This window comes from Lactuca sativa, chromosome 3, assembly GCF_002870075.4.
Source record: "Lactuca sativa cultivar Salinas chromosome 3, Lsat_Salinas_v11, whole genome shotgun sequence".
Taxonomy (NCBI): Eukaryota; Viridiplantae; Streptophyta; class Magnoliopsida; order Asterales; family Asteraceae; genus Lactuca; species Lactuca sativa.
This window is the reverse complement of record NC_056625.2, coordinates 184,817,198-184,889,286: the sequence shown is the minus strand read 5'-3', so window position 1 is coordinate 184,889,286 and position 72,089 is coordinate 184,817,198.

The window sequence follows — 72,089 nt, the reverse complement described above, 5'->3', positions numbered from 1 at the left end:
CCGAGTCGCCAGGGAACTCGCCGAGTCCAGTCGAGCTGACAATGGACTGTTGACTAGAGTTGACTGGTGTGAATTCTTAGGGTCAGTTAACGTGGAAGATAGAAGTATTAAATAAGGGATATATGATGTTACAGGGAGCTTGTAGCTCGGAGGATCAAGTGCAAGAGATTTCAGGAGTTGCTATCTTCCAGTGTCCGCGAGGTGAGTCTTCTCACTATACTGTACCCGGAAGGGTTTGATTGTGTGACCGGAAGGTCAAGTATGTTGTGTGTTATGTTTATATGCTATGAATGGAAAGTTAGCTGCTACGTGTGATATACATGCTTATATATGGGCCGGAAGGCAAGGCATTATGTGACAGAAAGGTCAGGTATGATATGTGATATATGTGCTTTATGTGTTAGAGTATTTGTATTATGTGTTATATATGTGTACGGGCCGGAAGGCGATTATCATGTGGATCGAAAGATCCGGGCCGGAAGGCGATATTATGTGGATCGAAAGATCCGGGCCGGAAGGCGATATTATGTGGATCGAAAGATCCGGGCCGGAAGACAATGTTATGTGGACCGAACGGTCCGGGCCGGATGGCGTATGTGCGTAAGGTATATTGGGGAACTCACTAAGCTTCGTGCTTACGTTGTTTATGTTATGTTGTTTCAGGTTCTTACAGTACGTGGGATGGCAACGGTTCGATTGTACACACCGAAGAAAGAGTTGAGTTTTGGAGGATCCTGGTCTTCTTTCATAAGGAAAATGAAACTACGTTTTGTAATTTGAATGTGAATAAGATTTTAAACAAGTGTTTTTAATATTAAATTGATTAATTAAATGAAAATTTTATTTTTGGAAATCTGGGTGTTACAAATTGGTATCAGAGCCTTGGTTTGAGGGATTCGGACGCGCCTACGGGTAAATCTGGACTCAAACTGAGGAAGTAAGAAAAAGTTTTCCAAATAAATGGTTTTCTAAAAGTGAATAAGAGTTCAAAGAGAAAGCAAGAAAGAGCAGTGTGTACAATCAGCCAGAGCCAAACGGTGATTTCCCAAAATACTCTTACTTTGTATTATGAAATATCTAATATGCACTTTATGAGACATTATTGCATGCAAGAGACGGACTAGGTATTTCATATCTTAGGACTAGAGTGGCCTGATTTGTGATGCCTTAGTCTAGGGTTTGCCGTTATATGTGCGTTATGCTTTTGTGTGTATGTGATGAGTGAGAGCATCTAGTTAGGACGCTCAAGGGGTAAAGCTACGGAGTACAGAGGTACTTCCGAGGATGAGCCGAGAAGGTGGAGCTACCACAGATGGGGAGTCCTATGTATGCTTCAATGCTCGAATGCTGCTTGCTTTGTGCTTTGTGGAGTTATCGATGATGGGAGTCAGCTACCAAGTGAGTATGACGATACTCAGGAGGTAGAGGGCTGGCGTCATTGGGAACTCTTCAGCAGCTGATAGCAAAGAAGTGGGAGGACAGTGGAAGGGACTAGGGAGTAAACCTAGCCAGATGAGTGCGCTGGTAGAGTAGAGGATTTCGCTGGAAAGCGAGCACGCGCGATGAGATTGGTGAAAGAGCAGGTTTATCAGCTACTTAGGGACTCTGGAATGGTCCGTGTGGAAAGTATGGATAGATGTGGCAGGTAGTATGGGCCCGTACTACTGAAAGCAGAGGACCCATACTTGATACAGGGGGCATTCTGAAGGTCCTAAGGAACAGATTGAGGGGTGATGTTATGGTTCGGATACCATACATCGGCGCGGATACAGAGTGATGTTATGGTCCGGGCACCATACATCGGAACAGGTTGAGATAGATGTTGTGGTCCGAGTGGTATGTATTGGAGCAGATAGAGGAGTGGTGCTATGGTTCAGGTACCATACACTGAAGCATGTTGAGGAGGGATGTCATGGGATGAGTACCATGGTTCGTAGTGGATGATGCTTGTGGCTATCTGGTTATCCGGTTATCGATCGGACGAGCACGAGCGAGTGGGATGCGAGGATTCGCGAGATCCGGCGTGATGAGGTTGCTGCATTGTTGCGGGTTGAGTCGCCAGAATTGTTGGGTCGATCAGGACCACTATGATTGAAGTAGTTGGATGAGCGATACGCGGCTTTCGTAGAGACGGCTGCCGCGGCGGTTACAGCGGCCGTAGCAACGGCGAAGAAAGGGGCTAGTCGGGGTTTTCAGTATCGGGACTTCTATTATGCGAAGCCTCCCACATCCGATGGAGTTCAGGACTCGATTGTTGCTATGAGATGGTTATCAGACATGGAGGGGTGTTTCTCCACGAGTTTATGCCCTGCTGATCAGAGGGTGGGGTGTGCTCTGAACCTGTTGAGGCTTGGGGCGAAGGATTGGTGGAGATTGACCACAAGGTCATTATCTGATGCGCAGAGGGCTGCGGTTTCATGGGATCAATTCTGAGGGATGTTCAGTACTCGCTATGTTCCGCGGGATGCAAAGGAGAAAGTGGCTCGGAAGTTCTTTAAGCTGAGGCAGGATTTAGAGTCGGTGACTGAGAGCACCGGGGTGTTTATTGAGAGGGCGATGTTTTGCCCTGAGTTCGCTTCGGAGCAGGCTCAGATGTCCCGAAATCCGAGTATGCTCAAGAGGGGGAGTATCAGACAGTTCGTGTCTGCGCAGAGACGCGAGACCGTGTTGGCATCGCAGGAGGCCGCCATGTGGCGTGAGTTAGAGGTTGAGTTGCAGTAGCGTGAGATGAGGCAGGCCCCGATGCAGTCGCAGTCGGCGCCGAAACGGTCCATGACCGTAGACGTTGAATAGCAGGTTGGGTTATAGTGGTAGCAGTGAAGAGTTCAGACGAGTTTTGCAGTGCAGAGAGTTATCGTCTGTGTTGAGAGTAAGTCCCTGTTCTTGGGACAAATCCGGCGTTGGATACGGGTTGATGAGTTGAGATGAGAGGAACGATGATGCTGCGGTGCAGTCTACGAGCCAGATATGTTCTCGAGCAGTGCAGGTGCTTGGTATAGAGATGCAGTAGGAGAGCATGAGATCATAGGTGTCGATGATCGAGTAAAAAGGGGTTACATCGGAGCTTGCGGGTCCGGTGGTACATGCCGCAAGTGCGGAAAGGAGGGGCACTGTGCGCGGGATTGTCGGTTGTCAGTGCCAATTCGGGATTCCAGGATTTGTTATCAGTGTCGGCAGGTTGGACATTTGAGGGTCAACTGTTCACAGCTTTTGCAGGATCGGTGCAGGCTCTAGCACCGGCCACCTTGAGGAGTTCAGGATGGGGTAGAGCCCAAGGGCTCAGGGTTGTGCTTACCGGCTGGCGGCAGAGGGAGACGGAGCAGTGCCGGAGGCAGCTGCGGGTATAATGCTGTCTTGATGTCTTGATTAGCTTGCGTTGTTTGTGGCGTATTGTTTGTGCTGGTAGTGTGGATTTCGATGAGGCAGTCGTTGTTTCGCGGGATTGGCATGGTTATGGATTGGTGCTTCAGGTTTCGTTTTGGCATTCGTTGTTCCTTGATGGTTTGGTATAGTTATTGTCTGGTGTTTTAGTGCCGGTAACTTTGTGCGGTTTCGATGCGATATTCAACCTTTGGCAGGTTGTGGGGTTGGTTATGGGTTATTGCTTGGGAATTCCGTTGGTCATCGTTCGTGAGGGTTGATAATGGAGGTGCGGCACTGGGTTGAATGATGGGTAGCATCTGCAGTTGTGGAGGGGATAATTGAAAGATCGGATTCCTTTGAGCGGATTGAGCAGGGAGGAGAGGTGTTTTGCTGAGGGTTGCTTATGCTTGTGGGAAGCAGTCAGAGGGTAAATGTTCTCTTTGTGCAGGATTGTTCTGTAAGGTCGTTAAGAACGATCGGTGGCAGTTAGTCAGTGCTTTAGTGGGGGAGAATTAGAAAATTTTCCGGGAGATCGATAAGTATGTGAGGGTGCTTAGCTGCCGGGATTCAGCAGTGTTTGTCAGCGCAAGTATAGGCCGACGAGAGCGAGTGTTGGATATGCAGGGCGAGATACAGACCTAGGGCATTTGATTGTGGAGGCCTGAGAGGAGGTCGGGATCGAGCTTGAGTAAGTAACCGGAAGTTTGCGATCGGAGTATTGGTACGTTTGGGGTACGTGATGGTTGTACTGCATCAATCCCACGGGATTATGTTGTGCATGTTTCTAGAGCTGGAACCGGAAGGTTCCCAGAGTTAGAACCTGAGGGTTCGCAGGGTTGGGTGTACGGACCCACAGAGATATAGCCTCGAGTGGCTAGTATGTGTTATGAGAGTCGGTCCAGTCATACTGGAGACTCTGTTGGTATTGCTGGATTAGTTTGAGATTTGCGGATCACGTATGTTGCAGTGTGATTGCATTGGAAGGTCTGGCCCTGGGTTGTTGATCTTGTTTAGCGGAGGCAGTGATTTTGATGAGTGGAGAGAGTGCATGGGATTGAGAGTCCCTGCAATGAGAATCAGAGTATGTGAATAGCAGTTACGCAAAAAGGGTGGTGTCGCTTAGGGCGAGCACCGTGGAACCGGTTGGGGTGGCATTATGTTCAAGAGAGTTCCGTGGAAAAGGAAAAGAGGAGGGTATGTAACTCCGAAGGGGGTGCAAGTTCACGAAAGTGAAAGCTGCAGAGCAGAGTTATGGTTAAAGTATTTCGAGTATGGTTGAGCATCGTGTTCGCGGCAGTGGAGTAGGAGCTCATCCGGGTGGGATGTCTGTTGAGGCTCAGAAGGGATGCATGGAGAGGGAAAGTTTTAAGTTCTCAGTGTGGATCTGATCAGAGTGTAGGGTGGATGTGGTGGTTCATCTGGGGAGATGTTCGAGGATAGTATCGGTGTATCGGGTCTTTCCACCTGCGGGTGTTGGGGCTAGTTCAGCATGTGTATATGATGGCAAGAGGAGAATTTGTGAGAGTTACTCTGGGAGTGAGAATGGATCTCTCAGTTGGTCTGGGATGGACAAAGTGGGCTTGGATCGGGGATCCGGTGGTTCAGGGTTTCCTAACCCTTAAGGGTCGAGTGATCGTCGAGATTTAGAGTAGAGTTGCATCTTGGGTAATTTTCGGATTCAGAGAGTGATGTGCAGTACGGAGATCGGGCTTTAGTTGGCAAAGCAGACTCAGCAGGTTAAAGAGAGTTAGTGATCGTCTAGAGTTAACAGGAAAGTTATGCAGGCAGACGCCGTTACGAGTATGTGATTCAGGTCAGCGACCTCGTATTTCTGACGGGGTGCTTCGATGTAGGAAGAGGGGTAAATGGGGGGGCCCGGTACGTTGGGACTTTTCGTGAAGGTGCGAAGGTAGGAAGGGTGGCCTACCGTTTGGAGCTGTCAACGGGATTGGATCGGATCCATGACACTTGTATGTGTCGCAATTGAAGGGGTGTATAGCGGATGAGTCAGCAGTGGTTCTACTAGAGAACGGTTAGGTGAATGCGAGCCTGTGTTACGTTGAGAGGCCAGTGGCCGTCGGAGATCGGAAGATCAAGGTTCTGAGGAACAAGGAGGTACCTCTGGTATTGGGTTCAGTAGCGGCCTCGGAAGAGATCGGAAGTGTCTAGGGAAGCCGAAACGTGTGATGCGGGAGCAGCATCCAGAATTATTTTCAGAGCGAGACTTCGAGGGCGAAGTCTAATTCTAGTGGGGGAGAATTGTAACAGCCCAAAATCTCAAGTATTGCTAAATTGCATTTTAGGGTGTTTTAAAGGGGGGACTCGGCGAGTTGGAGCCGGACTCGCCGAGTAGGGTCGCAGAGTTGGTCGAGGGTTCGCGACTGGACTCGACGAGTCCAGGTATGGACTCGGCGAGTCGACGCTGTTCAGTGGAAAACCCTAGCCGTTCGGTTTGGGAAGTATTTAAAGGATCTTATGCCTCCATTGTTCGCCTTTTGGCCGACTGAGAAGGACCCTTAATCGTTGTGGACGTCTAGGGCAGGAGAGGGAGCTTTTAGAACCTTGAAGAATTTGTTAAGCAAGAAGAAGAAGAGTTTTGGCCAAAGGAATATCAAGAGGATTGAGTTCTGAGGTTTGGAGACACAGAGAGGGTGCTATTCAGGTAATATTTCGAATTATCCTCTGCTATGTTGATGTGTTATGGAATTAGGGTTTATGAAACCCATTTGGTGATTTGGCGGATTATTATGTTGTTATACATAAGTTTATACCCAAGTAATAGGATGATTAGAGGTCCAGAAGTCCCATGAGTGTGTATTGAGGGAAAATATGTATCTCAGGAAGCAGTTTGATCGACTGCATGGCATGGACTCGCCGAGTCGGATGATCAGACTCGGCGAGTAGCTTGAAGATTCACTGGGACTCGCCGAGTTGTTCTTCAGACTCGGCGAGTGGAGTCGGGGTGGCCCCGCGATTCTTCCAGGGGTGACTCGTCGAGTCAAAGAGGATACTCGACGAGTAGAAGGGGACTCTTAGAGGACTGAAGGACGACCAGACTCGCCGAGTCGCCAGGGAACTCGTCGAGTCCAGTCGAGCTGACAATGGACTGTTGACTAGAGTTGACTGGTGTGAATTCTTAGGGTCAGTTAACGTGGAAGATAGAAGTATTAAATAAGGGATATATGATGTTACAGGGAGCTTGTAGCTCGGAGGATCAAGTGCAAGAGATTTCAGGAGTTGCTATCTTCCAGTGTCCGCGAGGTGAGTCTTCTCACTATACTGTACCCGGAAGGGTTTGATTGTGTGACCGGAAGGTCAAGTATGTTGTGTGTTATGTTTATATGCTATGAATGGAAAGTTAGCTGCTACGTGTGATATACATGCTTATATATGGGCCGGAAGGCAAGGCATTATGTGACAGAAAGGTCAGGTATGATATGTGATATATGTGCTTTATGTGTTAGAGTATTTGTATTATGTGTTATATATGTGTACGGGCCGGAAGGCGATTATCATGTGGATCGAAAGATCCGGGCCGGAAGGCGATATTATGTGGATCGAAAGATCCGGGCCGGAAGGCGATATTATATGGATCGAAAGATCCGGGCCGGAAGGCAATGTTATGTGGACCGAACGGTCCGGGCCGGATGGCGTATGTGCGTAAGGTATATTGGGGAACTCACTAAGCTTCGTGCTTACGTTGTTTACGTTATGTTGTTTCAGGTTCTTACAGTACGTGGGATGGCAACGGTTCGATTGTACACACCGAAGAAAGAGTTGAGTTTTGGAGGATCCTGGTCTTCTTTCATAAGGAAAATGAAACTACGTTTTGTAATTTGAATGTGAATAAGATTTTAAACAAGTGTTTTTAATATTAAATTGATTAATTAAATGAAAATTTTATTTTTGGAAATCTGGGTGTTACACTAAAACAGTGAACACAGACCCCAGCCAGTATCAAATGAAAGATATAGCTAGCAAGGTCTAAAACAATGGACACAGACCCCAGACAGTATCAAATGAAAGATACAGCTAGCAAGGTCTAAAACAGTGGACACAGACCCCAGACAGTATCAAATGAAAGATACAGCTAGCAAGGTCTAAAATAAATTGTAATTCTAAGAGTGTGTTTCCATCATACAGTGTTAAACATAGTTACCTTAATGCCATGAATTACAAGGTAAACATGGAGATACTCGTAACCATATTGATCGACACTAGAGTACTTGATGCCCTGCAAGCGTCGGTGTAAATATGACATTTGTCACCGCTTGGCTTAGTAGGCCGTGGACTGTAGCTAGCAGTCAGGGTGCGGGGGTGTCAATCCCGTATAGATCTATACACACAATGTCCGCTCTCCCTACAGGAGACTCTGGTTACCAACTCGATGACATGGAGATCCGTGTCTTGAGGATGCATCTCGAACAGTGAATTCTGATGTAAGTGTTGGAATAATGATAGAGACTCTCAACTGAAATGACACTTTTGGAATTCACGTACTAGAAGGAGTGAATAGAGCTTCCTAACTATTCCTATAATAGTTTCTAGTGTCCCTGATCTATGAGTGACGAGTAGGAGGATGCCCTTGCTACCCAAGGGGAATGAACTGGCCGATGTAAACCTATATGTCTATACATGTATACATAATATATAATTAATGATTAAACGACATTCGGACGGATATCCGATCCCACCAGACCACATCCAAACGAGGAAAAGGAAATAGGGCGAACTAGCCTTCCTAAGTCCTTTAAACATTATTTATATAACTATACAAGCACAGGCATAGATTTAATTAAGTAGAAACATTTAACGAAGTAGAAGTATAAAACATGGGAGAAAACTTTGATGAAATCTTTGGAAGTCCTTTACACTTAAGAAAATCATGACTTGGTATTCTTTCGTAAAATAAGTTTGAAGACCTTTAGAAATCCTATGAAAACCTTTCATAGACACATTTTGAATGTAATTTCTGATAAAACAATATAAATGAAGAAAACCTTTGTTTCAAATATTGTTGTAACTGGTTTTGAAGTAAAATATACAGCATGAGAGTCAAGTAAAAACGTTTTGGAAAACCATTTATAGTACCATACTTGATAAAACAGCTGACAGTGTAATAAATCCTTGTGCATGCGGGTTATCAATCACATGTGATTGATATGATAACTGCCATGTTTTAACTTGTATTCCCCCCCCCCCATAAAAGCATGTAAAAACATTTAAAAGGTTAATTCAGGGGTACGAACTCACCTGTTGTAAGCGGATCGAACGAAAGTGCCGGTTGGGTGCTCGGTGTCAAGTAAAGACTTGAACACACTTAGTGACCTATTATCATATGATGACATATGTTTACATACAATTAGTAAATATAATACTAATTAAACATGTATACGCATCATAAAATGCGGAAAACACTTTGGTCAAGTGCTAGGAGTGTCCCATGTAACATCTAATGGTGTGTATGGCCTAGATAGGGAGTCTACTCTCTAACCCGCGTACCTACCACATACGCCAAATAACCGGCACACCCGTGTTGAATATACTGTCGAGCTTTGGCTGCCGAACAAAACCCTGGTCCCGACCTAGTGCCCTCACCATATACTATCAGTTCTCCCCTACTTGGGGTTCGACCCACCACCCGCTGTACCTCACAGTCGATCATGGCGCTAAAACGGCTAAGCTAATCCATCCCTACAATCACACATACATCCCCCATGGGGATAGGAATCAAATCTATCGGGAACGACACCTTGAGTCAAATAAAACCAAAGCAGGCATGGAATTTATAAGAAACGTACCAGCAACCACATCCAGTGCTGCCTTGGCCTCCTCGGCCGTGAGCTAGAAGGCGCGACCCTGAGCCTTCGTAGGCTCCACCTTGACTGGCCTCCCATCTCCAATCCTCACAGAAGCTGGCGCGGAACCATGCGCCGACTTGGTGGCAAGCTGCGGACACTTGGTATTCAAATGACCAACCTTATGACAATGGTAACAAATCCTCATATTTGTGGGAGGGGCGGACTGACGGCAGTTCCTGGCATAGTGCCCCTCCTTGCCACATTTGTGGCACCCACCACCTGCTCTACAAACTCCTGAATGAACCCTGCCACACTTTCCACAAGTGCGGCTCTGCTGACCCCCAGACCGTGTATCAGCGGTCTTAGACCACTTAGGCGCCGGCTAAGACTGTGTCGGTGCCTAACACTGCTCCTTCAGCTACAGCTTTATCTCCAACTCATGCCGCCTCGCGACTTCCTGTAGATCTAGAAGGGTATCACAATGCTGTGTAGCCACAAACTGCCGTATATCTGTCTTGAGCATACTCAGATAATGAGTCATCTGAGACTGCTCTGACGCAAACTTCGGAAAAAAACATAGCCCTCTCAGTGAACATCCGGGTAATCTCCATCACAAACTCCCCATCCTGCCTCAATATCAAAAACTCCTGAGCAAGTAGCTCCCGTTCCATGTGCGGAACGTAGCGGGTGCGAAACATATCCCAGAACTGCTCCTAAGTAATAGCAGCCCGCTGATCATCAGAATATGAACCTGTCGTCAATCTCCACCAGTCCTTTGCCCTGAGCCTAAGAAGGTTCAGAGCACACCTGACCTTCTGGTCAGCAGGACATTAGCACGTGAAGAAACAGCCCTCCACATCAGACAACCACCGCATAGCTCTGATTGCATCCTGTGTACCATCAAATGTCAGGGGCTTCGTATTATCGACATCCCGATACTGGAAAGCCTTGTCGGCTCTTCCTCCAACCCCTATCACAGTTACAGCCAAAATGGTTGCAGCGGCTGCTATCTCTGCGAGAGCTGCATATCGCTCATCAAAATACTCAACCATCATGGTCTTGATCCACCCAAACATCTCTGGTAGTTGTGCTCGGAAAGCCGCAGCGATCTCATCATGCAGAATCTACCGAATCTAGGCATCCAGCTCCTCAGTCCCTATCTGAACCACGGGCTCAGGTGCCATCGGCACCTCTGACCCTCCGTCCCCCGACCCTGACACTGATCTGGATCTCGATCCTGATCCAGACCCAGCAGCAAAACATTTATCACCACCATACTAAAAGGTACACTCAAGATATTAGATAAACAACATAATATCGGGAGACCAAAACCCACAAATCCTCGGGGTTATGACTTCCTTGCTACGCGTATGGGTCCTGTGCTTCCAGTATGACGGGCCCATACTACCTTCCACACCTACCCATATTTGTCTCAAGTATCACCACAATGCCCTAATACTATATTCAACATAATGTGCGCTCAACCCTCACTACTACATGAGATCGCCTATCTCACAACTGATTCCCATAGCTCTGCACAAATCACACCTCCATGGAACTTCCATCAGCCCCTGCAACGCTTGTATATGCTAGCCGCACATAATGCTGGACCCGATAGACTTTCGAATATCCAATCCCACCCTAAGGTCGAACCAAACATTCTCAGGCTATAAAATCTTGACTATACACAACCGTGATGCATATACTAAACATGTACAGGTATGGTGTCAATTCCATATACAAGAAACCCTAGGCTAATAGGTATCATATAATCAGGCAAATCTATCATGCAATTCCTGAAGATCCCTAGCCTAGCACTAGCATGCTGTTCTAACATATCAGAATATCAAATACCTGTATGGTATTTTGGGGTTTACTTACAGGCTCCGGCTTATCGTACCCTCTGCATCCTCCATCCTTTATTTTGAAAACCATTTTTAAAACTTACTTTCCGAAAATCTCCTTGATTTGAGACTGGATTCACACAAGTGTTCCTCCAATTCACTCAAACCATGGCTCTGATACCAACTTGTAACATCCATAAATTTTACGCCAAAATTAAACTTTTCAATCATAAATAAAGATCAAATAGCATCGTTTACAAAAATGTTTTCAAATCAATATCCATCAGAGTGTCCCAAAATCATAACCTAAGGATGAGGAGCGGTACGGTCACACCTTCGCCTTACCATGATCTCCTGAAGTACCTGAAACAATAAACTAAAACTGTAAGCCCGAGCGGTACGGTCACATCAGAGTGTTATTTCTCTCATTTTAGTCTATCCAAGTGCATGATGCCATGCAACCCAAATGGACCATGCCGGGTCGGGTCAAGTCTTACCAATTATAGTTATGGACTTAGACATTAATCCAATAGTTTCGACATGTACGCCTTTTCCTTTATTCTTTGGTTCAACTGTTGCAACAAGCTTTACTGTCGAAAATCCGGAACCTCCTTCATTTATATTCAAACCCTTCTTTGGCTGTAACTTCTACATATGAACATTTAAAGTGGCACTTGAAGTTGTTGTTGTTGTTATTTTTTAAACAAGCTTGATAAGAATAGAAGTAGGAATTTGAGTTGACAAACCTTCCCAACCACGTTTGCTTTCTCATCACCTCCAACCTTCGATGGTCCGTGCTTATCTCCCATTTGAGACATGAGCGTCAGTTGTGGAACATTCTTGGGTAATCGAAGCACCAAATCCAAAAATCAGAGCAAACAGAGATTTAAGACAAGACTCTATCAAAGATACAACCTGTGAAAGTTGCTCATCATTTATCGTAGAAGTTGGTTGGACATTAATCTTCGATATATGATCCTGGAAAGTAGTGAGAGATGTCTCAACACTTTTGAACATTTTCTAATTAGATTCATTCTTCTTGCTTAATTCTTCCTCGTATCCTTTGTTACATGATCGAATATATTCAATCAAAGTTCTTGTAGCAGAAAGAAGAACATCCACATTGTTTTGAATGCCCATACAAAAAGCATCAAGCTTCTTAACTTCTTTGGTAAAGAAATCATAAGGGTGTTTGACCTTCAATTCAATGGATTCCTTAGAATCTATCACGACCTTTTCTAGAAATTCATTCCTCTCTCTACCAAAATTTTGAACTCCAGTAAGGTTAAACTTGTAAGAAGTCATGTTCCCTTCAAGGCGAGTCTCAAGATTAAGCACATAATTTTTGACTAAAAAAATCATCTTCATTTTCTGAGATTTCAAGAAAGATTCAACATATTCTTTGTTTAATGATGAAGAAGAATCGGCAAAATCATTAAGGAATTGTAATATCATCTTCAGCTTAGAATTGAGAATCTTGTACTACATCCTGACGTAATGGCATGATCTTCGATGTTTTCTTCCTCATAACCAAACTCAAGATCAGCAAATTCAACTCGCTCATCTTCTTCAATATTGATCTCATCATTGGTAGATTAAGAAGAAAATAAAATATTGATGGTTTGTTGTAAGATACCTGTAAATGTAGGTGGGTTGAATGGAACTATGGTAGTATGAACTATCAAAATTATCAGTGGTGGGGATGGTGTGGTTGAGCTATCAAAGAATCCAGCAAATACGTTTCACCAATATTGAAATTTGGATCATTATTAGATAAGTTCCTAGGGATGTTTGAAGACCCATCCTCATCCATGTTGGACTTGGTACTAGGACCTTTCGGGTGGTATAACCACAGTTAAATCAGGAGTTGTAGTCGAAGTTGTTTTAATATTTATTATGTTTGTATCCACATTAGATGTGTTCACATTGAGATCTCGGTTGCTTGTCTCCTCGATGTTCAATTTGACAGAGGCATCCCTTCGTGGTGAAAAAAGTGAATTTTCATGTAGCATCTGATCCACATCATCTTTATTTCCTTTTATGATGATATTTTGAAGCTTAAATTTGCTTTGGCACCTCAGTATCAATATCCTCATCTTCTATTTCTACTAATACCCCTTCTTTATTAACAATAATCTTATTAGGCTTCATTGTTTTAGGCTTTGGTGTATACTGTTTCACTTTGGTTTTCAAAAACCCAGCTACATTTCTTTTCTTGGGTTGTTCTAAACTAGATGGTTCCTAAATTGTAACTCCATTAGTCTTCGACTTCACTTTCCTAGGAGTTGAAACATGAGGAGAAACAGTCAATGTTTTCCTATATTGAATCAACATAGGAGTTGACTCTGCCACCAAACTAATCATAGCTTCAAGAATCCTTCCAACAAATGGAAACTCAATTGGATCTTCAGTAACATTCTTCGGAATTTGTAAATGAGAAAATGGAGCAACTTCAACTCCATTAGGAACTTGAATTCTTGCCTGATTATATGCTTCTCATAAAATCAAACTCCAAAATCAATCACTCGCTATCCCCGATGTCTTCTTTGAATGCTTAACATATGTAGTGAACTCATTCCACAACAGTGAAGCATAATCCACCTTCAAACCATAATACAATCTAGCCACAACAAAGTATAATTCAATCTTTGCTTTATTTAGTCCAGCATTCCTCCATGTTAAGCAACGAATCGTAACACCAAAGAAGAAACTCTACATAATCGGTAAAATGGACTTTCTGAAATTACTAATAATAGAAATAGGAGGATTGTACCCTATTTTATTCAACATTTGAAACACTTGATCAAAAGATGGGACTTCAAAGGGACCTTTAGACGTCAATTGAAGAATCTAAGTAAACTGATTCTTCACCAATTTCTTTATTCCTTTTGATTCCATCAGGAACGTAACAATATCAGCATCAGGATTATAAATGCTCATTTAAAAAGCTAGAGACAACCATTGCGTCGATATAACAAACGAAGAAGATAAAGCAGGAGTAAGAATTGAATCGTTCAAGCATTGAACCATCATCTTAAGTTCGTCGTGATAAGCAGACAAGTTTGGATTAAACCAAACATTTTTTTATTGTATATTCATCTATGGAATGGAAACAGCTTCTTCGGTTGTGTTAAATTGATCGATTGTTGCTGAAACAGTAGGCATAATCAACGCCTTTCATTTATTTGCAGAAAGAATTTTTAGGGTTAGGGTTCTTGAGAGAAATTAGGAGAGTAGAAAACTAAACCGGAAATGTCAAAACCCTTTTTATAAATGGCATCAAATTTGAACTTAAACCATTCCCCAATCAAAAAAAGCCACGTGTCAAGTAGTTAACTGAAGCGACAACATTCCTATCCGCGATGTGTAGACGTAATAAGTGAACTCCTCAATCAGTGATAAAGCAATAACAACTATATGTAATCTCTCTCCAGTGGTTACTTTGTCTTCTCAGTCGGTATCGAACATTAACTGAATGAAGTATATAATATTTGTTGAACTTCGATAGTAACCATGAACCAATCATCGATAGGTAAGGCTAGATCTCATTCACTTATGGGCATTGTAAGTGAATCGTAAATGAGACTTTGTGAAATCTTGGTATAGGTGGGTAATACCCAAAACCTCGAGGATTTTGGTGACAATGTGTATCCAAAGAGAATGACAGAATCAATGATAAATTTTTTTTGGATAAGTGGTGATATCAAAGAAACTTTGATATAACGCAATAAGATCCAGGGCAAAGATTCTCTTCCTTCGACATCAAGAGAGATATCAAAGTCTTGTGTGGTTTCCCATGAGTTAAAATTGAATACTTATAGAGAATTATAGAAGGGCCACTTTTAATCAGTATCGAAGGTAGGATTTATTTTCAAAACATGTTTGTTACTTATCATAAGAGCAAAAACAATGTAATAAAGTACCTGAGTGATCAGTGTAATCGACATCAAGTAAGATTTGAAGATATTTTTCAGTGACTAAAGGTACATAAAACATGTTCAAACGGAAATCTCATTTCATGAAAAATAAAGGTTAGGATCTTCTATGGTAGAATGACTTGGGATTAGTCAATTTCACTAAGATTACGCAACATAATGAAAATGAGATTTTGAACATTACAAATGGAACATTGAAACATCAAATTTTCATCCGAGTAACGTCCAAAAATCATGGCATAAATTTTTTTTTTTAGATTAATAAATCATTAGTAAAGCCTATTTCCATAAAACCAGGATAACCAATATTTAGCAACATATTATCAAATTAGAGTAATTCACACAATGCGAAAATAGGTGGTGTGTGCTCTACAATCATTTCGAGCTCTCCTATTTGAAAACCGGAGTACCTAAAACATAAACTAAAAACCGTAAACACAAAGCTTAGTGAGTTCCCCAAAATACAATACAACATACAACTAAAAATTATCATGCAACATACATATAGTTGCCATGGGCTCCCCCATGGTCTTTATCTAGAATGACATGGGCTGCCCCATGGTCTTTACCTTGGATGCCATGGGCTCCCCCCATGGTCTAATATCCAAGTGCCACGGGCTACCCCAGGGGTCTTCCATGCAACTATCACAAAGATAGCTAGCATACCATATAACACGTAATGGGCTGGCATTGGTGCCTTCTAGCCATAGATATGGTGAGAAGACTCACCTCACAGTCTAAAAGAATAGTTGCACCAATCAATGCTCTGAAATCTATATCTACCAGACACATATACAATTAACACGAACCCAAAAGCTCAACTATAAATCAAATTACCCAAAATGCCCTTAGGTCAAACTTGGTCAACCCTAGTCAAAGTCAAAGTCGAAGGTCGAGGTCCAAAAGTCAATATAACTTCCCAGCGGAGTACGCCATGCATACCAAGAGAGTACGCCCAACATACTCTGATGTTGACCTAAAGTGGGGCGCTGACCGCATACGCGCAACATACCACCAGGTACCCCTATCGTACACAGCCCAGTCCCAAAACATCATTAAGAGTTTATCCCATTAATTCATACATCCAAAACTCAAATCCAAGTCCAAAATGATGTCGTAAGTCATAAAGTTTCCAAATTTATTACTTTACATGGCTATAAAGTGCATAATGTCAAGAAACCCTAAGTTTTTAACCCAATAAGATATCACAACTCTTGCATGGAAGGAATAGAAGGGCCAAGATCACATTTTTATGGTTCATGATAGCTTTATAATGGATAAAGTTTCCAACTTTATCCATTAGAATGGTCCCAACAAAGAAGATCTAGTATTTAAGCCTCAAAGGGACCCAAAAGTTCATCTTTGTCAACTTAATCCATTAAGTACAAGTCTCCAACCTTCATATCTGAATCCAACAGATATTTAGATGGATAAAGTTTCCAAATTTATCCGTAACAAGGTCATAAACTTTTAATATCTAAACTTTATGCACTAAAAAGAGCAAAAACTCATAACCTAAAAAACTAGCTAGATCTCAGAAATGCATCATCAAGATTCAAACTTTATACCTCTAGAAGTTAGATCAGGGTGAACAAAGTCCAGATCTACAAGCTCCAATGCAACCAACACTTCCCCAAGAAGTTACTTCCTCTCCAAGGTGCACCATGCATACTCAAGAGCACTCAAAAACACCTTCTTTTTGCTCATAAGGATCAACTAGGATTAGGGTTTCATGGAAGGGGTGTTGGAGGGGTGGAGGCCAAGAATAGAGAGGATTTGGGTTAGTTAAGGATCTTAAATAGGGCTCAAACCACGAAAATAGGGTTTGGGCACTGTTCGTGTAACCCCAGCATACTCAAATTACACCCAACATACTAGGGATGTCCTATTACACCCAACGTACACTTTGAGTATGCCCAACATACTCAGCTTCACCCAAAATCGACCAAAATTCAAATGGGCATAACTTATTCGTCATAACTCCGATTTTGATGTTTTTTATATCCACAAAAAGGTATTAAAGAGCCATGTAATATTATCTAACTATATTGGACTAGAAACATCTCGAACAAAATCTATATTTCAAGCAAGAACCCAGTTTATGACTTTTCTCATTTTACCCTTTGACTCTAAAATACAATTCAAAGGTTTAGATCTCATAACCATCATCACCTCCTTATAAAAGGTCTAAACATCATCTCCTTAAGTCCCAAAGGGTTTATATAACTGACTTCCTGCCCATGGCCCTAAATCACAGAATAATCCCAAGCATGATGTTACAATCCGTCAATTCCTTTGTTAAAATATAGAACAATAAATCGTGCACTGTCAATTCCTTGAAAATGCATTAGTTTGTAGGTGTCACTATCATAAACATAAAGTTTTGGCACACCTACATCCTAATTCTTTTTTTTACTAGAGATGTCTTAGGGTATGCGTCATTGGGTGTGCTAAGTGTATGAATGATAAGATTGGTTAAGAGAGTTACAGTACCTCTGCTATAAAACAATGACTAAGTAGATATCTATAAACTCCAACATTAGTAGAGAAGTGTAGGATGATAACTTCTGTGAACATAGCCTATTGGAAAGAAATTCTTGCAATAAGAAATTTCATTAAGGCTTCGCAAACAGAGAATCGATGGCACTTAGGTCAACATGTTGCAGTATGCTTCTAGGGACACTTAAATAGTCATTTTATATCGAACAATACCTGATCCCTTTGATTTTATTGTTGCATGCAAATAAATAACAGATTTTAATATAAATTTAGATGCCAACAAGTTATAAAAATGAAAAAAAAAAATGAAAGATAAATTTTTTTGGATTTGTGAAAATATTTTAGGAAAGAAAAATATTTTTAATTTTGTCAACACAATTTAAATAATAATAATAATAATAATAATAATAATAATAATAATAATAATAATAATAATAATAATAATAATAAAGAAAATCTTTTTGAACTTTTTGATTTTTCAAGAAAATAAAAAAATAAAGAAAATCTTTTTGTGGTTTTTGAATTGTCAAGAAAAGACAGAAATAAAGAAAATCTTTTTTTTAATTGAAAAAAAATCATACCAAGACTTTAATTATAAACCAATATTGTTGAATGGTTCAGAGCAACTGTCGAAATCGAAGAAAGTCAAAGCACTGATTGTGAACAGTCATTTCTGAATAGTCCAATTCGATTGAAGTTCGCAAAAACCTTCGATATCTAAGATGAAAATATCAGTTAGATTTTGGAACATAACAAGCTTTCATCATTCCTAATCCATTTAAAATTCTCATGAAATATTTTTCATCAAGAGGTTGTGTGAAAATATTTGCAAGTTGATATGAGGTATTAACAAAATGAACTTCGATATTCCATCTTCAACATGATCTTTGATGAAATTGTATCGAAAAGCAATATGTTTTGTTTTTGAATGTTGAATTGGATTATGACATATGTAAATTGCACTTTAAGATTCAAAAAACAAAGGATTTTTCTTCATGTTGATTTCATAGTCACGTAGTTAACTTTGAATCTAGATCACTTGTGAAGTACAATCTGAAACAACAATATACTCAGTGTATGATGTAAATATCGAGACACTTTTCTGCTTCTTTGATTGCCAACTCACAAGCCTCCCATTAAGATATTGATAACCTTTACTTGTACCTTTTTGTATCAAGTTGACACCCTCCCAAGTTTTAATATGAATATGCTTGAATAAAAAAATCTTGTATTTGTTGGATACCAAATCCCATACATGGAGTTCGATGTACATATTAAAAGATATTTTTGACAGCAGTGAGATGTAGTTCCCTTGTATTTTATTGATACATGGCACAATTACACACCAAAAAGATACATCAGGTCGACTAGAATTCAAATATAATAAAGAACCTATCATGCTTCGATACATCCAAAGATAGATTTAATCTTATTCCAACAACAATGGGTACTTGTGCATCTAAACAATTCTACATCCCAAATCTTTCAAGTAAATTCTTCATGTAATTCTCTTGATTAATAAAGTTTCCTTCTTTACTTTGATGAATGTTTAACCCCAAAAAGTAATTAATTTTTTCTATCATGCTCATCTCAAACTAACTTCGATTCAAATGTTCAAATTCCTTTGATAAATAAGCGCCAGTAGAACCAGAAATCATATCCTCCACATAAATTTTAACAAGCATAAGAAGATCCCCAACTTTATTTCGTAAAGTTGGTTAATGTTGGATCAACTAGTCCTAGCTTAAATTTAGAGATTTTCAAAAAAAAAATTGGTTAATGTTGCATACCAAGCCCTTGGTGCTTGTTTTAAACAATAAACAACTTTATCGAGTATATAAAAATGATTAGGAAACTTATCATTCACAAAGTCAGGTGATTGTTCAACATATATAGTTTCTTCGAGGACAACATTGAGAAATGTACACTTGACATCCATTTGGTACACGTTGAAGTTCTTTTGAGCTACATACGCAAGAAAAATTCTAACAGCTTCGAGTCTTTCAATGGGTGATAAGGTTGCATCATAATTAATCCCATCTTGTAGACTATAACCTTCTACCACTAATCTTGCTTTATCGTGAACAACATTTCCTTCTTTATCAACATTATTTTTAAAAACCCATTTAATATCAACCACAGAAACATCTTCTGGTTTAGGAATCAACCACCACACTTTATTTCTATCGAACTCAGCCAATTCAACATGCATTGCAACAACCAAATCATGATGTTCTAATGCATGCTTAACTATCTTAGGTTCAATTTTAGAAATAAAAACATTAAACATATAAAATTATCGATGATCATTAAGGGTTTCTTTCTTTGTCTTATTTGAGCTCTTGGTAAAACACCAGAATTAAGATCCCAAATAACGTGTTCCTTCGGATGATTTAGAGTCCACTTCTCCATCGGTGGAAATGATGGATCATAATCCAGATCAACATCCTCAAAAAATCTTCTACATCTGAAAACTCCTCTTCAACAAAAATATTATCATCAATGTCATTATGGATATTTTCAGTACCTTGAGAATCTTATTCATCATCCACATACAAACGATTGACATCTTCTAAAGATGTTCTTTCGTGCTCCTCCTGAGCACATGGATCGGCTAAATGTTTCTCCCCCTCAACAGTAGCATTTGATATCAATTTCTCCACCTCAACTTGAGATTGAGTTTTCAATTGCTTCCCTCAACTGAAATTGGTATCGAGGTTATGCATTCTTCGATATGTGCACTTCTTGTCAAAGTTACACATTCATCTGATTACACATCAGTGAATATGGAATCATCAGAATATTTGATGCCTCAGGAACTTGATTATCTTCAATATTCATCTCTGCATTGATTGCCCCATCAGGAATACCAAAAATTAGATCAAATTTAACGTAAAAAGTAAGCATTTGTTCAGAAGCATCATTAGAAATAGAATTAGAAAGAATTGATTTTTGAGGGAAATCATGTTCAACTCACTTGACATGATAAAAATCAAATGTCAAATTAAATGATTCTTCACTCTTTCTTCTCCTTTTATTCACACTCGATATGTCACTAAATTGTGTTAGTATCCAAGAAATATTCCTTTTCCAACTTTGGCTTGAAATTTTGAAAGATGAACTTTCAAATTTAAAAAAAAACCTGCAACCAAGAAAATGGAAAGTTTAACATTGGTTTCTTTTGTTAATGATATCATAAGGAGTAATATTAAATCTTTGATGAATATTTTGATTGAAACAAGTCGTATAAACAGTCCCAACCCTTAAATATTGAGGTATATTTGCATATGTAACCATTGTTCTATGTGCTTCACACAGAGATCAATTTCTCCTTTTTACTAGATTTTGTTGAGGTGTGTAAGGAGATGAAAAATTATGAGATATTCAAAGATTCGTCAAGAATGAATCAAAAGCTTGATTTGTGAATTCAGATCCATTGTCGCTTTTGATTCATCGAACTTTCTTAAACTCATTTTAATGCTTTTGATAAAATCAATCATCACTTGAGAAGTCTCATATTTTTTTAAAGACAATGAAACCATGTGAAACGTGAAAAATCATCTACTATGACCAATATATACATCTTCCCATTATTTGACTCAACAGACAAAGGTCAAGATAAGTCAATATGTAGAAGTTTTAAAGGTTCAACAATTTTTGAGTCTATGATGATTGGATGTCCTTGTTGATGTTGTTTTCCTTATTCACTCGTTGCACTCAAAGAATTATTGTCAAATTTAAGAATAGACAAACCTTGAACTAAATCATTTAAAACAAGTTTATTCAGATTTTTGAAATTAAGATGAGAAAGTATTTGATGCCAAAGTCAGCTTAGATCAGAAGAAGCCTTCGATAGTAAGCAAACTGGGGGTAAATCAATGACTTAATGTCCAAAGTGAACATATCCGCCTTTCTCTTTAACTTTAGCAAAACTTCTTTCGATACTTTTTTTGAAATGACACTCCCTTCTTCATCAAACCAAAATCGATTTTGTATTCCAATAGCCAGTTAGGATACTCTTATAAGATTGTTCTTCAATCCCTTGACATAAGAAACTCGATTAAATGTAAATTTCCCATTAGTAATTTTACTACTTTAGTGTTGTCAAGTTTTCTAAAATATCTCAGGTTCTCCTTCTTTTCAGTTATGTCATTCGAGCATCCATTATCAATATACCAATTCTCATCATATTGCTTGTCACATGACACCTGCATTTAATTAAAGAGACTTAGGTACCCAAGGCTTTTTGTAACACCTTGTTTCAAATCGTTTCATAATTCAGGGATGTGAATCGAAGATCAGTTATCATAAGGCTTAGGGCCTATGGGAAAGAGAGACTTAGACCTCCTTTGAGTGTGGATAATGTAGGTTAGATAATTCGGGAGTTCGGTTTGTGTTTTGAAGTCCAAGGGCATATTGGTAAAGTGACAGTTCAGGCCTTTCATGAATTTTGGATCTTAGTTTGGAAAGTTTTATAGCAAGGGGAGTTGATAGAAGTGTAGAGCTTCTCATTACCTTTCCATGGATATAACTATCATCCGAATCGGATATAGAATGAAGAACTTATGGCTTTCGGAAGTTTGGTGGCTTTCAGGTTAAGCCTAGTACATGGGGAGTACATAAGGAGTACGTTGGGTCTACTAGGTAGGAGGATCGCACGCACCTTATGGAGTTTGATGGGCATACTAGGAGTTTGCATAGCGTACTCCAACCAGATTCAAACCCTAATTTAGAGTCTTTGACCTATTTAATGACCTTAACACAACTCTAAACCCTTCTACCTTCAGCCTCCATCTCATTAACCCTAGCCTCCTTTGGTGTGATTCTTGTGCTTTTTTTGTGATTTCATGCATTTTGGTGCTCATTCCAGAAGGAGGAGCGTATTGGAGAAGTGTGGGATTGCTTGAAGCTTGTGGATCCAGACTTTGTGCATCTTGATCTACCTTCTAGAGATATAAAGCTTCAAACTTTATGGTTCTCTAGTGTAGATCTAGTATTAGGTGACATTTTATCTTGTTTTAGTCCCAAGGTTGTTGGTCTTGTGAGTAAAAGCTACTCCATGACCTTTGAGCCTTAAACTTGGTCCTTGTTGAGTTGTTAATTGATAAAAATGTCATCTTGAGGGTTTTGTTAAGGCATGCATGAATTAGTGTTCTTAGTATGGATAAAGACACGGGTTGGGTCTCATTAAGCCATGCAAATTCATAAATTCAGGAACTTTATGATAAGTTTTGGCCTCTGACGAGTACATTGGGTGTATGTAGAAGTACGCTCAGCGTCATGCATGGAAAGTGCATCGAGAGCTTGTATATTGTGCTTCGACAGTCGGTACGTAGGGTGTACGTTTCTAGTACGTGGGGGATACTCCCCAGGGAGTCCGTTTTGGGCCTTAAGTCTTTTGGGAGTTGGGTCATGGGTTGTTGGACCAATTTTGGGAAGGGTAAAATGGTCCTTTACCATTTAGGAAAATAGATTATTGTTTAGGCCTTAGGAATCTCTAATTCGGTTGGGCCATTAGTGGGCCTAGTTTGGGCTTGGGCTATTATTGCGCCTCATGTCTTATGAGTTTGACCATAAGAATGTAATAAGGATTGTTATTGATTTTGTTTAGTGTGAGGAGCCGTTGTGAAGCAGGTTTGGGCATGGGATTTGTTATCTTCTGATTGAGGTGAATTTCCTCACTGTGTTTAGTGGGTTGAAGGCATCAATGACGACCCATGGTTTGTTATGATTAGGATGCTAGTTGTCGGTGTGACTCTGCATGTCTTTATTCTGGGATGTTTACCAGGTGGGGTCTGATGATTATATTGTATTCTATTTATCATTATGATTTTTGCATGTGTTTATATGTTTGTATGTATACCGGGTGGGGCCTGATGACTGGCATATATGTTTCGAGCGGGGTTTGATGGCACCGGGGCAGGGGGGTGGGGTGGGGAGAGAGAGAGTTAGGGGCATTATATGTTTCATATGTATGGTATGTGGTATTTTGGGGAACTCTCTAAGATTTTTTCTTATGGTTTTGACTTTATGTTTCAGGTACTTCTGGTTCGAAAGGAAAGAGCTCGGGATGACCACTGTACACGCTACATTGTAATGATTTTTCTTGACTCTGATGTATTTGGATGTTATTTGATATACTCTGATTTCACTATGGTTTTATGATATTGTTATGGATAATGGGCTTTATTAGTATAAAAATCAAAATTTTTTGTCTTAATTTTTGGGACGTTTCATGTTGGTATCAGAGCCTTAGTTTGAGGGATTCGAGCATACTCTTGGGTGTGTCTGAAATCAAACTGAGGGTTTGGTAGAATTTTCCAAGAATAAATGTTTTAGAAAAAAGGGTTTTCTAATAAAAGAAAAGGGTGTGGTGCATGCAATCGACCAAACTCGAGTAAGTTTTCCCAAAATACCCATACATGTTTTATTATATGCTTTGACTTGTGAATCTATGAGTCACATGCTAGTTAGGGATAAAGATCTACTCAGGATTTGCATGATAGAATGCTAGGAGAGATGCATTTATATCCCTAGTGTATAAGCTTGTAGACTTGCATGCTAGTATTGATTAGTTAGTGATAGGATGGCCTGATTAGGTTATGCTTGTTCCGATTACTCGATACTCGAATGCTACTTAATTTGTGCTTTCAGGATTTTCCATTAACCTCAATTAACTAGTAAGCGAGTATGTTAAGTTAGATACCATTGAGACTAGATAGTTTTAGAAGGTTAGATTTTAACTCTATTGCACATCTCTTGTTTGATTCCAACTATTGTAATGTGAGACCTTTCATTCAATTATCTGGTGTTGGCGATATGTAATTGTATTTGTAAGGTAGTGAGAGGATGTTAGGGGGAATTTCTTATGTAGCTAATGGCGGGGAGTAGTGTGGTGGTTGTCCAAAATACATCGGTCCGTTTCATGGTTTTGGCCTGATTACATTATGTTATTAACGACCGTGTAAAATCCATAACTACTTCATACAGAATCCGTTCTCGATTGTCTTTGTATCGATTGAATCATATCGATGAGACCTTCAACTCTCGTTTAGATTTTTTTAATTTATCGATCTTAATTTTGGTTTCTGTGTCGCACATTGTTGTGCTGAAACTTTAAAAAATCATAACTTCCTCGTACGAAGTCGGATTTGGACGTTCTCTATATGCACGCTCTTTAGTTTTACGACTACTATGAATTTCATTTAGATTTCTTAGGCCAATAATCAACCTATCTAAAATTCTTCTTTTATGACACGCAAATGTGTGTCAATTTAATAGTGAAACTTCGAAGAAGCATAACTTCTTCTTACGAAGTCGGATTTAAGAATTCTATATATCTACGGAAATCATATCGACGTTTCCTAAATATTTATGATGATTACTTTGGCTAAAAAGTGGTATCTACCTACTTAAAATGTTATAAACGATGGTCTATTATGAATACGATTGAAAGGTGAAAATGGGGTCTTACAACTCTCCACTACTTACAAAGATTTCGTCTCTGTAATCTTGCTCCTAGCGCTCCTAGATGTTTCTTATTCAAGTTATTGAGATTAACTCATGATCTAGCCGACGTTTTCGCTTCGATATTTCTCGAAGAACTTCATTTTCGGTCTTAGTCGTACTCTCGAACTCCTTGAGAAGTCTTTCAAACCGAGAAGTTGTTGGTCTTGACTTCCAGAATTTACATTGTACGATGACTGATCACCTTCATACACGAGATGTCTTTTTAATATTTTGACTACGGACACTGTCGACCCGTTATAAGGCGACACTACTAGAAAAACAACGTTTTATGATGCTCATTGCGCATCGTAAAAGGCTCAGACGACGTGCAAATGCGCGTCAAGGAAGGCCCTGTCATAAAGAGAGACGACGCGCTTTTGTGCGTCTTCTATAGACGACGCGCATTTACGACGCGCGTTTACGACACGCAGTGCGTGTCAAGGAAGGCCCTGTCATAAAGGAAGACGACACGCATTCGCGTCTCGTAACCTTACGACGCGCGTGTTGATGACACGCAATGCGTATCAAGAAAGCCCCTGTCAAGAAAGGCCATGTCATAAATGAAGATGACACACATTTTTGCGTATCATAATTTTAAATGTTTAAAAAAAATTATTTATAGATTTACTATTTTTACAATTAAATTTGTATTTAATGTCTCATAATAGAAAATAAATATCATATACAAAAAATACAATCCATTGCATAAAATTTAATGTCACACAAATAAAATACCATAAATAAGAGGTTTTCCCTAACTATATAACCTAATGCTACAATGCTATAAAGGGGCACCTTCTTGTTTCAGTAACTCATCATTAAGCGATCTAAAGAAGCTCTGAAACACTGTCATGTATCCAACCAATCATCATGCCTCTTAGCTTGAATATCAATCCCAACTCTTGATCAAAAACAACACGGAAATCCTACACAATAAAGATATATGTCAGTTGTACAATATCAATATCAACTAATTAATAATACACATGGTATGTATGAGAGTGGAATCAAAATGATCTACCAATAATTAATGTTTCCTTTAAAGGTATCTTTAGCAACTGCAAGTTGCTAGTGATCAAGAATATACAAAATGTCAAGGAAGTATGATTGATTGTAAGAAAACTTTGCAGTAATTATATTTGTACTTGAAACACCAAGCAAGGAAATTAGGAAACAACATAGCTAAGAAGCTTTACCAGTTCAACTTGACTAGTGATGTGATTCTCAAACTCTTCCATGACCTTACTTAGCACAGATTCTACAAGCTGCATAAGCATAATAGTATCATAGCAAACATGAGAAACCAGTTGTTGTGGTGACACAAACTTGCAAAACACCAAATTACACTTACCATGGGAACCTCATCAGGTTTCATATCCAATAGAAATGCATGGACAAGTATGTTTAATGAGAACAACATTTTTGTGATGATTTTTCAACACATACATTTTTGTGTTGATTTTAATATTTTAATAAATAGAAAATCACATAGATTAACATTTTAATAAATAGTTCATGTAAAGAGACCACACAGATTAACATTTTAATAAATAAAAAATCACATCTAAAATACTTGGCCTTTCTTTTTCATTGCTTACTAGTTGAATGAAAAGTATTTCGATTTACACGAGCAACAAAACAAACGTAACATTCTATAAACAAATACTTGAATAGACAATCTCGTGCTACTTTTCAATAGACGATCTTGCCTGATGACGTGGCATCCACATAATAGTCAGAGAGAGGAGAGAGAGAAATACCTGATCATCGGCATTATAGCAACAACAATTTACATACTCATAGTGTCCTTGAAGTGTCATACTACCCTTCCCTGACCAAACATCAAATGCATATAAAAGCATCCAGACAGAAAACATATTTACAAATGAAAAAATATACTCAAATTGACTACTCTTTAAGAAACTTAAGGTTGGGTTTGTTACATGGGAAGCTTTATAATTATAGGACTATTTCTGATGACAAGGATAAGGAGGGAATTTACATATCAATGCTATTCTTGCATTTAACCAATTTTGAAAAGAAAAAACCTACACTTTGAAGATACATGCCATCTTCTATGGCTTTGAGGCCCATAACAACAAAAAAAGTAGACTTCATATGAAAGTGCTGGCAAAACAACATTCATATCAATGTACTCTGATAACATCATCAACAGGATTAACCCACTAAAGAAACACACAACAACAACAAAAATATATCAATTATTATAATTATATTTTACACCAAATTCATAAATAAATTAGCATTCTTGAAAAACATTAGTTTACATGATTACTAACCAGTTTACCATGTGGTAGCCAACACATCTAAATGAGATCAAATGAGTACCAGATTTTCCATGTTCATTCTTTTCTTTAACATTATTAACCTAAAACACAGAAATTAAACCATTCTTCAAATAAATAAAAAGTTATAATCAACTTCATTCTATTAATAAATTCCACCTGTCCAATGGTATCCATAATTCCATCAATAGCCTGTTCATTGTAGCTTTTATCATCGGAATCACCAACTCCTAAAGATTCCAAGCTAAAAAGGGAATCCACAATTCCCTGGAATTCATTAGGCACATCTACTTCAACCCATGTTTCTTGATCAAGCACTGCTTTCAGTTTTGTCATCTATAACAACAATAATAATATTATTAATCAAATAAATTGTTGTCTACCTTCTCTATTGCAGTTACAAATTCTTGTGACACGTTATATATTTGTAAAAAGTCTTGAAGCCTTAGTCTTGGATGCAAAAGAGCACGAACACCAAGAAATTTTGCCCATCTTCCGTGAGCTGCATCACAAGCTGCAAACACTGCTTCTGTGTTTTCTCTCAATACATCAGCTCTGTTAAATGACACAGTTGCCCTTGTTAGAAAATTTCTAACAAATAAGCAACATATATATATATATATATATATATATATATATGTATATATATATATATATATATATATATATATATATATATATGTATAATATAACAGATCACCTGAATTTTTTTGATAAATTTGATGGACTTGTGGCATCGTTGGATTTTGGTTGGATAGGGGACACCTTGATAGGATTCCTAGGAAAGGATCCAGACTGAGAATCACCCAGAGGGGCATTTTTTGATAAATTTGATGGACTTCTTCAACATGTGCTTCTTTCCATTATGTTCTCTAAATCTAGCAGCAAAAAGATGAATCTCTGGTTACTTCTGTGAAAATAAATAAATAAAGAATAGTAACTGCAGCACGCTCCATGTGTTGCAGCATCATGCAAAGTCCTCCTTGTCTCTCTACAGACCCCAAACCACCACCCCAATTCAAAACCCTAGCCAAGTCATTCCCAGATCCAACAGGTAGAATGGCTACAAGAGGGGGTGAAAAGTAATTTTGCTTCTCAATTGCATCCAATACCCACCCTGCTGTCCCATCTCCTCCACATACAAGAAATCTGAAATGAGGCACTCTTCTGAATAGATACATACCAATTTCTGGTCCTTCTGATGAACTCAACTCATATATCTACAAAAAGTTTCATCAATATTTTAGAAATTTTGGTCAAAAGATAAATCAAGAATCAATCATTATGAAGCTATGAACCTGACTATCATTATTCCCATCTGGTGTACTTTATGTAGATGATTCCCCTATACCTTTATCTTTATCTAAATTCACTTGATTGAAATTCCCTTTATTTTTCTTACTTTGATTTGTGATATTTGCTTGAACAGAAGAAGCAATCTCAGTGGCGTCATAAGTAATGGAACTCAAGATTCCACCAGATGATGATCTACCAAGTCCTTTAACATATATCACCTGTTTCAAATCAATCTTTTAAAAGGACCCATGTCAACTCAGTCCACCTTATAGCCCATTGGTGTAAAACCTGATAAATAAATGCAACAAGACAATAAATGTTGGGGATATTATCCCAAAATCATACAAATGATACATAAAGCAAAAGAAGCTTTAAGGACTCAAACCTGAAGAAGCTTTAAGGACTCATACTCAGCTTTGTTGCCTGGGATCTTTCAAATCAATCACAGAATTCTAAATTCATCCAATTTGAATGGAGTGTTATGTACATTATTACTAGTTTACTACTACGTGCCTGGTAGAATCTTACTAAGTTCCACATTAGACTGACATTCATTCCAGCAATGGAGATGTTGGAAAACAGGATAAACTTCATAAGTTCTGAAGTGGGAAGATGTGAGGGTTGGATGTAGCCCAGCCACCTAAGAACAAGGGCCATCAAGGTGGTAGCCATAAAAGGCAATTCAATCAATGTTGTTGCTGCCTACAAAGTATAACGATGTAATTAGTTATAAAGGAATTTTAATATCTTAACAAACCTAAATAGTTGATTTTGCTAGAAACAGAAACACATCAGCTGTAGTAACAGATCAGTACCATATATTTGATCCAGATCAATCAAAGTGGTCAAAAGTCATCGATAATAACCCATCTAAAGAGCAAGATAAAATATTTACAATTTTAATATCTTAACAAACCTGAATAGTTGATTTTGCAAAAGGGAATTTTAGACATGTTGCATTGTTTTGAGCTTTTTGGGTATGGAGAGTATGCCCTAATACTTGTTGAAGGAATTGAACATGATTGAGAATGTTTTGTATAGAACGAGCTCTTAAAGCCTATGACTTCAACATTTTCACATAACCTGAAACCAATAAAGATGGTGCTGATAGGATTGAGAATGTGTATCAGAAATCAATCATTTAATCTAGATAAGTTGTTAGAGGCATTTTTACAAACAAGTGGTGTGAACCATGAAAAACATGTCGAATTAATCTATCTAAGGTGAATGAGATTAGATTAGAAACAAATGGTTCACTCCCCCTGAACCCCGACCCATCATACCTTTCTTCACGACAGTCCCTGTCACAACTAGGAATTTTGTGTCTTGTAATCACTACACTCAAGTAAAATGTAGAATCAAAAACTTAAGAGCATGTATGATACTTACTCTATGACAACAAAATTACAATCCAATACACCATACAAATACTACTAATAGTCAATAAGCAATTGGAAACCCTAGAAGTTCTTGTTCAGGTCTATTTTGGACTAGGACTTCCTTATTGGACTCAATGGGCCAATAAGCTTCCAATTTGACTATCATGGGACTAGAACCTTTAAATGGGCTCTAATTGGACCCAATTCCATTTAATCCAATATTTTGGGCCATAATGGGCCTAGAATGAAATATAACACCCTAATGGACCTTATTGGGTCACAACAAACTCATATAGCCCTAATGGATCATAATAATCATACCTTGATGTAATTGGGCCGAAAAATTACATAATTAAGTCATAATATGGGCTTAAACAAAAGAAACCCAATATTCTCCCTTTCCTTCTTCACTTCTCGGCCCAAACAACCCAACATGGAAGAGGGTTGACTTTCAAGTGCCACCTCACTATTACCTCTTGGTTATCCATGCAACATATCTCATATTCCCATGCATATATCACCTCAAGGTCTACTTCTTCCTCTCTCTCCCATTCTTGGCCGATTTCAAACACACACACACACACACAATTCTCTCACAACTCTCTCAAGAAAACTCCCTCCACTCTTCATCAAGATCTCGAATCTTAGAAGGTTTTTCAAGAAGATATTTCCATAAATTCTTCATCTAAGGTAAGATTATGCTTGGATCTATGATCTAGATTCTTTGTTTTATCAAAAATCTCTTCCTAATCCATGCAAAAATCATGATCTTGCATCCTAGAATCACCTCAAGGCCGAGATCTTCATCAAAGTGTGCTAGGGCCGAAAATCACCTCAATTTCTTCCATCTTTTCTCCAAAACCGAAACCACACCCAAAGGTGAGCTTCATACCCCCTATTTTTCGGTTTTATAAGTTTTGTGGGGGGGGGGGGAATACAAGCAAATGTGTAGATCTATGAGTATATGTATGCTTTGTATGATTTCTATGCTTATTTACATGTTTATATGTGATTATGGTGTTGAAACTAGTCCAAAAGTCCTTAAAATCAAGATTTGCATTAGGATGTATGAAACAAGTGTTAAACATATTATTATACACAAATCATTTCTAGAGAAATAACCAAGTTGGTTAAATTGAACTCTTTGGGCTAAAAATCCCATTTTTGGGCTCAAAATGCTAAAAATATGAAGTTAAAGGGGCCAAAATGTCAAAATACAAATTCTGATGGATGAAATGTGTCAAAACAGTTTCATTAAGGTATTTTTCTGGAAATATTCTCTTTGGAGGATTAAATGTGAAATTTTTAAGCATAATGGGCCAAAAATGAAATTTTCGGCCCAATAAAGCCCAATATGCGAGATTGTCAAATTAGAGGGGCTAAAACTGTGATTTTCTGTAAAACAGGGGACTACTAGTGCTCCAAGTCCATTTCAAGGGTTAAAAATGCTTTTCATATTTAAAAGGGACCAAAAATGCAAAAAAAAATTATTTTGGGCCAAAAGTGTAAAAACTGCGAAATTGAGGGTTCTAGCTAAGAAAAATTTCATTTGGTGGACTAAAACTGTTTTTCAAATAGCTTTGGGCTGAAAAAATAACTTTTCTACAAGTTTTGATACTAAAGTCTCAAGAAAAATAGTTTGAGGACTAAAATAGAGATTATTTTATATAAAGGGTTAAATGTGTAAATTATCCAAAAGAAAAGGGGCTGCAATAATGAAGCATCCTAAAGTTTTAAATAATAAATCCGCATTGATTAAATTCTAGCATCTCGACTATCGGCAAATTATAATACACCTTCAACACCAACAATCGTTATCAAACGAATTGATTCGGTCTCGAATCAATCGTTATCACGCGCGGAAAAATTCGGAAAGTCAATACACACGTGAGAATACACCAGACGTCGATACACCGTCTTTGGGCCCAAAAGTTTCAAATCATGTTTGTTGGGCCTAGCTAGCCCAATGGCATGATCTTTAGGCCCGAAGGAAACTCGCTTACATGTAGTTGGGTCTTACATGACCTAATTTCGTGTAAAAGGACTTTTACAGGCTTTGTGCTGTTGGACCCCAAGGGCCATCTGGTGCTGCTAGTAAAGTCGAGAATTCACCAAATGCGAGTCAGGCTAACGGCCCTTCGCATTCACGATAGCCTTGAACGACTTACGGAAAATATTGGGGCTTCGCACCCTCTTTTCCTCCTCGGTCGTGGGGCTACATGAAGTCCAGGTGTTTGGATTAAGTGAATAGTGCAAACGACGCCTAAGGGATTGTTTGTATGGTTGTAAACTAGTCATTTTCATTCATGTGTGTTTATAACAATTCACAATCCACAATTAATCCAACATCACCGGGACTCAACGAATACACCTATCGTAACGATATAACAAGATATAAATTATTTGATGCAAAGTATTAGGAAAACATCGGGTTTTCCTAGGGTTTTCAATTAATACACCTACGAGTTACATACCGAGTTTTACAAATCGTTCTTTTACATTTATAGAAACAAACAAGCATACTTACGGATCCTCACACTTTTTATACTAAGTTCTTTTCAGAAAATATCGGATTTTCTGGTGATTTCCAAAACAATACAAACCACTATATTTCAAACATTACTTATGAACTCACCAACATTTCATATGTTGACGTTTTTCAAAATACTTGTATTCTCAGGTAACAGGTAAACCGAAGGGAAAAATGTACTCAGTGATGTCTTATTCTTTGTTTAACTAGTATTGAACAATCTACTTTTGGGAATGTAATATTTTGAAACAATGTACCGAATGTAAACGCTACCAATTGTAATATTCAAATGCTTGGTATTGTATGATGTTATGTTTCATGTATATTCATTGTGATGGTATTCAATTGAGTCACAACAGCCCCTGGACGTTTCCGCCGTCTGGTTCGGGGGTGTGACAGGTTGGTATCAGAGCTCTGTTTATAGAGAGCTAGCATATCGAACCATACATTGATATGCAACTATAAACCAAAAGAGGGACTAACATAACTCTGAACAAAACAAGTAAAATACAACAATAAAACACCTTGGCTTGCATTAGGAACAAGGAACATAACGCCGAACCAAACAAAATAATGCTAGTATCTCGGTTAATTCAGGACTGTTCTTAGTGGTACCAAGGAGTGGATGTAGCCTGATCAACTACATTCTCTCCAAAGTATAACTAACACACGTTCTGACGAGATCGGGATAGCTAGGGAACCTAAAAACAAACCCCTTTATCACTAAAAAGAGAACGTTTGTTTAGTCTGCAATAGTGGAAGAGGCATAGGATAATATTAGTGAACCTTTACGTGTTTTACTATGTGTTGCGAATCTATGATTGTATGCTAAATGATAGAACTACTTAAGTTCATGCCATACACCTAGTCAGTAGGACCACAACCTCACGGAAACCACGTACACTCAACATCTTTCCGTTTCGTGACAAGAAGATGCCTCGCCGACCTACTCGCGGAAACCCTGGACCAACCCCACCCGAAGTTGACTCCACTGCATTCCAGGCGGCCGTTTCTGCTGCGGTCACCACAGCTATGGCACAACTCCACCGAGGGAATAACGGAGGAGGTAACGGGCAAGGGGCAGGGAGTTCGAACAACGGGATGAATCAAGGACCTACTAAAACATGTACCTACAAGGACTTTACAAATATCAAACCACGAACTTTCAACGGTACTGGAGTAGTGATCACTCTGAAGCGATGGATCGAGAAGGTGGAATCGGTATTCGAGATATGCGATTGTCCTGAGCATATGAAAGTGAAGTTCGCGGCCTGCACTTTTGTCCATCGAGCGCTCACCTGGTGGAACGGACATGTGGAAGCCATGACACTCCCTGTAGCCAACTCCATGCCGTGGGCGGAAATGAAAGAAATGTTGATGGCTGAATACTGCCCACGAGGTGAGATTCAGAAAATGGAGCAAGAGCTGTGGAACCTCACTGTGCAGAATGCGAATATCGATGCCTACATATCGAGATTTAGTGAACTGTCTCTGTTGTGCCCGGCTATGATCACCTCGGAAGGAAAGAAGATTGAGCGATTCATTTGGGGACTAACATCACCAATCCAAGGAAATGTGATAGCTGCAAACCCCGAAACATTTGACAGTGCAAAAAGATTGGCGAAGAAGCTGTATGACCATAACAACAAGAAGGGTGAGAAGCCAGCGGAGGCTGAGGGAAAGAAGGAAGGTGATGGCAAGAAGGGGAAGAACAACAAAAGGAAGGGGCGTCAGGGCCCCGAGACCTCTAAAAAGCAGCAGACAGTGGCAGATAATGCTGTCACCGCACCGGTTCCAGCCACACCACATGCTCCAGCCTCAGTTGCTTCAAATGTTTCAAGAGCTTATTCCAGTAATCTTCCCAAGTGCAACAAGTGTGGTTTCCATCACAATGGAGAATGCAAGGAGTTGCAGTGCACCAGTTGTAACCGAAGGGGACACACGGCGAAGTACTGCAGGACCTACCCTCCCCAGAACCAACAACAGGGAAACAGCAACAACAACAACAATCGCAACAACAACAACAACGTCACCACCGGCGGCAATAATGCAGGACCTAGCCACACCTGCTATGGGTGTGGAAGGACTGGGCATTTCCGCCGAGACTACCCTAACAAAAATAACCTAGGAAACGGAGGAACAGGAAGGTTGCTGACCATGGGTCAGGGAGAGGCGATTCAGGACCCCGCTGTTGTTACCGGTACGTTTCCCCTAAACCACACTTATGCATGCATCCTATTTGACACCGGAGCGGAGCGAAGTTTCGTAAGCAATAAGTTTAAACATTTATTAAAACAACAGCCCCAGAAGCTAAATGAAACCTTTACGGTGGAAATGGCCAATGGGAAAACTGAATCCACCAGGGAAATCTACATCGGATGTACCCTAACCCTTAATCAACACGTCTTTCGAATAGACTTAATGCCGGTATCAATTAGGAGTTTCGATGTGATCATCGGCATGGACTGGTTAAGCCCCCACCATGCTGAAATCATGTGTCACGAGAAGGTCGTTCGCCTTCGCCTTCCCAATCACGAAACCCTAGTAATTTACGGAGACAAACCTAGCATGAACCTTCGCCTCATCTCGTGCATCAAGGCACGAAAACATCTACGAAAGAACAACCTGGCGTTCCTGGCTCACATAATGGATAAAAGCAAGGAACAGGTTAACGTTCAAGACATTCCCATAGCATGTGAATTCCCAGACGTGTTTCCTGAAGATCTTCCAGGAGTACCCCTAGAGAGACAGGTGGAGTTCCGAATTGACCTCGTTCCAGGAGCAACTCCTCTCACTAAATCACCCTATCGGCTAGCTCCTGCTGAAATGCAGGAATTTTCTAGCGAACTCAGTGAACTCTTGGACAAGGGATTCATCTGCCCTAGTTACTCGCCATGGGGAGCTCCAGTCCTCTTTGTCAAAAAGAAGGACGGATCTTTTAGAATGTGCATCGATTATAGAGAGTTAAATAAACTCACTGTTAAAAATCGCTACCCACTCCCACGAATCGATGATCTATTTGACCAGCTCCAAGGAGCTAGTTATTTTTCTAAAATAGATCTACGGTCCGGATACCACCAACTCAAAGTCCGTGAAGAGGATATTCCAAAAACCGCTTTCCGAACTCGCTACGGACATTATGAATTTGTCGTAATGCCCTTCGGTCTAACAAATGCCCCAGCCGCATTTATGGATCTGATGAACCGAATCTGTCGACCATTCCTCGACAACTTTGTCATCGTCTTCATTGACGGTATTCTCGTCTATTCCTGAAGCAAAGAAGAGCATGGCCAACATCTCCGACAAATCCTAGAAACTCTACGATCGGAAAAGCTATACGCAAAACTCTCCAAGTGTGAGTTCTGGCTCCGGAGTGTGAACTTCCTAGGTCATGTAGTTAGCCAAGATGGAATTCATGTGGATCCCTCTAAGGTCAAAGCTGTTGAAGGATGGGCAATCCCGACAACACCCACGGAAATCCGTCAATTCTTGGGTCTAGCAGGCTACTATAGGAGATTCATTCAAAACTTCTCTAAGATCGCCAAGCCACTTACCTTGCTTACACAAAAGGGCGTACCATTCAAATGGACGGAGAAACAAGAAGTCACATTCCGAACCCTGAAACAAGCTCTCTGTAGTGCCCCGGTACTATCGCTACCGGAGGGAACGGAAGATTTCGTGGTCTTCTGTGACGCGTCAAATCAGGGCTTAGGTTGCGTTCTCATGCAGCGTGGAAGGGTGATAGCTTACGCATCCCGCCAACTAAAGACGCACGAAGTGAATTATACGACCCATGACCTAGAATTGGGAGCCGTGGTCTTTGCCCTAAAAATTTGGAGGCATTACCATTACGGTACGAAGTGCACCATCTTCACGGACCACAAGAGTCTCCAGCACATCTTGAACCAAAAGGAGTTGAACATGAGGCAACGGAGATGGGTTGAATTACTAAACGATTACGAGTGTGAGATCAAGTACCACCCAGGCAAGTCCAACGTGGTAGCTGACGCATTAAGTCGGAAGGAGTACTCTAATCATCGTACGAAAACTCTCTCAATAACCATCCAATCTCACCTAGCCACTCCAATTGCAGTAGCCCAGTCAGAGGCCATGAAGACGGAAAATAGAGCAAGCGAAGCATTGCGCGGAATGGAGAAGAACCTAGAAGCGAAGGAGAATGGAGTATATTATTTCATGAACCGTATTTGGGTCCCTAAACTCGGAGGATTTAGGGAGGTAGTTATGAAGGAAGCCCATAAGACGTGATACTCCGTTCATCCCGGCTCAGACAAGATGTATTTGGATATTAAACAACACTATTGGTGGCCCAACATGAAGGCGGAAATTGCCACCTATGTTAGTAAGTGCCTTACGTGTGCCAAGGTAAAAGTGGAATACCAGAAGCCCTCAGGGTTATTACAGCAACCGGTAATCCCTGAGTGGAAATGGGAGGGGATTTCTATGGATTTCGTGACCAAGCTACCCAAGACGTCGGATGGACTGGACACCATATGGGTAATAGTCGACCGACTGATGAAATCTGCCCATTTCCTGCCAATAAAGGAATCCTACAAGATGGAAAGATTGACACGTTTATACATTCGAGAAATCGTGAGACTCCACGGAGTACCAGTGTCTATTATCTCAGATAGGGACAGTAGGTTCACTTCACGTTTTTGGCAATCTCTCCAGAAGGCACTGGGAACTCATCTCGACATGAGCACCGCTTATCACCCACAAACGGATGGTCAAAGTGAACGAACCATGCAAACGCTGGAAGACATGCATCGCGCATGTGTAATAGACTTTGGGAAGTCTTGGGATACCCACTTACCCTTAGTCGAATTCTCATATAACAACAGTTACCATTCGAGCATCAAGGTCGCTCCTTTCGAAGCACTATACGGGCGTAAGTGTAGATCACCGTTATGTTAGGCTGAGGTGGGTGATACCCAACTAGAAAAAACACATACATCGGACAAGGCACTAACGGGACCAGAGATGATTCGCGAAACCACGGAAAAGATTGTTCAAATCAGAGCTCGATTGCAAGCATCACGCGACCGACAAAAGAGCTACACAGATAAATGGCGAAAGCCCTTAGAATTTCAGGTCGGGGATCGAGTACTATTGAAAGTCTCACCGTGGAAAGGAGTTATTTGTTTCGGAAAACGGGGAAAAATGAACCCACGATACATTGGACCTTTCGAGATCGTCGCCCGAATAGGTCCAGTGGCGTATAAACTGCAGTTACCCGTAGAGCTAAACAGTGTACACCCCGTGTTCCATGTCTCTAATCTAAAGAAGTGTCTATCGGATGAAACACTCGTCATTCCCCTTGATGAGATCGAAATCAGCGAGAATCTCCTGTTCGTTGAAGAACCGGTCGAAATCATGGACAGGGAGGTGAAGCGTACTAAGCAAAGTCGCATCCCGATCGTGAAAGTACGGTGGAACACGAAGCGTGGGCCAGAATTCACGTGGGAACGCGAGGTTCAAATGAAGTAAAAGTACCCTCACCTATTCTAGCATTCTCAAATCTAGCTTTCAAACAGAATTTCGGGACGAAATTCTCTCTAACGGGGGGATGATGTCACAACTAGGAATTTTGTGTCTTGTAATCACTACACTCAAGTAAAATGTAGAATCAAAAACTTAAGAGCATGTATGATACTTACTCTATGACAACAAAATTACAATCCAATACACCATACAAATACTACTAATAGTCAATAAGCAATTGGAAACCCTAGAAGTTCTTGTTCAGGTCTATTTTGGACTAGGACTTCCTTATTGGACTCAATGGGCCAATAAGCTTCCAATTTGACTATCATGGGATTAGAACCTTTAAATGGGCTCTAATTGAACCCAATTCCATTTAATCCAACATTTTGGGCCATAATGGGCCTAGAATGAAATATAACACCCTAATGAACCTTATTGGGTCACAACAAACTCATATAGCCCTAATGGATCATAATAATCATACCTTGATGTAATTGGGCCGAAAAATTACATAATTAAGTCATAATATGGGCTTAAACAAAAGAAACCCAATATTCTCCCTTTCCTTCTTCACTTCTCGGCCCAAACAACCCAACATGGAAGAGGGTTGACTTTCAAGTGCCACCTCACTATTACCTCTTGGTTATCCATGCAACATATCTCATATTCCCATGCATATATCACCTCAAGGTCTACTTCTTCCTCTCTCTCCCATTCTTGGCCGATTTCAAACACACACACACACACACAATTCTCTCACAACTCTCTCAAGAAAACTCCCTCCACTCTTCATCAAGATCTCGAATCTTAGAAGGTTTTTCAAGAAGATATTTCCATAAATTCTTCATCTAAGGTAAGATTATGCTTGGATCTATGATCTAGATTCTTTGTTTTATCAAAAATCTCTTCCTAATCCATGCAAAAATCATAATCTTGCATCCTAGAATCACCTCAAGGCCGAGATCTTCATCAAAGTGTGCTAGGGCCGAAAATCACCTCAATTTCTTCCATCTTTTCTCCAAAACCGAAACCACACCCAAAGGTGAGCTTCATACCCCCTATTTTTCGGTTTTATAAGTTTTGTGGGGGGGGGGATACAAGCAAATGTGTAGATCTAGGAGTATATGTATGCTTTGTATGATTTATATGCTTATTTACATGTTTATATGTGATTATGGTGTTGAAACTAGTCCAAAAGTCCTTAAAATCGAGATTTGCATTAGGATGTATGAAACAAGTGTTAAACATATTATTATACACAAATCATTTCTAGAGAAATAACCAAGTTGGTTAAATTGAACTCTTTGGGCTAAAAATCCCATTTTTGGGCTCAAAATGCTAAAAATATGAAGTTAAAGGGGCCAAAATGTCAAAATACAAATTCTGATGGATGAAATGTGTCAAAACAGTTTCATTAAGGTATTTTTCTGGAAATATTCTCTTTGGAGGATTAAATGTGAAATTTTTAAGCATAATGGGCCAAAAATGAAATTTTCGGCCCAATAAAGCCCAATATGCGAGATTGTCAAATTAGAGGGGCTAAAACTGTGATTTTCTGTAAAACACGGGACTACTAGTGCTCCAAGTCCATTTCAAGGGTTAAAAATGCTTTTCATATTTAAAAGGGACCAAAAATGCAAAAAAAAATTATTTTGGGCCAAAAGTGTAAAAACTGCGAAATTGAGGGTTCTAGCCAAGAAAAATTTCATTTGGTGGACTAAAACTGTTTTTCAAATAGCTTTGGGCTGAAAAAATAACTTTTCTACAAGTTTTGATACTAAAGTGTCAAGAAAAATAGTTTGAGGACTAAAATAGAGATTATTTTATATAAAGGGTTAAATGTGTAAATTATCCAAAAGAAAAGGGGCTGCAATAATGAAGCATCTTAAAGTTTTAAATAATAAATCCGTCAAACGAATTGATTCGGTCTCGAATGAATAATGAATCCGAAATTACTAACACGACGAAACTTCAATACACACACGGAAAAATTCGGAAAGTCAATACACACGTGAGAATACACCAGACGTCGATACACCGTCTTTGGGCCCAAAAGTTTCAAATCATGTTTGTCGGGCCTAGCTAGCCCAATGGTATGATTTTTAGGCCCGAAGGAAACTCGCTTACATGTAGTTGGGTCTTACATGGCCTAATTTCGTGTAAAAGAACTTTTACAGGCTTTGTGTTGTTGGACCCCAAGGGCCTTCTGATGCTGCTAGTAAAGTCGAGAATTCACCAAATGCGAGTCGGGCTAAGGGCCCTTTGCATTCATGATAGACTTGAACGACTTACGGAAAATATTGGGGCTTCGCACCCTCTTTTCCTCCTCGGTCGTGGGGTTGCATGAAGTCCGGGTGTTTGGATTAAGTGAATAGTGAGAACGACGCCTAAGGGATCGTTTGTATGGTTGTAAACTAGTCATTTTCATTAATGTGTGTTTATAACAATTCACAATCCACAATTGATCCAACGTCACCGGGACTCAACGAATACACCTGTCGTAACGATATAACAAGATATAAATTATTTGATGCAAAGTATTAGGAAAACATCGGGTTTTCCTAGGGTTTTCAATTAATACACCTACGAGTTACATACCGAGTTTTACAAATCGTTCTGTTACATTTATAAAAACAAACAAGCATACTTACGGATCTTCACACTTTTTATACTAAGTTCTTTTCAGAAAATATCGCATTTTCTGGTGATTTCCAAAACAATACAAACCACTATATTTCAAACATTACTTATGAACTCACCAACATTTCATATGTTGACGTTATTCAAAATACTTGTATTCTCAGGTAACAGGTAAACCGAAGGGAAAAATGTACTCAGGGATGTCTTATTCTTTGTTTAACTAGTATTGAACAATCTACTTTTGGGAATGTAATATTTTGAAACAATGTACCGAATGTAAATGCTACCAGTTGTAATATTCCAATGCTTGGTATTGTATGATGTTATGTTTCATGTATATTCATTGTGATGGTATTCAATTGAGTCACAACATCCCCCGGACGTTTTCGCCGTCTGGTTCGGGTGTGTGACAGTCCCCGTCTGGTAAAACATTGTCGGCGCTCGCCTGCTTCGTGTCCACCGGAACTGGAGGGTAAAGCCTCATGCTTTCGCAGAGACTAGCATGAGTATAAACCATATCCTTCACTTCATCGTAAATGGAGGAATCTGATTTCTCTTTGTCTTTGACTTCGTTCACAACTTCACTTTCGATCGTTGGATTCTTGTAAAGTAACCAGAAGAACCACGTCAAATCCGCCGATGTTGTATCTCTTCCGGCGAGTATGAAGCTGATTACAATATCTGTCAGATGTTTTTCATCCAAACGACCAGAGTTTAGAAACCGTGAAAACAAATCAACGGGTTCGGTCGTGAGTGCTTGTTTCTTTTCGTTCAATATGTTCGTGGTGAACTGACGGATCTTGGCAACTGCTTCTTTAAGTCGTTTCTCGGATCCGATGTTAAAAAACCTTTCGACGTTAAAGATTCCATCTCCAAGCAGATCGAAGGGGTTGACCAGAAATTATCGCCTTTTTGGTATGGTGAGAATTTAGTCGTGTGGATATGCTGAACGTTTGTGGGGTTTCCCGTGAGCACACGGTTTTGAACGAAAGGACGGCTGAGCAAGAAGGTGAAGTACCAACCGACAAATGAAATTGAAAGTTAGAGGCGCTACACTAATTTTTTTTGTGTCACCACACATCAACATTGAGAAATCGAGAACCCCTGCGGGTTTGATCTGTTCAAAAGACGGGATCAAAGATCTGGTGATATTGTGATTTTATTGTGGGAGAAAAGAGGATTGGTGATGATATTAGGGTTTTTTTTGGTATTAGAGTGAGAGAGATATAGAGAGGGAGAGAGATAGAAAAGAACGGTGGAAATTAGGTAGAGGATAACAATGGCTGCCTTTCAAACTTTTGGGATTTTCGTTTCCCCCCATTTGCAAAAGAAGAGAACGCGCCTTTCATTATAAAAATATAAAGTGACATTTTAGACGACACCCATTTTTAAATAAGCGCCCTCCGTGTTTTTTTTTGTTGGACATTAATTTTAGGGCACGCACAAAAGCGTGTCTTCTATCCTTCAAATTTTAGAAGAGATAACATTATTTTTAGGGCACATGCTTTTGCGTATCGTAAATCACCGCGTGTCATTGTTTGCGCGTCATTAAAGGTCTATTTTCTAGTAGTGCTATTAATTGGGGAAATTTATCAACTATATCCTAACGGAATCTACTTTTCGTAATATGTCTCTAAAAGAATTTTGGTGTATCCCTTACACACATGAATATAGATTGAAAATGGTTTCTTTACTGTGTTCAAGGTTTCATCATCCTAAAATTTAACCAAAACTACTACAATGGGTTTACTAACTTGAAAACTCTAGAACCAATACTCTAATATTAGTTACAGACTCATTATAATGCTTGCTTATCTTCCAACTTACTAGATTATAATGAACACTAGGTCCCAATTAACCTTCTCAGATGGTCTCTAAAAACTTTACCTATATCAAGGTATGACTATTGCTCGAGTAATTTGTTTCTATACCTGCTCATGACACGTCACAATACTAGCCAACTACTAGGGTTTTGATCACTCTTGTCATCAACCTCCCTTGATCATAACGGATCTCTGCATTCTCTAGGCCGACGAGGTACCTCCACAGTTGAATCTCTGATGCTTTCTTCTGGCGAACTACACAACCTACTGGATTTCTCATCCTATGTTGTGAGGATATATCCTTCATCTGTGAAGGTATGAACTTGAATGGTCCTCTTTGATATATGAGTCGCACCTAGGAATTCGGTTAACTCCTAAATGCTATCTTACACTTGGGAGGAAAGACCGACCATTCCTTTAGAAGCAAGAAACTCATATCCTATAGGTAATCTTAGCATAAGACTTCCTCTTTCTTTTACCCTAAATAACTAATCCTAAACGAAAACCTTCAATCTAGTTGTGTTGCACCCTCCTGGTCCTCGATGTAGAGACTGAAAGTCGAACTTCTCTTCGTACTTTCATCTTATTGGTCGGTTCTTCCCCACTTAGGTTCGACCCATTTTTTATCGCTACTTGTGAATAATTAAAGCCCAAGCTGGCTTTGCATAGGTAATATGTAGCTTCTTTTCACTTTGAATAAACTCATGTTTTGCAAATGTAATGAGCTTCGATATTCCTATTGTAGTACTACTACTTGTGCCCAATTCAAGTGACCTTCTCATAGCACAACCAAAATAGGATAAGATTACGACAAGTACAGTGTTTTCTTAAAATGTACTAACTCGATACTAGTGATAATATAAAGTTAACATTCTATCTTTATTATAGCTTCATCATCATATATTTATTAAATAAGGTTCTAGCTAAAGTCTCAAAGCACTATTAATATCTTTGATGCAATCACATTCATGATGGGGCTTTTCCTCAATCAGAAGAATAACCAGTCATGACCTACAGTGCTTCCCTTGCTTCCTCTTCCATGAATTGAAAGGCTTGCCCTTTGGCCCTTGGGGCTTCAATTATGCCTTGTTGTTCATCGGTTATCCTTAATGTTGCAGGTGTTAGAGCATGTATTGCACCTTTTGGATTCATAAGAGGATAGTTGGTCTTGATGTGACCCATCTGCTTTCGGTGGAAATAGATACGCACTCCTTGTGCATCCTGCTTATAGTCTCGACTGTAATGACCCTCCTTGCCGCACTTGAAGCATATCAAATCGCAACAAGCTCCTTCATGGTACTTCCCACACGTGTTACACTAAGGAACTTTCTGTCCTCCAGACCATGATTCGTTGGGTTTGAATTTATTTTTTGTTGGCTCATACAGATCTAGAATCTACCTCTTTTCCTTTTGTTCTAACTCAATTTCTCTTCTCCTGAGATGCTCTTGCATTTATCCTAAGGTCTTGTATTGATTGTTCGATACGAACTCCCTGATATCAGTCTTAAGCATACTCATGTATAGAGACATTTATTCTTCCTCCGATAAGGGATATTAAAAGCAAACAAAGCCTCTCTTAGTGAATATCTTGGTGATCTTAGTCACCGATTCAGTGGTCTGTTTAAGTGATAGATATTATTGAACAAGTTGTTCTCTCTCTCTCTCTCTCTCTCTCTCTCTCTCTCTACTGGTGGACCATACTCTGCCTTGAACTTCTCGACTGTAGGAACCCATTTTTATACGAACGGTGGATAGGTAAGTAAGATATCTCGATATTAATCGTGCTTTTGTAAGTATGAACACTAAGAACATATTATGAGTTCGAATAAAGAAGGCTAAGAACAAAGAGATATAATAATATTAATGAATGAAGAACATGGTAGGAGAGAAACTCTCCCTGGGTGGGAGAACCCACCACTTTTCTCTCTCTCTAGATTACATTGTGAGAAGTACAAAAGTAATCTCTAACTAAGAAAAGTGAGATTGCTTTTTAAGAGATGACCAACTCTCCCTTTATATAGGAGGGAGAGTATATACACCATAAATACAATAATGGGAAAATACAACCTAACTATTACTCATTATTTGTAGAGCATTTCCATGCTCCAACATCGAAAAATTGTTCCGAAGTCACCACGCTCTTCTCGGTAGGTGAATAGTTCTTGGTGACAAAGTTCCACCATTCTCTTTCTCCTAAACACGAAAGATTTTGTGCGTATCTGAACTTCAGGTTTGTCGGATAAGCACTAGTGTGGAAGCATCCTTCCACATACGAGATCTATCTCATTACAACAATCGTATCTCTAACACCATCAAACTCTAGGGGCTTGGTGCTATTGAACTCTCGATAAGGCATCTCTTTCTCTCTAGGTGAAACTGCAACAACGGCAGCAACAATGGCCACGACAACAACAGTATTGGTAATGGTAGTTTATCGTTCATCAAACAAATCTATCACTCCAGTCTTAATTGTTATAAGCATTTATGGAATTGTCTCTCTTATAGCTGTTGATATTGTTGCCTCTATCCGATTGCGTATTTGAGCCTCGCTCGATCATGACCCTTTAGATCCAGAACCCGATCCTCTTGATCTTGTGATCATTAACATGCTAAAGGTGTAATGGGAATGGATTATTACAAATCAAACTTACACTAAAATGATATTTGAATCCTCTCTAGTTCCTTGGCAACTTTGTGGCTTTTCTTGATTCCTATATGGATCTTGTGTTTCCAATAGTACAGACCCATACTAACTTACATACCTTTACACACTAGGTCCAATAATTTTTCCAACGTTTCCAACTCACTACACTCTGCTATTGATACGTATTTTCACACATAGCGTTTCAATGACCTAATCATTTCTTTCATATACTTCACTTGGATCTTGCATCTCTACCGACGCCCTATCTTATTAATATATTCCTTACCGAGCATATATTAAACTTCCTGGACTTATCCTTCTAGGATTCCTTTTTAATCTTCTCCATTATTGGTTGAGGAAGAACTTCTACTAATATTAACTAATTATTGGACGAATATTATTACATGCCTCTAAAATCAAGCAATATATCGACTGAAAGATCTGACACTAGGACTGTTAGACTCGAATGAGAGCTGCGCAATAGTGCCAAATTAGGCAATCTACAACTATCTAATTTTAGGAGAATGCAACCTAACATACTTTTCAAATAACTAATTAATATTAACATAGGTTCTAAGCATCCATTTAACAAGTAAATCCTTAGGCTATAAGTCATCTTCAGTATTAGGAAATTCTAACCGAAAATTTCAGAAAAGATCTATAGCCTACATACTAGTGGTGCACGATCCACCAATAGGACTTCTCCATGTACTGTCAGCCCAGACGGGACAAAGGAAACCATTGGGACCAAGCTCAACAGATGACAGGTATAAAAGGAATCTTTATCCTTCATAGGAGGGGATTGCTTCCTTACAACTAAAACCCTTAACTCCATATTCTCACATACACACTCAGATCAACTAGACTGTCGGGGCTTCATCCCAGAATCATCTCCTGAATATCGACTTACGCCACTCTTCATTATTGTGATTACAAATCTTAATCAGACTGAACCACCACGACACTGCGTTAAGCTTAAGGAACATATCACAACATTTAGCGCCATTATGGCGTGTAATCATCGTTACACAACCTTGATATTACACTAAACGGCTACAATGACAGAGAAATGACATTTGACACCGAGCATAGGAGAGATAAGTCCAGTTATATCTATGTCTTCGCTCGATGGCACACAAACATTTGCACGAGAAGGACAAACCTCCACCCAAACGCCAACCACAAAAGTACCACCAGGCTCCATGGCGGATACGTAGTGGAGTCAATAGCCAACTTAGAGCAACTTTCTCCCATCACCACAGAGCATCTGGTCACAACCATGACCACAACACCAAAAGTAACGATGACTAAATAGTTACAACCACCGACTTCTCAGTCACACTCGTCATTATAGTGAGCAGGGACGAACACTTGTTCCCTAGGTACTATATTGTCCTCCGTGCAGCACCCAATGTCAAACTATCAATTATGTCCCATAACAGGAATATCACACATTCCGCTCTTCGCACAAAAACAACAACCAATGTTTAATCCCTACATCCAGCAACTGCAGGGATCTATTCCCCAAGATCCACCATCGCAAAGGTCTAACCCTCACACAATATTGACACATGAGTCTAATCCTAACTCGCTATCGACACAACAACTCAATACCCATGCACAACAGTCATAGGGTTCGAATATGTAGACACTCCAGCAACTGGAATCGAGCTCACACTTGCAGCAAAACACACAAATGAGCTCGCAACAACAACCGTACATATCGTTGGTGGCTATATACAATCAGGCGTACGGAAACCCATACTATGCTCACCAATTCATGACATACTGTGGATTTCTATACCTACACATGGAGAACCCAATGAGGAGTACCAGCTCCGCTTTCTTCCAAGAACTCTTATAATATGAGACCCCACACTCTGCCACTTTATCGAACATCCCAAAGTACGAAGGCATCACCGATCCATATGAACACATCGACACTTACGAATGGACGATAACGCCATTGAGAGTAAATAAATTGTTTACTTCTACATACTTCCCCGTCATACTGAGCTTCTCACCTCGGGGAGCACCAGCCTTGTTCATAAAGAAGAAGGTTGGATCATTCCGTGTGTGTGTTGACTACCAAAATTTAAACAAACTCACCATCAAGGACCGATCCCCCCTACCCCAAAGCGACGATCTGTTCAACCAACTTCAAGGAACGAGCTACTTCTCTGAAAGTTGATCTAAGATCAGAATACATATAAGGTCAACTACACCACGCACGATCTTGATATAGGGGAAATAGTGCTTACTTTTAAAATCTAAAGACACTACCTTTATAGAAAAAAGTGCACAACCTTCACTGACCATAAGAGACTCCATCACATTCTCAATCAAAAGTAGCTCAACATGAGACAACGACGATGGGGAGAACCGCTAAATGACTATGAGTGTGAAATTTGTTATCATCCACACAAGGCCAACATAGTAGCGAATTCCCTAAGTCGAAAAGAATACTCTGGCCGTCAGGTAAAATCAGTGACCATGACCATCCATTCACCCTTGTCCACAAAGATCAAGGAGGCGCAACTTGAAGCCCTAAAACCCAAGAATGTTGCAAGTGAAGCCTTGTGGGGAATGGATAAAAACCTTAAGATCAAGGATGGCGGAGCTCGTTACCCCATGGACCGAATCTGGACACCGATATTTGGCGGGTTCAGAGACGTTGTCATGAACGAGGCTCATAAGACCAAATACTTCGTTCATCCAGGTTCAGACAAGATGTATCTGGACCTCAAGAAAAATTATTAGTGGCCAAACATTAAGGCTGAAATCACTACTTATGTAGGCAAGTGCCTAAGTTGTGCCAAAGTCAAGGTAGAATACCAAAAACCCTCAGGTCTGCGGAAACAACCAGATATACGCGAGTGGAAATGGAAGAGGCTAACCATGGACTTCATAATCAACATGCCCAAGACGACGGGTGGACTTGACAAAATTTGTGTGATCGTTGACAGATTAACCAAGTCCGTACACTTCCTACCAATAAAAGAGACTGACAAGATGGAGAAGCTAACAATAACGTGCATTAAAGAAATTATATGACTGCATGGAGTGCCAATATCCATCATCTCCAATAGAGATAGCAGATTTACCTCACGATTTTGGTAATCACTACAAAAGTCCTTGGGAACCAAACTCGACATGAGTACAACTTATCACCCTCAAACCGATGGGCTACGCGAGAGAACCATACATACACTATAAGAAATGTTGAGAGCTTGTGTGATAGACTTTGGTAAAGCCTGGGATACCCACTTACCGCTCATCAAATTCTCAAAAAATAACAGTTGTCACACCAGTATTAAGGTTGCTCCATTCGAAGCCCTCTATGGACATAAGTGCAGATCACTGTTGTGTTGGGCTGAGGTGGGAGACACTCAGCTAGCAAGGGGACAAGTGCCTAATAGCACACTCACCGGCCTTGAGATCATACAGGAAACCACGGAGAATATTGTTCAAATTCGTAAATGATTAAGTGCATCCCAGGATCCACAGAAGAGCTATTCAGATAAGCGATGCAAACCCTTGGAATTCCAGGTTCGTGACCGCATTCTATTGAAGGTCTCACCCTGGAAGGGAATGATACATTTTGGAAAACGTAGGAAGTTGAACCCAAGGTATATCGGACCATTCGAGATCCTTTCCAGGATCGGCCCGGTGGCTTACAAACTTCGACTACCACAAGAACTCAGTAACGTACACCCCACCTTCCACGTGTCCAACCTGAATAAGTGTATGTCCGACGAGACTCGTGTAATCCCACTCGATGAAATCGAGGTAAACAAATGCCTACACTTCATAGAAGAACCCATGGAAATCATCTATAGGGAGGTCAAAAGGACGAAACAAAGTCGCATACCCATAGTGAAGGTCCGTTGGAACGCTAAGCGAGGGCCTGAATTTACATGGGAATGAGAAGATCAAATGAAACAGAAGTACCCACATCTTTTCTCTAGCTCATGAGTACCCACTCTAGAACGAATTTTGGGACGAAATTCCCTCTAACGGGGGGATAATGTCACAGCGGGCAGTTCTGGGTCAGCAAAAGTCAAACTAGTCAACAAAAGTCAATGGGTTAGGACATAAATCGTGATTTATACCTTGCTTTTAGGGTTCTCGGCTTAGGACACAAAAAATTGTGATTTCGGTTGGTACATGGACCGAAACACCATGTGATCTCGGTTGGTACATGGATCGAAATCACCTTGTGAACTCGGTGGTACCTGGACCGAAATCACTAGGTGAACTCAGTGGTACTAGACCGAAATTACCATGTGATTTTGGTGGCTTTATGTGGTTAGCGGTTGAAAAGAAAGAGAAAAAGAGTTGACTTCGTGACAAGAGGGTTTCATCCTTTCCAACACAAAATATTATCCAGCATGTATCAAGGCTATTATCCAACAAACAAGAATGCAAACATCACTTCACCCCCTCCCTCTTTAACTACGGCCGAAAAACCCCCAACCCCCCCCCCCCCCCCAACCATCTTCAAAGTTCTTCACTTTTCTCTCAAGAAACAAGTCCAAATCCTCCCAATATCAATACCTCCAAGTTGGTTCTTAGGATTTTTGGTAAGTATTCTTGTTAATTTAGTGTTTCTACACATTTTCATGTTAGATTCATCTCATTTACACACATTATTATGTGTTAAACCCATAGGATAAGACTATTTTGAAGGAGTTCTTCAACCACCTTCAAAGTCCTCTAAGCTTGAAGATCTTCACCATCACCTCTTTATCCAACCACAACCACGCTCAAGGTGAGTTCATACCCCTATATTTTCGAGTTTTCATTTTTTTAAGGGGGGGGGGGGTATAAGAAAACATTGATTTATAACAAAAATGGTTGCATGATTCCTTTTTTTGTTTAAAGCATTTTTTCTTCATGAAATGTGTTTATCATTATTATTTGTTTGTAGAACATCTATATGTATTATGATGGATAATGATACAAAACTAAGGAAAAAAACATAAAATATGTTCTATATCCTCTAGAAAAGGGGTTAAAACCACAAACCCACAAGGATTTTAAGACTTTCATGGTCAAGATATGATTTTCTAGCAAACTAGACAAAGATACCAAGGAGGTAGTCCTACAAAAGAAAAACCCAAAAATCTATCATTTTATAGAAAAAAATGGATTTTTATAAACAAAAGTGGTCATAACAAGTTTTAGACATCATTTTGTGGGTTTTCAACTAAAAATATACGGTTTTAAAAAAAACATATAAAGTTATTTGAGTTAAAAATCCCAACAAGGGCAAAAATAAGTGTTACAAAGTTATTTTTTTCTAGCTACCGGTAAATATCGTTACAAAGGGGCAAAAGCTAGAAATGGACTTTTCATATAAATTTCTCATACTTGTGTTAGATGAGGCTTTTATGATGTAATATGTTAAAAACATCTTGACAAGATAACTATTATGTATGTATATAAATGATTATATAAACAGACTAAAAAACAATCATAATAAACTATAATTGGTATAGTTTGGGAGTCACAAACACTACTTTATCATTTCGGACGAAACATATAATTATTTAAGGTATAATTATTTTTACACTATGTAACCACTATGGAATGGTAATACTTTCATTTACAAGAAAAAGGGTTTTCATTACACTATACTTAAACCTGTTGATACAAGTTTGTGAGATCATTATCTTCACCGTACCTACCAGAGTACAAACTAAAGTCGTGAATTATAACCAGAGTCTCGATAAGAGAGCGTGACACTTGTGTATAGATCTATACGGGACTGACAACCCCACACATAAGTTGTTAGCTACAGTTAGACCGGCAAGGTCTAGGTGAAAAATGTCTAACATTCCGACGCTTGAAGAACGTCGTATCAGGCCACTAGTCGCTAGTATGGTTATAATAACTCACATGGGGTGTTAACAATACATTTGATTTACGGGGTTAATATACATTAAATTAGTTTTATATAAATATAAAACTTCATAATACTACTTCCAAGTACAGCAATACTTATATATTTTTGGTCTTAGGGTTTTTAAGACTTACAACTCATTTTGAAGAAAATATTGGATTATCTGAAAGCACACTCTATCATTCACACAAGGAAAAATTACCGATTTTTTGCATACAAAGCTCTTATGAACTCACCAACTTAATTGTTGACACTTTTTCAAAACCACTTGTATTCTCAGAAAATCAGTAAACATGTAACCAAAAGGGCTTTGAGGATGCGGCGTTGCAGCATTACATTATTTACTTTTGACATATGTACTTAATATCAAGTAAACAATGTTTTGTGTACAATGTAAACTTCTTAATTATCAATATAATGGTTTTATGTCTTTGATCACTATTATTCATTTGTTATGATACTGTACATGAAGTCATCCACCACTAGATGTTTCCACCGTTCTGGTTTGGGGGTGTGATAGCTCGGCAGGACAGTTCAAACCCCACGATCTTCTTTCACAACACTAGGAGTCAAATCGTCCCTAGAAACCTGTATTGACGCATGATTTCATCGGAGAAATCAATCGTCGGTAACCGCAATACCTCTTCAAAGATTTGGACTGGGACTCCGACCTTACCCAGTGGAGACTGATAGATGGTAGCACCCTTTCTTGGAAAGTGCACTCTATGCTCCAGCATGAAACCAAAGCGAAGCTGGAGAGATTTAAACTCCTCCATAGTCGGCTCAATTCCAGAATGATCAATCGCCATTGTTGTTTTTGTGGAAACACGAGAGAGAAGAAAGAGGAAGAAAAGAGAATTTAAAAGTAGTTGAGAACGAAAAGAAGATAAGAAAACTATTATTGATGAGATAGCTTTAAATGAGGAGTGGGAAAATCAAACCATCCTCATCATGAGACCGTCTACGCTGACGGTTCCTTCACATCAATCGAACGTCCAAACCATCTCCATCAAACACGTGTCTTGTTCAAGGCTAGAACGACTAGGCTATGTTGTGTCAACGTCCACGCCTACTAGCCTAGGGGACTTGTTAACGTATCCCTCTAGGAATACATTAAAGATAATAGAGCAGATATCTCTACGATGACCTAGCTAACGGTCACTAACCCGCCTAGTGCTAGGACCGGTCCCTCGCCCTCATGGCCTTGCACTAGGACTTTAGTGCTAGGTGCTCTCGCACCCAGGTCCAACTCCAGACGAAAATCTCCAGTATATAGTAAGCTAAAAAATTGACCGCTCTCTAGGGCGACAAGTGTCATGCTCATAGCATTATCCTTTATTCCATCTGCACTAATAGTATAGTGGACTACTAGTGGTGCACAATCCACCAACAGGACTTCTCCATGTCCTATCAGCCTAGACAGGACAAAGGAATCTGTTAGGATCAGACTCAACAGATAACAAGTATAAAAAGGAATCCTTCTCCTTCAGATGAGGGGATTGCTTCCTTATAGCTAAAACCCTTACCTCTATATTCTCACTTACAAACTAACTAGACCGTCGGAGCTTCGTCTCGGGACCACCTCCCATACATCGACTGATGTTGATTCTTCATTGATCTCATTACAGGTCTTAACACAGACAAAACCACCACGAGATGCAATTAAGCTCAAGGCACGTATCACAACAATGCATTTCTAACATTTCATATATTAGCAAACATATTAGATATGGATATTTTGGGAATCACTTTCCTTTCTAAGCTTTGGTTGACTGCGCGCATCGTATTCTTTCCCTTTTGTTTTATTATTTTTATAAAAAGATTTATTAATTACTCATATCCTTAGTTTGAGTCTTGAATCACACGAGTGTTCATCCATTTCACCCAAACCAGGGTGCTGATACCAACTTGTTACATCCCTATTTCAACCCAAAATTTTCATTTTTATTTATTAAAATATATCAAAGTATGATTACATTATGTGGAATCATGTTGCACATATGCGTGTGTACAATAAAACCTTGCCCTTCTCACGAACCACTGAAGGACCTAAAATACATTTTTATACAACCGGGTAAGCACGATGCTTAGTGAGTTTTCCAAAATATCATATACCACAATACATATATCAAGCCCCGCCAAATAAGCATACAAATGGGCCCCGCCCAAACTACACAATGGGTCCCGCCCAATAAACATAACGGGCCCGACCCGGCATACGTAATCATACTTCACATATAGATACTACACTTTTAGGCTCTACTAATACATGCATATAGATGTTATATTTTCTATTCTTCGAGCATCGAGTACACTAACATTGATCCTTATAGAGTACACTATCAACCCTTATTCTACTAGCTCTTATAACTTAACACACATGGATATGTATTGTAATACATAGTAGAGTGAGATAAGTCAGCTGGATTGTTTCTTAGAAGATTAATAGCTTTCTGTGCGATTCCAGTGGCGGGCAACGTGCCTAACGAGTATTAGCCTATTTTACTATAGCTTTCACTAATCCAACTAAATACTGAGAGTTTTATCAAATAAGGATCAGTCAGGCAGGACAATTAGGAGGCAAGATCATTTTGGTATATAGCTTTTCTGAAATCCAACAACCAAGCCAACGTGACCATTCTAGGCACCTCTCCCGTAAGTAGATCAATCAATATTATAACTGGAATTACTGATAAATCTTATTTATAGGTTCATAATAGCGACTATAACTATAAAGATAAGTTACATTTGAATTAAGATAAGTGCATCTTAACTTATAGTAATTTAAGCGAAACCAAGGAAAATAGAGTGGGCAGAATTCCGACCCGAGAGCTTTTATTAGTCGAGCTTAGATACCCAAGTCTTCACTAAATCAAAAATTCTTCAGAACCCCCGAGAATAGCAAGAGAAATCGAAACTAGAGAGATATGAGAATTTTGAGTGAGAAACAAATGAAAACCAAAAAATCCTATTTATAGCATGAAGGCGCGTCGCGCCTACATACATGGCACGACGCACCCTGGGGTGGGTGGGTTGGGTGGGTTGCCTACTGCCATGTGTTTGCTCATGGGCCTCCCATGCCTGGTAAAATCTCAGATATTCTAAAAATTTTATATCTCACATACGATCTTTATTTTCGACGTTCTTTATATCCACGTGTAGATATTGACAAGTACTACAACTTTAATTTAGACATTATCAGCTAATTCTCTACCCAACTTAAATTTAATAGTCTAAGAATATTATGTTGTTAATGACCCTATAACGTTCATAACTACTTCATGTGAACTCCATTCTCGATTGTCTTTATATCAGAGAAATCATATCGACGAGATCTTCATCTCTCATTTAGATTTTCCTTTCCTAAAACTGTACCAATTTTAATTTCGGTTTCTAGGTCGCACACTGTTGCGCTGAAACTTCAAAAATCATAACTTCCTCGTACTTAGTCAGATTTGGATGTTCTCTGTATACACACTTTTGTTTTTACGACTACTGAATTTTGTTTAGATTGTTCTATCTAAAATTCTCTTTTTACAATACGCAAAGTCGTGTCGGTTTAATCGTGAAACTTCGAAGAAGCATAACTTCTTCATACAAAGTCGAATTTAAGCCTTCTATATATTTATGGAAATTGTATCGCCATTTCCTACATGTTTCTGGTGATTACTTGGGCTAAAAAGTGGTATATCTCTACTTCGAATTTTATAAACGACGGATTATATTGAATCCTACTGGAATGTGAAAATGCGGTGTTACAAATTTCAGAATCCCAATAACTTGTGATAGCATCTATGCTCTAAATTGCTTATGTGTGTCACTGTTGACACAATAGAATTGCATTCCGTTCAGATACCTTGCATAAAAGTCACTTTTTGTTCGATTAGTTGTCTTTCAATATTATAATTCATCATTTTTCTCAACAAATGATTAAAACTCTATAAAACTTGATAAATTGACTCTCCAACATTCTATTTAAATGATCCAATCTCCGAAAGTAACAAATTATGAACAGAATGAGTTTAATCGCTATCACCAGAATAAAGTTCCTTTAAACAATCCCAAATTTCTTTCGTAGTTTTGCAAGAACTTACAAGTCTGAATAAATTAGGTGTAAGTACAAAATGTATCTCTCTCTTTGCTCTTAAATCATTTTGAAGTTTATCCTTCTCTTCTTTGGTAATATCATTATATTTTTCAATGATTTTTCCATAGTCTGAATGTGTATAAACATACTCATTTGTCTTTGAGAATGGATATGGACCTTTGGTTATTGACTTCCAGATGTAATGCCCGTGTTCTTTAATGCATGTGATGTAATCTTCAAACTGTAGTACCCAAACTTCATATTCCTTTAGAAAGAAAATTAGAATTCTTGTGTTTGATCCAACACTTCATGGCAAATTGAACGCAAAACCTTGTGAATTGCTTTTAGACATGATTTCAAATGAAAATTTTGAGTAAGAATCAAATCAATGAGAAATTTAAGAATACAAATCAAAACGAGTGATTGAACAATGAATTCCATATCAAATTGCAAGTACATTGCAAAATGCGGAATAGATCTAGAAAAAAAATGTAACAGACGAAGAACTCCAAGAACATGAATGTATTTAAGGACTTGAATAACAGCTCAAAGGAAGCCCTGCTCTAATACCACTTGTAGGATCAATCAGATTGTAAAATATATAAATTGTATTTTTAACATAGAATTGAATGAACACAAGCAAGTAAATATGGTATGGTTTTTTATTAGAGGTAAGAAGTCCGATTACAATGTTAATCGTAAGAACCTCTCAAAAGATACTCTCCCTAGCTAACTAACAACCCTTATATAGGTTCACTACACCTGATTGGTCACAATTGCAGGAATAATTTCCAAAACATGCATCACAATAAAGGATAAAAGAAATGTTACAATGATCAATTAACTATACTGAAATCGGAACCAATATTTTACAGTGTATATTTGATTTATTATATCACATAAGGTTTATTGTTTCTCATTCTACATGTACAAGTATATAATTGTTTGTCATTCTACATGTAAAGGTATATAATCAATTAAGTAATAGTTTTATGTGCCACGGTGCAGTTTGAACCGTAATTTAATAATTATAAATTGGAAACCGCATTGTATATATGCATTTTAACAAAATTACAAACCGTAAACCGCACCACAAAAGTTTTAAACTGTATTATGTGGTGTGGGTAGTTTCTGGTTTTGATGAACACCCCTAAATAAGGTGTGCAAAACCGAAGGAAACTGAAAAACCGAAAAAAAATTATGATACCAAAACCAAACCAAAAATGTTGGTTTTGGGTTCAGATTTCAAAGAATTTTGTGAATTAATTTTTTATGTGAAGAAATATCCGATCGCATTTAGTTGAGTCAAAGTAATGTTTTTAATCGACATCTGATGTTAACTCTTGGTAAGGGTGTTTGCGGTGTTATTTAGAGTAAAAAATGCACCACATATACAATTTGGAATTTTTGGAAACAACAAACCGCAACACTAAAGTTCTAAATTGTATTCTGCTATGCGGTTTTTTTTTTATGATCTTTAAACTTAAAACCTTTAATATCTAAGTGAAGATATACATTGCAATGGATTAAAGCAATTGCAGGAATAATTTCCAAAACATGCGTCACAATAAAGGATAAAACAAATGTTACAATGATTAACTATACTGAAATCGCAACCGATATTTTATAGTGTATGTTTGATTTACTATATCACATAAGGTTTATTGTTTGTCATTCTACATGTACAAGTATATAATTGTTTGTCATTCTACATGTAAAAGTATTTAATCAGTTAACTAATATTTTTGTGTGTCACGGTGCAGTTTGAACCGTAATTTAATAATTATAAATTGCAAACCGCATCGTATATTGCATTTTAATGAAATTACAAAATGTAAACCGCACCATGAAAGTTTTAAATTGTATTATGTGGTGCGGATGGTTTTTGGTTTTGATGAACACCCCTAAATAGGGTGAGCAAACCCGAAGGAAACTGAAAAACGGAAAAAAAAAATTGTGAGACCAAAACCAAACCAAAAATGTTGGTTTTGGGTTCAATTTCAAAGAATTTCGGTTTCGGTTTCGGGTTTAGGAAACAACCTACTAAAACCAAACTGCCAACTTTTGTAGAAATCGAGCCAAAACTCATAAATTGACCCATAATATATATTTCTGATTATCTAATATTTAATATACACTTTAAAGAAAAAACCAAAAAATGAGCCTAACCCAATAAGTAAGGATTGAAGATTAGTGTTTTGATAGTGTTTTCATGTTTTGGTTGTAATGAATTGTTTATGTTTTATTTTGATGGTGTTTTCATGTTTTTGTTGTAAACTTCTAAACTTTGTAGTTTTTATTTTTCTTCAACTATATATTTGATTTTGGTGTTTTTGATTGGTTTTAAATGGGTGGAACAATATATGATTTACTACTTTGTTTACATTAGATGATTTACTTTGTTTCCATTTATTGGAAATAGGCTAAAACCCAAAACCTATAAACATATGGGTTGAACCCGAGAAATCGACCTAGAAACCAAGGAATCGAAACCATTCAAAAACCAAACCTAGTAGGTTCTAAAAACCGAAAATCGAATTTAGCGTTTTGGGGGCTTGGTTTTACTCCAAATCGACCAAACTGACATATGCTCACCCTTAAGATTATTAACCAACTTTTGATATTTGTTATAATAATAAAATAATTTTTATATGCTATTAAGAAAGTTATTTTAATAATACGAAATTTTAAATTCCAATTACTACTTCAATTTAAATGTTTTAAGATAAAGAATTATTCTAAATGAACCTAATAAAATTTGAAAACTTTATGTATTGACATTTACGAAGAAATCATAACAACAATATGTTTCAAACATGTGATCTTTTAATTACTAGTTTTGAGGAAATTGATGTAAAGGTCACGTTGGCCAGAATATATATATATATATATATATATATATATATATATATATATATATATATATATATATATATATATATATATATATATATATATATATATATATATATATATATATATATATATATATATATATATAGTGCTAGGTGTTAATGTAGATGAACAACTATTGTGCGGACGTGTGGACAATATTATTCTATGAGAATTACTAAGAGAATAGGTTGTTTGCTAATGTGAATACGTTCAACTTTACACAACTATCGTCATTTTCATGTATTCTCACTAATTCTTATTTATTTTTAGTTCTCAAGCATCATTTTTTTACTCATTTTCATTCTTACAGAACACGACTCAATATACATTCTGACAAAATGAGAGTAGTAAAAATTAAATTTATAATAACCTTATAGACGATTTAATTAGTAAGAATGAATGATAATGACAATAGTTATGTAAGATTGAACGTATTGACATTACTAAACAACATATTTTCTCTGTGTGTGTGTGTGTGTGTGTGTGTGTGTGTGTATATATATATATATATATATATATATATATATATATATATATATATAGGTTCAGGTTCATTTGAGACCATTCTAATTTTGTGAGACCGTGAGACCAAATCTAAAAATAATTTTAAAATCCAAAATAAATGGAAAAATCCAAAAATTCTTTTTTTAAATGTTATTTTCGGAACTTGAATTAACTAAAAAAAATATAAAAAAAATAAAAAAAAATAAAAAAAAATCCGTTTTTTTTTTGAAAAATACGTGAAATATTCTAAATAGAATATTTCACTGACATATTCTAAAAAATAATTTTAAAATTCAAAATAAATGGAAAAATCTAAAAATTCTTTTTTTAAATATTATTTTCGGAACTTGAATTAACTAAAAAAAAAAATTAAAAAAAATAAAAAAAAAATTCTATTTTTTTTGAAAAATACGTGAAATATTCTAAATAGAATATTACACTGTACATATTCTAAAAATAATTTTAAAATGCAAAATAAATGGAAAAATCAAAAAATTCTTTTTTTAAATATTATTTTCGGAACATGAATTAACTAAAAAAAAATAAAAAAAAAATAAACAAATGCGTCTCACGGTCTCACAAAATATAAGTGGTCTCAAATGAACCTAACCCTATATATATATATATATATATATATATATATATATATATATATATATATATATATATATATATATATATATATGGTTAGGTTCATGTGGGACGGCTTAATTTTGTGAGACCGTGAAGCCACTTTTTTTCTAATGAAATATCCTAATATTCTAAGTCAATAATTTTAACATACTTACATTGAAATAATCTAAAGCATATAAATGTTAGAATATGTTGCATATTCTATTTTTACGAACAATAGAAGATTAAAATATTTCACTCAAAAAGTATGGTCTCATGGTTTCACTGTGTGTATATATATATATATATATATATATATATATATATATATATATATATATATATATATATATATATATATATATATCATACATACTTATAAAGCTAGCATTTTTTCTTGAATCTCATGCATTTGAAACCCTCTTTTTTAACTTCCTCAAAACACATTCATTTGAAACCCCGTTTTTTAAATAATACAACTCAAAAGTTTTCTTAATTATGATTTAACACTCAAAAGTTTTATAACTTATATTATGTTTAATTAGAATTTAGTGAAAAGTTTACTATAAAAAAGTCAATCTTTTGGGAAGACATGCATACAAATCATACATAAATTTCAGAAAGAAAACAAACTTAAAGGTTTCTGTGTTTGGTTGAGGTCTTATGACCACTTTTGGTGATATGGTATTATATTAGAGCTTTTAGTTTGTAAGTGTGTTATAGTAATTCGTTTTTATATTTTCTTCGTTTTTGGATTATTGTAATACAGTCGTTGTATATTCTGGTTTAATGGTTAATTTATTGATCATATCTATATATACTTATAAATGAGGCATTTTTTTCACCACATTCATTTGAAACTCTCATGTATTTTTCCTTTCACCACATTCATTTGAAACTCCCACCCATGACTTTTCAATTTTTTTCTAACAATGACTATAAGTTGGTTAATAATATTAAATAAATATCAAACCTAAAGTGTAATCATATATAAACTAAATTTTAATATCAAAAGAATATCTTTATTTCTACTTATGAAGTTATGTTTTTAACTTTTAAAATATTATAATTAATTTATTAGTTTTAATATATTGTTGGATGTAAACCATTATCATTTTAAAGCTACAACTTTTGAACAATTTATATAAAATACTTAAATTATAAATTTAAATATAACATTACATGATCAACTTAAATATAAATCTTAGTTTAAATTAAACAACCCAAAGAATATTTTGTAAATAGTTAAAAGTGATAAATTGTAGTGTCTTTTTAGTAATGATTATAAGTTGGTTAAGAAGGTTAAATAAATATCAAACCTAAAGTGTAAACATAAATAACCTAAATCTCAATATTAAAATAATATATTTACTTCTACTTATAAAGTTACATCTTAAACTTTTAACCTATTATACTTAATTTATTAGATTTAATATGTTGTTGTATGTAAACCATTATCAATTTAAAGCTACAACTTTTGAACAGTTAGGTCAAAATACTTAAATTGTTAGTTTAAATATAACATTACAATGTTAACTTAAATATAAATTTCAGTTCCACATAAAAAAAAAAACCCAATGAATATTTTGTGAATAGTCAAAAGTGATATATTGCAGTACTAAATGCAAAAACTAAATTATAATCACAACTTAACTAAAATATTTCCTAAAGATGTTTTTATAATTGTTAAAAGTTTTCAAATAAGTAGCTTACAATAACTTACAATATCAATAGTTAAAAACAACTCTATATAAATGATTATATTGTTACCCTTAAAATTAAAAAACAATGTTTGATATTTTAAATAATTATAATGATAGAAATTAAAATGTTAAGCAAATAAATTTTAAAAAATTAATTAACAATAACAACAACTATAAATAACATTAAACCATATATTATATTTAATTTTATTATGAGTAACTCGCGGATATAAGTCATTTAAACGGTTGAGATTATGCAGTTATAATATATATATATATATATATATATATAATTCAAAATAATCAATATATTATATCAACTTAGTATACAAATTATTATATCAAATTTAACAACAACATTATTACTTTATTTAGAAAAACATATATTTGTAAAAATTTCAACTATATAGGTGTTTATGCGTAACGCGCGAGCCTTTGCCTAGTGTGTGTGTATGTGTGTGTGTATATATATATATATATATATATATATATATATATATATATATATATATAGAGAGAGAGAGAGAGAGAGAGAGAGAGAGAGAGAGACCAAACTCATTTGAAACTCTAATTATCACTCAAGAGTTTTACAATTTTTGTCACTACATATTAATTGATACTTATCATATTTAGTTGGTTAATATAAAGATATATATAGTTCACATACGTTCATGAGGTTGTTAGGGTTTGGAAAATGAGATGAAAAAAAGATTACTTGATAAACTTTATGGTGTATGCATGCATGTATATCGAGTCAAGTTACAAGTTTAAATTTTAGATTTTGAGTTACCAGTTACAAGTATGATTATATCTCTATTCTCCGTCATTATTTGTTGTCTTATCCGTGAAAGGTATCTTTAAAACTTATGTCAAGTTTTTTTTGGTAGCATGTTTACAAAAGCATGTATATATGTATCCTATTGCCTTTGCTTTTGTTTATTATTATTTTTTTTCTATTCTTTTTTGAACTTCTGAAATGAGAATTTAAGCGTGTTCAATTTTCGAGTCATCTTTTTTTGGAAAAATATCCTCATAAGTCGGTGACTTCTTAAAATGTATAACCACATACTTCGACCTTGTATTGACGGGTCTATTTGCTCGACCTTGTAATTTTTTTTTAACCGGGAAATCTAATCTACTCCTAAATTAATATCACCTAATTCCATCTATGTGCTCGACCTTGTATTGACAGGTCTATTTGCTCGCCTTCTATTAACGTAATCTTATAATTTATTATAAATATTAGTTGCATTTACTTATTAATTTGTTGATACAAAAAGCTCATTAATTATATTATTTTAAAAACGACATGCATCAACACTTTGTAATCAATTTGATCGCTTATCCAAAAATCCAGTTATTAATTGTATACGTGATTATAATTTGATCAACTATACAATGAATTCAACTCTCATTCTTGATTTACAGATATCACATGGTGGTTCATTGTAAAAAAAACTTGGAGGATCTCATGTAATGGATAACATAAAATATGATTTTATAATTGATGAACTAAATGGATGTCGACCCGCCCGAATAAACTGAAAAGCCCAAAATCAATATGGATCATCTTGCAGTATAGACCTTTATTGATAGTCGGTTTGAGAAATTGTGCTCAAATCCATCTTAGTTAGGGTTTTGTGTGATCGTTTGTCCATATATAATGTGGCTGATAGTTAGGTTTTAATTATACCTTGATTGTTTATAAATTTCTACTTCATTATTATTATACTATATATTAAAATTCTCATACCTTAGCTACAGTAAAATATGTGTTTGTTTGGCAGAAATTGTCCTTAGTCTATATCTGTTTTTACAATTGTCGCTTGTTTCTTTTAGAGGGGTGTATTTTATCATTTTCTATATTGTGTGTCCACGTGCTTTTGCCTCATCGATGGTTTGGCACTGGTTTTGGCTTCAATCTCTGCAACGTGTTCATGTTGCGTTCATCACCACCTCTCTCGCCCAATATCTATCTTCCGCCGTCATTGCTCACCTCTTCACCACTAGGTGCATCAATTTCAATATGCTGAAGAAGACCTTTTTTTCATCTCTTTCTTTTTTCTCTATCACTCCACACTTACACCGCTCCTTAAACCAACCAACCCATCGATCGTCTCCACCGCATATCCCTTCTTCTTCGTCACCACCTGTTGGTGTAGCAGCGAATATCTCCTTCGATCGTTTCCACCACCTCCCGCTAACATACGCCTTGCCGAATCGGCTACCACCAGACAACCAGCTTCACTCTTCTGCATGTCGGTTTTGAAAGAAGGAGGCATCATCATGCACCTTTGACACCTCCTTCGGCCAGTTTACCCTACGACTTTTACCACTACCACCACAGGTGTTTCCTTAATTTTTTTGGGCGTATTAACATTAATCTATTTTATCTAATGGTTCGTATGATAGTAATATTTTACATTAGCATTTTGATTTGGTATAGAAAAATGGTTATTTCATAGTTAATGACATTGACAAATATTTTAACGAAATATATATGTTTTCATTTTAACTATATAATTATATTCTTGCGAAACGTAGTAATTCACTAAATATCTAATAACATAGGTATATTTTCAAGTACCACATGCATTGAAACCTCTAAAACTTTTCAAATTTCAACTTAATTTATCTAATATATTAATTTAAACATGTTACTAAATATAATATATTATCACATTAATTGTAGATTTTGGTTGTGTTCGGCATGCAACTTTTGGAGGCTTCTAACTTCTATCTTTCAAGAAAATGCTCGGAAAAAAAAGTTTTGTTCGGCAACATGAGCTTTTAGCTATTGGATTAAACAAAAAACCTCAAATCCAAAAGCTAATTTAACTATTGTTTAACAAAAAACTTTTTTAGAATTTTAACAAATTCACTTAAATACCATTTAAAATAAATAAATCATATATGTACTTTTAGTAATTATCTTATATGACTAAATATAAATATATTTTAACAATTATGATGTCATTATTTGAAACAACCATATCATCAAATTTTATAATTTATTACTCTTCATGTAACAAAATAATAATTTTTTATTATATAAATTTATAAACCAAAATTAATATCATACGATAATATTTTTTTAGAACACCGAAACACTTGTAATACGTAAAAACAATGTTTGTTATGTGTACTTACAAAATTGAAAAGTATTGTTTACATTTTTTGTAAATAAATCATCATTTACACTATGTTTTGTATACTAACTGAAAAGTTAGTTGTTAGTTGATAGCTAAAAAGCTAGTTGTTAGCTGATAGCTAAAACGGTAGTGGTTATATGAAAAGTTAATTGATAGTTGAAAAGTTAACTGATAAAAATAATTTTGGTAAAACTAGCCGACAAGGTAGCCGAAAGATATAAAATAACACAAACAGACATAGAAGAATATTTCTTTATAATTAATAAATGGTATTTAAAAAACTCCAAAAAGTTAGTGTAAGGGTTATGTTTGGCGTATAATTCAAAAGCTAGCTGCCAACTGAAAAGCAAATTCATAGTCGAAAAATTAGTTGTTAACTAAAAAAACTAGTTGTTTGATTATAAGTTAGCAAATAAAAATAATGTTTAGTAAAGATTACCTGATAAGCTAGTGAATATATAAAATGGCTTTAAAAAAGGAATTTAAATAAATATGTTTTTTTATAATTAAATAAGGATATATTTGGAAAATTAAAAAAATATTGAAAATCTAGTCTAAAGCTGTGTTTGGCGCATCACAACAAACTTATTTTCAAAAAATTTAAAGTTATTATCTTTGTCAAGCCAAAAAGTAGTTTGTAAATTAGCTTATAAGCTAGCTTGTAAAAAAACTACTTGGACTGGATTTTCTTTAGCTTTTTTTTTTTTTTTTTTTTCCATATATAGCCTTAATTAATTATGAAAAAGTCATTCTTCAAATGTCATTTTATGTTATTTTATATTTTTCAGGTAGCTTATTAGCTATATTTTATCAAGCACCATTTTTTATTGACTAGTTTGCAAGCTAGCAATTAGCTTCTCAGCTATCAGCTAGCTTTTTCAGCTAATACGTCAAACATAACCTAAGTAGCTTTTTAAAAATTTAGCTTATAAGTTATTTTTTAGCTTACCAAACATAGAAACTTAATAAATAAATAAATAAATAAATAAATAACCTCAAAAAATAAGCTACCTTATCAGTTAGTTGTTTGCGCACCAAACACAACATATGTAGTTTTTGAAAAAAGCTAGTTTATATGCTACTTTATTTTTGCTAAACACTACAACTTAAAAAAGTTCAAAAAATAAGCTAGTTGTGGCGTTCCAAACACAACCTTACTAATATGCATAAAAAGTTTTTACCAATTGAGAAGCTTAACCTTTCACTTGCGCCTAGTTAGTGAGTTATAGCATAGAAAAGAAACGAAAAGAAGGGGAAAGAAAGTAATGAGAGAAAATAAGAGAAAGAAAAGGAAAAAGAAAATTGTATTTTGTGTTCCCAAGTTGGAGAGAGGTGAAAGGAAAATTAAACATTTTGTTCATTTCTCTCGAAATCCTTCCATTTCCTTCCACTTTCTTCCTTTAATGAAACTAGGGAACACCAATTTATTTGAATTTCTCCTCATTTCCATCCATTTCACTTCTCTTCCCTCGTTAAGTTGAACTTAGGAACAAGGTGTTGGTATCAAATTCTGGATGTTTTTTAACTTCTAATCATTATAATCAAGGTTGTAAAAAAAGCTTCATGTTAGCTAGTTGGTGTAACTAGAGTTAAGGGTTTTACCGGCAAGGCAGGGATTAATCGGGGACCCTAAATTGCTAATTCGTTGAATTTTAAAAAATTAAATATGACTAATATCATAACAAAGCTTGTAAAACCACTAATATCGTAACAAAATAGGTTAATATGATTAATACATAGTAATCACTTTTCAAATAGTATATATTGAGATAAAACTTCTTCAAAGTGTTAAAATGTTATCGTATGTTACTACTTTTCTTATTGAGTAGGCATGCATTACTCGCTATGCGCCTTTTGGTCGGTCGTGTAGCGCCTAGGGACTAATCGGAGGTTAATAAGGGCCTAATCAGGATTTTAGGCCATTGGATTGAAACAAGCATGTTATTATTATGTATAGTTGTTCTATGATTAGGCGAGAGGGTTGTTAGAGTAGAGTGGGTGTGTATACTAGTTTAGTCTTGGTATGATTGGTTACTCATTTGGGGATTTGACCTTTCATATGTATGTAAAGTTTTGCAGACAGTAGTTGAACGTGAGTCCTGTTATCTAGGTTATCAGAAGGCGACGTGACACTAGAGAAGTCTAGGATGGATCGAATCGAGAAACTATTGGTCATCATGGTGGATGTTTGGGATGGATTTATCAGCCAGAAAGTTAAAAAAGATCTAGGAGTCTTCGAACTTAGGATAAAGGAGTTAGTTCCTCTCGATACTTGTTTGTTAGTTGTAAGGTGTAAGGTGCTCGTCTCATCCTCGGGCCACATGTTTCTCGCTAAGGATTGAATCAACAACTGTATATGAAAGTAGTCATCTGTTTAGAGAATTGTTCCAGTGCAGTAGTGAATGCGATTTCGATTGTTGGACGTTTTTGTTCAGTAATAAATTATGCACATGTTCATGGAGACATTATGGTTTGTAACGTTTGAGTCTTGGTAACTTTCCCTTTTGCCGTTGTTGAATTTATTTGTACATTTTAGTCCTTGAGTTGTATGTGGGGGCATACCACATGGTACGCTTAGTGTACAAGCTATAAAGCGAGTACACGGGGCATACCAAATGGTACGCTTAACGTACTCATCCAAAGGTCAAGGTTCTGGGTGCATATGCGGGGCATACAGCCTTGTACGCGGGTCGCACGCTTGACTTCATGAAAACCCTAATTTTCAAGTATGGACACTATATAAACACCACTATGGACCATGAAATCCTTATTTATCAGCCTCCTCTGTCTCCTAGCCCTATAATCGAAACCCTAAGCCTCTTTCTTGCATTTTGAGCTGATAGTATCCGTTTTGGTGTGCTTTATTCCATATTCAAGAAGTAGAAGCTTGGTGCAAGGTAGTGGATCAAGGAGGAGCATGTGGATCTCGACCTTGTGCTTCATTTCCCGCTTATTTGAGGTAAAAATCTATGAACTTGATCAACGATGGTTTAGATGTCTTATGTTTGAGTTTTTGTCCCTTTTGGCCCATAAATGAGATCTAGTGGTTTGATACCACTCTAGGAGCTTTGAGTTGCCACTCTAGGTTTTTCTGAGGTTCTATATGCATAAAGCTTTCACCTTTAATGTTTAGATCCATCCATACATGAGTTTATGCCATTTTTGTGTAAGTATAATGTTATATCTTGAAGTTGGGATCTTTTGGGGCATGCAAAGTCACCAAGTCAGTGACTTTATGGTTCTAGACGTCTTTTAGGCCTTTTATCTGTGTTTTGGGTTGTTGGTCTTAATCATTAAGAGCTTAAGACTGATTTTTGGCTTAATGGCTTCGTACGCTAGGTGTACAAGTCCGTAGGCATGACATACAACCCAGGTTGCATGTACGCTTAGCGTACAGCGGAGTACGCCTCGCGTACTCAGTCTGTAAGGCTTCGCATCTTTTGGGCCTCGATTGGGTTACTTCGTTTGACCTTGTTGCTTTGGGCCTTAATAGGACATCTGGAAGCTAGCTTTTGGACTAAGGAAAATTATTGGGCTTTTAGGTAAGGCCCATAAAAGTGGTTTGGGTCATGTTGAATCATAAAAGTGACCCTCTTGAACTCAGCTACCACAATGGTTCAGCACCCGCAGCCAATTCAGCACTCGGAGTCAGTTGTTCTTCAGCAACCGCAATCCGTCTTTTTCCACCGCAGTCTACTTAACCATATTACTTTACTTGTCTCTATGTAATACACTCTATTATCCAGTATGCCTTGCACGGCTGCTTATAGAGTTGTAGTTTAATTCAGAGACTCACTCTATTGTATTAAATACTCTTATCTCTCGATCACTGATGACTTGTGAATTATTCTGAATATATTTCTAAGTTATCTTCTTCATTTCTCTATCTTTCTATTCTTCTTATTCTAAATTGTTACTGAAACATATCTGACTATAACCTCTCTTCGGAGCAAGTCTTTAAGACTTAATCACTAAGTTTGATCTTCCTTATTAACTCGGAGTGAATGCATTCCTTGTTACGAATCAGCTTAAGTGTATTCTTGATATAACAATTGTTGTCATTTATATTTCTTTACTTTTCACAACTAACTATCTAACTATATTATTGTTGAGCTTTTAGATCCTTGAGATTAACTATTCCACAATATACTTGTTCTAACATTTGTTCAAGTGTGTCTCCAAGTTTTTCTCTCAACAATTGGTATCAGAGCCAAAGTGGTTGCTTTTTGGATATTGGAACTCTGATTTTTCAAAAAGCCTTCTATACCACTAAAGCTCATTTCTTAAAAAAAAAAACAAAAACAAACTCTCAAATGGTACAATCGTTATCTCTGAATGTCTCCAACATTGTGGTTGGTTCTAACCGAGCTCCAATACTGGTAGCAAATGAATATCATCACTGGTCACAAAGAATGGAGAGGTACTTAAGAAGATTGGGAAGAGACCTATGGCGATCTGTAGAAGAAGGACCACATGTTCCAGTCCTTACACTAGTCCAAACTGACGGCGTTGCAACCAGGCTAGGAGGAGGTCAACCAATCGTGAGCCGTCCCACCAAGGATGATATCGATAAAATGGAAAATGATGATGTTGCTTTCTATGAAATTTCATGCGGAGTTACTCCTGACAACTTCGATATTATCATAAACTGCAAATCAGCAAAAGAGATCTAGGATGTTCTCAAGAACCTGTACGAAGGCTCAGAACAAGTACAAGGCAAGAAGCTCACTACCGCACTCAACGATTTCAACAACTTCAAAGCTCATACTGGTGAGAGTTTGGAAGACTCCTTCAAAAGGTTCAACCTGATAGTCACCAAGTTATCCAATGCGGGTACCATCCGTAGTAACCATGAAACCAATCTCCAGTTCCTTAATGGTTTAGGAAGACATTGGACTACGGCTAAGATGATAGTCCAAGGTGACAGGAAGATTCACTCTTTGTCACTCTACAAACTCTATGGAGAGCTTCAAGCACAAGAATCCACCGTACTCATAAACTGTGCTGACTTCGGAGGACCACTTGCTCTCATAGCACAATCTCCACCGCAATCACCCTACTCCTCATCGTATGACACTCCACCGCAGTCATACGAAGCAGATTCTGAGTATGATGATGAAGAATAATTTCAGAAGGCTATTGCTCTGGTTAGCCAACAGTTCAACCGTATACCACCTCCTTCCTTCCGCAAGAATCAACAGTTCAACAAACCTCCATTGAACCGTAACTTCAGTTCTCAGAACAACCATACTCGTTATCCTAAAAGTTCTCATCCACTACCGCAATCTCAGAACAGTCAACCAAAGGATGTACCGCAGTCTCCATAGACCACTGACTCCGGTACTCAATCAGAAGACAAGACTGATGTTGTAATTTGTCACAAATGCAACAAAGAAAACCACTTCGCAAGGGATTGTAAGGACAATATAGTCAAAGACAGAGCATTCTACCTTAGAATGGCTCAAGAGCTGGAAGAAAAGGAAAAGGCAAGAGCATATGTGGCTCATGTCAAAAGAGATCATCAAGTTTGGTCATCCGGAGACGAAGAAGAGACCATCAGCAGTGTTAAAGGAAAAGGGAAAATCTGCATGATGGCCACTGCGGATGATGATGGATCTACAATGCTGAACAAGAACTACTGCTACATGGCAAAGGATGGGACTCTAAGCATCGTCGAACAGGTAAAACTCATGATCCAAACTTTAAATTATAGTATGCATGATTGTCAACCATACATAGATGATCTTAATGACACTTGTGCTGCCGTCCTTACAGACTATAACAAAGCCTTAGATGAGAAGAACATTGCGTCCCAAGAGATGTTCCATGTGAGAGGACGACTAGACAACAAAAGGTTTAAGATGGCTATGCTAGAGAAGGATCTAGAGTTAGAAAAAGATGCTAGAATGTTAAGCGAAACCCAATTAGAGATAGCTTTGAACTAGAGAGATTTAGCTTAGAGAGAAATTGTACGCTTAAATCTCTTAATTGAAAATTTGTTTAATGAAAGTGAGGCTATTAAAAATTTGGTAAACAATGGAACCGTGGACAATACATATAATTGGGGTTGGTCAAATGGATATCCTACCGCAATGGATTCCTCACCCCGGTTCAACAAGGACAAATTGTATGTCCCTCCTGATAAAGAGTTTCATTTCCCTGTCAATGACAAGACTTTTCCCGAAGATATCAAAACTCACTTCGGTAGACTGCACAATTTAAGCAATAATTGTGGTAATTTTGGAAATTGTGCCTGAGGTTTCGGGTCACACATGTGATCAAATTCCTATCTGTGACACCATTCATCCACATTCTCAAACTTCAGCCGTTATTGATGAAGAGATTGTTGTTGAGGGCCCCGAAGTCTCAAAACACTTTCCATCTCTGTCCTGAGCCCACAGTATCTCTCACTGTAGTCAAATGTCCCATAAGTGTCCCACCGAAGTTCCATCTAAGACCTATTCTGCGGTAGTCAAGTCATCTCTACCGCAGTCATCAGTTCAAGGAACCGCAATTCTTCAGCCAATATTTCATGAGTTACCCATAGAAAATTTTGAAGTAGGTCAATGCTCTCAAATCCCAGAATCCTCAAGTTTTGATGATTCAAGTCCACGTTTTCAAAATCATTCTAAAAATTCCAGGAAACCGCAGTTGAATAACTATGACTGCGATTCACCAAAATCTTTGGCAAAAAAGGCTTTCAATGAAGAAATTAGATCTCGAGGCACAAACAGACAAAGTTTTTCGAAAAATATGAAACATGTCAGAATTCCAGAATCTAAGAGTCCAGAAAAATTTGTTTTCACAAACTACATTTCTAAAAACTCTTCTTTCATGAAAACAAACAAAAAGGAAAGCCCCGTTTCAAAAGTCATTCCTACTACTTATGACACAACCCAAAAAGGTGTCAAGTCATTTAGAAACTACGTTTTTTAGGTCTATTCCTCTAATGACCCAAATTGGAAAGGATTTTTACCCACTCCAACACTTTTAAAATCACAACAAACTTTCAACAAATGGAAGGGTATCTTACCAAATCCACCTAAGGGACTCAAAGATTTACACGTGCTAAACCTCGTTCAAAACAAACTTTTCAGAAACCAAACAACACGCATGTAAGAAGTTACCCACCTCGGACCGGTACCAAGTCCAATTCATTCTATAAACCGCTGACCAAGAAAATGTCAGTTTCAATGAAAAAATCTCTTTTTGTAAATGTCAGTGTAGTTGTCAAAAGGTTTTATCTCATGTCAAATCGAATCAAAGTCAGAAACCTTGTATTTTTTTTCAAAAACTCACAACAATCCAAATCTGAACAAACACCCAGGACTAGGTCTAAAAGTTGACAAGAGACCTGTCCATGCAACCTCGGACTATGCATCACTCAGAAGTACATCAATTATCCCTGGCTCCAAACTTGTTTGGATGCCTAAACTAACCGTGTAATTCTCAGGCTTTGTGCAAGGAGGAACAAGAAGAAGAATGGTTAATTGACAGTGCCTACTCCTTGCACATGACCGGAAGGTTAGAGTACCTTCGAGATTTCAGGCCTATATGTAATGGTGGAAATGTCACGTTTGGCAACAATGCAAACGGTGTCATCCGAGGTTACGGTGTACTCACTACGAGGAACTTTTCCATTCAGAAGGTTGCTTATGTAGAAAGCCTTAAGCACAATCTCATTAGTGTTGGCCAACTATGTAAAGTAGGACATCGAGTTGAATTTGATGATCAGTTTTGTTACGTAATGACAAGTGATAGGAGCTCATGTCTGATCAAATCTCGATTTGAAGGTACCATGTATCCTTTGGATGTCTCTCTAATCACTGGTAGATCGCAGTTGTGTTTCCTGTCCAAAGTTGTATCCGAAGTCAGCTGGCTCTAGCACCGCAAACTAGCTCATCTCAACTTCTGGTACATCAACAACTTGGTCACTGGTGAACTAGTCTGCAGTCTCCCTATTCTCAAATCTAGCAACGATACTCTCTGTCCAGCTTGTGAATGCGGAAAACAATCAAAAGCAAGTCACCCTCTAATAATGGACTCTTCTATTTCTGAACCACTGGAGCTATTAGACATTGATCTCTATGGTCCCTCAACCGTAGCCAGTCTTCACCACAAAAAGTATATACTTGTTATTGTTGATGACTATACACG